The following is a 72,089-nucleotide window of genomic DNA, read 5'->3' as shown; positions in this document are numbered from 1 at the left end:
TTAAATACTCTGCGTTAATAGACTGGAATCAAATTCAAAATAAATTTAAAACAATCCCTTTTTACAATATTTAAAAAATTGTCCTCAAAACTAAATTAAAATACTACTTGTTACATCAAAATAAATAGAAACAACAATTACATAATTGGCGATAAAAGATTTATTACCATAAAAAATATATAAGAAATGATATAAATGTGAATGTTGACTAATAGCAACCTTCTGTGTGTTTATTATTTATTTTATTTGTTTTATTTTTGTTTTTTACATGGTTGCTCTCCTCGATTTAGCCAGACTATATAAGAGTGAACCATCCAAAATGCAGACTGTACATATATTTTTTGTAATTCATAATTGTAATTTATACTTATGTAAAACATCTGTACTAGTGAATATGGCTTTTTGTTGTTATTGCTGTTATGATATTAAGTGATTTTTTTATTTTTTTAAATAAACTTCGAGAATTTTTAACTGTACAAATTAAAAATTTTTATAATTTTATTAACATTATTATTATTTACTTTTGATCAGACATTAAATCATTACAATCATCATTGTTGTTTTTTTGGACGGAAAATATTTGTTTATACTGCTTTCGGCTACTTGCACCGTCGAAGCTCCATTTGCAATATAAAGTCATTCCTATACAGGATTAATGAGAATCAAGTTGAGATATTTTATTTTTAACAGTGGTTAGTTGCAGCATTCGATAAACTGATTGGTGTAACAATTCTTCCAATGGAACTTTGCCTTTCATTCCATTTTCAGCTATATAAATACCATCAGGATAACACTTTTTTTTCCGTCGTAAATGTTCTTACAACACACTTGTAAATTTGATTGAAAAGCTACAATGTCGGACCAATTCAATTATTTAATGCTTTTGATTGACCCATTTCTTTCATCTCTAAACTATGCAAGATCAAAATGTAAAAGTAAAAAAATGAACTTAGAAGGAGACGCAGTTGATCTTCTTTTTCAAGTAACTGAAAAGGAAAATAAAAATGATGGTAATGATGATATATATGCGGATGAAAAATATAATGAGTTGGATGAGGATGATGATTTTGATGATAGAAATAAGGAACTAAAACTAATAAACATAAATGAAATAAGAAATTTAAATGAGCACAATGACTTTATCGGATCATCTGAAAATGAAAACACTGATTTGCTATTTTATTACTATGCTGACTTTGAATTTACTGACTAAAATTTTATTTAACACCTGTTTCATAAAATTTGAGACTGGTTTTAAACTTGAATAAAAACTTAAATAAACACGGTAAAAAAAATTTTTTTGGTATGTTCTTAGAATTAAATCTGCAGAATAGGAAAATAAAAATAAATTTATCACAAGACTCCATATCTTTGAATTTGATCAAGTCTGGTATTGGTACCTTGTACCAGCTTTTGTACAGCATTTAGGTCAAGTCTACTGGCACAATAACGGATCTGACGCTCAAGGTTTGATATATTATTTATAGACCATCCATTCTTGTACACATCCCGCTTAAGCATTGCCCAAAAATCCTCTATAGCACGAGCTTCTGTTAAGTATGCTGGATTGTCTTTTTTTTGAACAAATGGTATCTACGGAGAAAAAATTCTGGCCCACTGTGAGATGGGACGAAAAAGCGCACTGCAGGGCCTGTCACGGAGAAAACTGTCCGCGGAGTAAGTTGTCCGGTCGGACTTTTTACTCCGGAGTAGAATATCCAGTTTGTTAAAGTTTTAAATATTACATTATTATATAAGTTAACATCGACACGTTTAGAACTTAAAAACACAAAAAAATCAAAATAATGTATTTTATGTTATCTTGTTTGAAATTTATTCTAGCTCCAGTAAATATGTACATTTAAACTTTAAATTATAAGTAAAAATTTTTTAAAGTGAAGTTTTTTCAGCTTCTATAGTAACGCCCCTAGCAACAGCAATTTCCTGACTTTTTTACGTTTTTTTGACGTTTTAGTCAACTATATTTTATATTCAGTACCTAATTGCTTTTGCAACCTTTATTTTATTTTATTTTAGTACCTATTTATTTCAATTTATTTAGTACCTACTAACAACTTTTGCAACATATATTACTAATATATGTTTTTTAAATGTATTTTAAGCAGAATTCTTTTTTTCGACCTTGTACATAAACATAAAAATGAAGATGAAAACTTGAAATTTTCAGAAGGTGCTCTTTACAGCAGAATTACATAAAACTCATGATAGTATTTTAAGTTTTAAACAATTATCTTAAATAAAAAATGGATTTTTCTTTTTGCTTTAACTGCTTAGATCTGCCATTTTGATAGAATTATTTTATCAAAAATTTTCACGCCAGTAAAAACGTTTTACTGGCCTGGAAATATTTATATTTTCCAGGTGACGAGTCACCTGGAAAAACATGCACTACACATGTTTTTCTAAGGTGACGAGTAAGATGCTCACTATGACAAGAGCAAATAATTTAATTTCTCTGCTCTTTGCTAAAAATAATCCCAATCCTTCTTTGTTTCAATCCTTTCATTCTGAAAAACACATAAATGATTAGTCTAAAACACACAAAACTTTTGTGTCTTACAAATGAAACAAATTTAAGCACTGCAAGTTCAGTTTATATAATTTGTATAATGCAATAATATAAAATTACAAAAACATTTATTTTTGATTTGTTTATTTTATTTATTAAAATGTTACTTTTTACTTTATTTACCATTTTTCTTCATCATCAATACAATGGACATCAATGGACAATGGACATCAATGGACAATGGACATCAATGGACAATGGACATCAATGGACAATGGACATCAATGGACAATGGATACCTTCTAAAAGGAGATTTTTTATATAAGTGAGAAAAAAATATTTTTAATGTATTTAAATAAAAAGAAAACTACAAAGAAAATAATATAAAAGTCCTTTTTTAAATATATGATTTAAATCATTTAACTTTTAATTAGAATTAAAACATTTACAAATTACTTACACCATAAAAAATGATTAAACTTGTTTGATTTTCTTCTAATAATTCTCTTTTCATTAGAAGTACAATTGTTGAGATAAACCCCCTTTTCATTAGAAGTGCAATTGTTGAGATAAACCCCTTTAGTTAAGTAATTAATAACATTGATAAATTCTTGTTATGCTTTTTCATTATTCACTTCATCGAATTTATTTTAAGAAACTAAAGTAAGTTTTTTAAAAATTTCATCTACTAAACTGGTTGACTTTTGTCAACCAAATTATATATTTTGACAAAAAAATCTAATAATGTAAGTCATTAAAGAATAGTTTAAGTAAATACCAGCTAATAATATTAATGATACAAATAAAAATGATGAAAATAAAATAACCAACTAAAACAATTACAGGAATGATATGATATTTTTATAATTAAAAAAAATCAGAATTCATTTTTAAACAACAATAATAAGCTAAGTAGTTTTTTAGCAAAGAAAATGTGGCCACCAAACTTAACAGACATTAACCCATTAGTCTGGGCAAAAATTCAAACTGATGCCTGTAGCAAGCCTCACCCCAATATTGAGACACTGAAGACATCCCTAGTCAAAGCATGAAACATAATTTCAGCAGACTACATTGAAAAGATCTGTCATAGCTTTATGGATTATAAAATTATCTTATCATTCCTGTAATTGTTTTAGTTGGTTATTTTATATTCATCATTTTTATTTGTAACATTAATATTATTAGCTGGTATTTACTTAAACTATTCTTTAATGACTTACATTATTAGATTTCCAAAAAACTGTTTGTAATGCAAATTCAAATTCGTCCATCTTTCCAATCAGATTATGTGCCTCTGCATACGACGTTTTTAAAGCCAAAAATGTGTCATTTATCGTTCTGGAGAACGAAATTTTTCAAAGTTAAGACTTACGAAAAATTATTAAAGATCAACTATGATATAAAATACATTAAGTAGTTTTTCATTGCTATCAAGGAATGTAGATTTGATGAAAAAAATTGATTTCGACAAATTGATTGAAGAATTTGCTAAGGAAAAGTGTAGAAAAAAGTTGATGTAAAATTTGAAAATAAAACATATTTTCACATACCGAAGTCCTTTTTTTAAATTTGATTGAGTGTCAATATTTGAAGTTGCTTTTAAAAGTACATTCTTGATTTTTGAATAAAGGATTAATATATAATTTTAGGGGCCCCGAAATTTGAATTTGCCCAGGGCCCTAAATGGGGTAAATCTGGGCCTGCATGGAAGTTTACTAAATTGAAACCATATTTCAACAGTAGGCAAACTAAAATAAAATAATAGCGAAATTAAAACCATTGAAATAAAAATATTTTAAAAAAATCATTTTCTAAAATATAATTATTTATTAATAATAAAATAAAAACAAATCAAAAACTTTAAGTCTTTGAAACCAGGTAACAAAAAGATTCTTTAAACTCTGAGCATAAAAAAATTAATAAAGCTCCAAGCATAAATATAATTATAGACAAAATAAGTATAAATATAAAGAAGAACAATAATAACAATAACTGTAATAAAAAATCATATCCGCTTAAAATATCACATCCCAACATAGAAAAAGTGAAAACGAGAATTTAATTAAGTTAAAAATTTTAAGTTTTGAAAACGAGAATGCGCTTTCGAGTTATTGCACTTAGAAGTGTATCAAATACGTCCGAAACATTCAATTATTAAAACAATATATCGTCGTTGGCCAGGTAATATCTCACTTGTGTAAAAAGCAAAATTTTGCAGGAGACTGAAAAAACTATATATTTCAATGAAATGAGGTTTTAAAAGTAAAAGTAAAAAAAAAACAAATAACTAACAAATTATATTATAATTTGTTAGTTATTTGTTTTTTACTCTTACTTTTAAAACCTCATTTCATTGAAATATATAGTTTTTTCAGTCTCCTGTAAAATTTTGCTTTTTACACAAGTGAGATATTACCTGGCCAACGACGATATATTAAAAACGCAACAAGATTCATAAAAACGTTTTATTAATAATATACTAAAAATAAAGTTTGCATGAAATGGTAATATATTTTAAATTCATACTTATAAAATTGATTTTGAATCGTTTGCAATATTTTAGAAGCCTAGGGGGATGTGATATTTTAAGTAAGAATTTCAGCTTCTTCTTGTGATAAATAAAACGATTACACAGCCTGTGTAATATCACATCTCCCTGTGTCACAGGGAGGTGTGATATTCTAGATACCAAATACCAATCGTTTGAAATATTGTGTAAATTACTTAGGGGGATGTAATATTTTAGAAGTCTGCATAGGGGGATGTGATATTTTAAGTAAGAGTTTCAGCTTCTTTCTGTGATATATACAGAGATTACTCAGGGGGGATATTCTATACCAAATACTAATTGTTTGCAATATTTTAAAATTAACTACGGGGATGTATTATTTTAAAAGTCTGCATATAAAAGATGTGATATTTAAGTCAGATATGTATCTTGAATAGTGTTACCTATTTTTTGTTTCTTGCAGCCTTGTTTGATGGAGTGATTTTTAAATAAAGAAGCTAAAAATGATAAATAACAGGCTTTTAAATAGAACGATAACAATACAGTAAACAAGAACATCAGCAATAGCATGTTGTTTAAGAAAAGAGGCAAAAACAACTTGAATTTTACAGTTACAAAGGATAAGGTCAAAACGACATAAAAAACTGTTATTGAGATAACTGGATTTATATTTAATGGAATTATTGCCATACTTAAGTGTTTGCTTTAAAGGTATTACAAGATTGTTACATAATGCTGATCTAAGATTATGGCAATGACTTTTATCAACAAATTTATAATAACTATTGAAGCTTATTGGTAAGTTATTATGCAACTGTCCCATACAAGTGTGCAATTCAGTAGGAGTATTAGATCTTTTGGATTCATAATTTTTGAGAGATTGTAAAGGATTTTAGATTCAAATCTATTAGATTGGAAATGAACTATTTTAAGTGATTTGTTTTGAATGTTTTCTATGATCTTTGTATACTTTGACTGATTTTGCCCCCGATATCTGACAACCACAAAGCATATGTGAGTTAAAGATAGCATACCATATATTTATGAAAATCTTGTCTTTGCCAACATTCCACGGATGAATTTAAGGGCAGTCTGCCTCAAGGAAAGATTTTCATCTAATTAAAAAAACATTATTTGTAAATACTTTTTTTTGACTAACAAGATTTAACTTTTGGCCACTGATTCTGAAATTTAATTTTTTATGAATTTGTACAAAGTGTGGTTTAAATAGAATTATTTCAGTTTTTTTAGCATTTAGGAATATTTTATTTAATCTTAACCATTGAACCAAGCAGGCCAAGTTGTAATGGTGGTGATTTTTAAGTGATTTTTTAGTTATTAGGACATTAGTGTCATCAGCAAAATGATATGTTTTTGAGCACTTGAAGAATGTGCTTAAGTCATTGATGTAGATAAGAAAAAGGAGATGGCCAAGAATGGAACCTTGGGGAACACCTACAGATATTGGTTTGGTATTAGAAGAGATATCAAAAGTTGTAACAAATTGAGAATGGTTCAAGAGGTTTGTCTTAAACCATAAGCGAGCAACTCCTCTGATATCATATGAGTGCTTGGTTAGTACAATATTTTTTGCGAAATCCATACTGAAGCTTATATAGACAATTGTGCTGGCTTAAAAAACTTTCTAATTTCTTATACATAAATTTTTCCAGCAATTTACTGATATTAGATAGTAGTGATATTGGTCGATAATTAAGGTGATTTGTGTTTGAGCCTTTTTTCAAGATTGGAATAACCCAAGCAATTTTAAATAGGTCAGAATATGTTCCAGATTTAAATGATTCATTAATTATAGCTGTTAATGGATAACTTAGTTCTTTTGATGCTAAGATAAGTATATGTGTGGGCATGCTGTTGGGACCTGTGCTCTTTTTTGGATTTATTGTGGACAAATAATCTTTTACTTCTTGTGGTGTGACTGGGGATATAAAAAATGAGTTTGGATTATAGTTTTTTAGAAAGTGGCTAAAGTTATGCCTAGAGAGTATGGTTTTTGATGATAGATTGTCTGCAATTGAGGAGAAATAATCATTAAATAAGTTAGAAATTTGCTTTTTGTCAGTAATAGTCATTATTTACAAGTAAACTTTCTATTATAAATTTGCTTTTATATTTACTATGCTTTTTATTCCAATCCAAATTTTTTTGAGATCATTAACGTTTTCATAAGGTATTTAGAGTAATATATATTATTTTGAGACATAAGTTAGGTTGTTTATTTTGTTTCTGTAATGTTTAAATTGGTTGAAGAGTTCCAGTTTTAAGAGCTCCTGTTTACATTCGATGTACTTTTTATGAAGTTTATTCTTTATATATATGGAATTAATAATGCCAGCAGTTATCCATGGTTTGGATGAGAGTTTTTTCTTTTTAATAGTAGCCAGTACAAAAGGCGCATGATGGTCAAGTGCCTTGTTAATGAGTTCTAAAAATTTTGAGAGAGAATTATTGATGCTTTTGTTAGCTTCTTTGGTTACAGGATCCCAATCTATTGTTGTGAGATTATCAAGAAATGCACTTTGATTAAAGTTTTAAAGGAGCAACGATATGTTTTGTTGTGAATAGATTTATTGATTTTATATTGCAAGGCAATAAATAGGATAAGATGATCAACAAGAGGTACTGTTTGAATGTCTGATTTAAGATTTGGAGTGTAGAAGTTTACGAAAATATTATCAATGAGTGTTTTAGATTGCATAGTGACTCTTATTGGTATAGTGATAAGTGGATTGAGAGAGTTAGAACACATAGAGTTAAGAAAAGCTCATTAGATAGATAATAATTTAAGAGGTTGATACTAAAGTCATCTAATAGAATACTTGTCTAGTAGAGTTTGTAAAGGTTGACTCTAATTCTTTTGGTCTGTTGATTTGGAGATCAGTTCTCAACTTGTAGTTTAGACCTAATTTTATATATAAAAGAGTTCTTCCTTTATTAGAGTATGAATCAGTTTGCTCAAGTAGATAGCCATTCAAGAATATATCAGTTATTAGTATCTTGTTTTTTTGAAGACATGTTTCAGTTATAGCAATAATAATTGGTTTACTTTTCATGAGAGAAATAAAACGTGTAAGGTCATCAATGTAGTATGTTAATAATGATTCATTAACATGTGAATATATTTCAGAGTCTTTGATAGTATTGTTGAATGCTGTTGTATCATAGTATTTGCAACTCATATTATACTTTTGAGATTATTAAGGTTTTTGAAGTGGTTTTTTAAGGTTTGATGGTGCACAGTATACAGATTCATATTATGGTTCTCTATTTAAAGATAGATTAAATTCATTATCTGTTAGTGAATCCATTTATTACACAAGTCACATTGTATAGCTTTGGTTATTAGATACAGACTTACCAATTTTACAGCCATTTCATAACATTTACATATATATATATATATATATATATATATATGTATATATATATATATATATATATATATATATATATATATATATATATATATATATATATATATATATATATATATATAGATAGATATATATATAGATATATATATATATATATATATATATATAAATATATATATACATATATATATGTATATATATATATATATATATATATACATATATATATATATATATATATATATATATATATATATATATATATATATATATATATATATATATATATATATATATATATATATATTATATAGAGTGATAACTTTGATGATATTAAAAACTTCTAAACAGTATATTAAAATGTATAATAAAATATAACATGAAATAATTTTAAATAAATAAGAACAGAATAGTATAATGCTAAACAATATAATAATATTATTAATATATAAACTTTAATTTAAATACCATAAAACAATAATAATGAACAAATGCAAATGCATACATGCTTGCGCAACTAAGAAAAAAGATAAACATTAACAAGTCAAACTTATTTCTTTTCAAGAAGACTGTAGACACACTTCTTCTGTCTCTGAATTTATTTTCTTTGTGTTTGGGTAGAAAATTATTAACAACAAACACCAGGATTAATATATAAAAAAAAATTAATGACCCGATTTATAAAAAAGCAAAAACATATGCATTTTAGAATGGAAGATCAGCAACAGCTCGCTTATAGACTCTAAGTATTAGTTTGTTCTTTTGTTGTTGACATAAATCATGCCAGGTTAAAATAAAAAGTATATAAATTAACTAAAAATTAATTAAATAAATTAAAATAAAAAGTATATAAATTAACTAATGTATGATATACCTTATATACTTAGGTTTAATGCTAATAAATCCAATCGGGAGTTTAGTTTTATGATGCTCATAAGTAGTCCATAAATACTAACTATACATAAAATAAAATTCACTACAAAGCTATTTCAAATAAATAAATTGATGCAAGTAAGCTCCAAGTGACATAAAACGGTTCAAACTAACAAGCTGGTATCACGCAATTAAGTTATTTAAATAAATTTAAGCTTTTAACGTTATATGCTATTATTTTATTAAAACTCAAAAATTGAGCGGCCATTATGTTGCTTTCCTTGGTTAAGCAAGGCTATATGAAAGTGAACCATCCAGTGTAAATATTACTTTCTTTTATGAGGCTAATTTAATAATTTTAATATTGTTGTTATTGCTGTTGTTGCTTCTCAAATGATGCTGTTGTTGATGATCAAAATGAGAGACAATTTTGATGAACTTGAAAATAAAGAAAAGTTAACTTTGTCAGGTATTGTTTATGCGAATACAATGCATATTTGCCTCAGGGTTATATACACAATATATACACTTTATTCTATATATACAGGGTTATATACACACTATGTAGACAGGGTTATACACAAAATTACTCCTTATTCTATATATATACATTTTATTCTATAATTATAACAGGAATAATAATGGTAAACACTGTTTAAAACAACTATTTTATAATTATAACAGGAATAATAATGTTAAAAGTATAATAAAATTATAAGTTGTCATTTATTAATATTTATTATATTATTAATATTGTCATACATTTATTAATATTATTACATCGTACATTTGTTAATATTGCAATTTTACTGTGAATAATAACAGTGTTAATATTACAATATTAACAGTGTTAATATTGGTTTCTTCACCTGGATATGTAGGTATAAAATTTACCATGTAGTTATCAGGAGTATAATTTAATCGTATAACAGGAACATGGCAAAAACATGATATTTAAAATAATGTAACAAAAGTTACTGGTATAAATCTATATAAATGATCCCCACCACGTCCCTGGTAGTACCGCGCTCAACTTGTTTCTCCGCGCAGCGGCCTTGTTCGTCGAGGTTCGTGTTTCGGAGAGTTGAGAGAGGGTTATAACCACTATTAACTAGCCTCCTCATCTGTAGTGGCCTTCTCGGCCTTGAGGGGGTGAATAACAAAAAAACAAAAAAAAAAATGTTGGTTTGACATAAACATTTAAAGAGATACAGTAAGGTAAAAATTAGTTTTTATTAATTTTTTTAGTACTAGATTTTCTAGGACAAGTCTTTTTATTCTATAACTATAACAGGAATAATAATGGTAAAAATAATAATAAAATTATAAGTTTAGAAATTCTATGGAAATTGAACAGTTTGGAAAATTGATTTTAAAATATCATAAAAAAGTTTTGCATATCTTTTATAATCAACAATCTTGTACATTATATAACTTTTGTTAGTGAACTACATTTTTCAGGCATATATTGTTTTATTTTTTTTTTTTTTAATTTATAACGTTTCATTTTAAATTTATAACGTTTTTTTACAGGGAAAAAATAGTGGCTCAGCCATATTAATGAGAATCTTGATTTGTGTATTAATCGAACAAATGTATCGCTAATGTATGGCAATGTTTAGCAAGTTTATATATTGTGACACGAGAAAGCTTAGTCATTTCTACAAATATAATAATAATATATAAATATAATAATAAGAGCTACAAACTGTTTGTACTTTTGAAATTCTTGTTCTTTTCTCAATGAGGGATTGCTGAAATTTATATTTTCCAAATAGCTTATGTAATATATTCTGCAGCATAATGAATCAGCCATTGAAAGTTGTTTACATTGTTTGGTGGCAGTTGAGTTATTCTACCTTTTAAGTTGCCATTTAGATCGACACTGAACCAGAGCCAATTTCAACCATGATGATAAGCATCAATCACAAGTTTTAAACGCCGTGACGCCGTGATTGGACTTATTGGAATACACTATGCCATTGACATGGAACATGATGCCCGTATTTTGATGGCATAAACAATTTAAATTATTTTACACTTACATTATATTTTATTTAAAGAAAGAGAAACTTGCTCGAATCAGATGAGTAGCCTATGAAAGGAGTATTGCCGCTACAAGCATGACCAATAACTGGATATTAAAAAGAACAACACGTGTTATTTAAACGATGAAAGTTGTTGTTTATATTTATAAATGTTTTTAGAATATTCTTATTTATATCATCCAAATTTCATTTTTCCATAGAAATGTTTCATTTTTTTCCATAGAAAAAGTACTCTTGTAATATTGTTTTATAGTTCAGGGAAAATATTACTACAGGGCCAACGACACGGGTTTCGAAGTGGGGGAGGGGGCACAATTATCAATTTATAAAAAAAGTCCTCCTTATCTAGATTTTTCTTTAAAATAAAAAAAAGTTCCTTCAGAAAAAAAGTGGGGAGAGGGGATGAATATGCCTACCCCAGCCCTTTCCTCCCCCCCCCCCTTCCCCTCCTCTCTCCTTTCCTTTTGGTGTCGTCGGCTCTGAATTGAAACAAGAAAATAGAATCTTATTTTAAGCAAAAATATCCTTGAAATAAGAAAAAAATTCTTATTAATAAAAAAAATCTTTATTTGAGCAAAAATATTCTTGAAACAAGTAAAAAATTTCTTATGTTTAGAATTTAAATTCTTAAAAGAAGAAAAAAAATCTTATTTTGAGCAAAAACATTCTTGAAACAAGAAAAAAAAGTCTTATTTTAAGAATAATAATTCTTGAAACAAGAAAAAAAATTCTTACTTCTCTTACAAGTTTTTTTTTTTTTTTTTCTCGTTTCAAGACTTTTTTTGCTTAAAACAAAAGTCGTGGATTTTGCTGTGAAGGTCATTATAAAAGTTTTCTGGAACATGTATTCGAATAAGTAATTTATATAAAATTAAGCATTTGTATGCACCAGCAATAACAATGGAATTGAAAAATTGTTGTGTTATTTGTTAATACACTATGACCCGAAAGTCTGTTGTTTATTTTAATCCGTGTCAGCATTTATTTCACTAAATTAGCTTAAATACTCGTCTTGAACAACCAGAACCAAATTATCCAATTTAACGGGAGGAAATACATACAACCGAACAAATTGGAAAAAAAAACCTTGTGTTTTATCTTCACCAAATGACGAAAGAAAGAGTTGCTGAATGTATTGAGCGAAATAACGATTCGGTGATGCTGGCGCAAAACTTAGAGGTCAAATAGCTTATTAAAGTTAGCTTTCAATTGGGTTTGCAGCGGAAATTCATATTTTATCAGAAACTTACAGTTCAATGTTAAACCCGGTGGAAACAATCTGGTCTACAATTAAAAGTAACTTTAAAAATGCGAATCGCATTCCATCTGTGTTCGGTGTTGGGATTGTGGAACAACGAATGCAGTATTTGGAAAGAATTGGTACTGCGGCAAAAAATATAATAATATGAGGTGATTGTACATGTGCTGTTAAAGATACTGCAAAGTATTACGCAACGATCTTAAATAAAGAAGATGGCCAAGTTGGTGTTTAACTGAATGTTACAATGATCTTTTATGGCATTGTTTTAATTCAATTTAAATCCTTATATTTTTTTTTTTTTAATAATTTGCGCATTTTTATATAAGTAATAAAAAATCAGATAAATAACTGATCAAACTTTAATGTTACTTAAAAGTTACCTAAAAAGTTGCAAACAATATGTCAACATCGAAGGATCTTCTTTACCTTACTTTCTAAATATAATTTGTGGAGTTCCACAAGGATCTATACTAGGACCCCTATTATTTCTAATTTATGTAAATGGTCTGTATACAGCCTCAAAATTAACAACAATCATGTATGTCGATGATACTAACCTCTACTTATCATGTCATAATATCAATAAACTTTTAATGATATGAATATTGAGTTAACTCAATATTCATATCATAAAAATCTCTAATTGGTTCAAATCAAACAAACTATCGCTCAATGTTGAAAAAACTAAATGGACTCTCTTCTATCCAGCATTTAAAAAATGTTTACTCCCAAGTGATATGCTTCTATTTTATGTTGATAATATTCAAATTATTATAAATGAAAATTGGAAAAATCACATCAGAAACTTATGTAATTAAATTACAAAAAGTATTGGAGTCTTGTATAAAGTAAGAAGCGTTTTGATTAAATATCTACTAATTCAACTTTATTACTCTATTATACACTGCCATTTTAATTATGCTAAAATTGCGTTGTAAAGCCCCTACAAAAATAATTTAAAACCACTTTATTGTCAATAGAAGCACATTGCACGACTTGTAAATTTCAAAGATCGTCTTACTAGCTCAAGACCTCTCTTAATTAATATGAATATGTTTAATATATACCAAATAAATGTTGTTGGGTTTTGTTTGTTTTTTTACAACTTCAGTAAATTTACACATCGTGACGTTACAACTACATGACATAATATAATGCAACGTAAAAAATAAAAAAATATATATAGCATAATATTACCACGTATAACATATCATAATAAAAAGTGGTTTAACAAGTATAACGTTAGCTAATAGTGTTTCTTATCATAAAAACTACCAGTATTTTTTAAACATAAAAGAATAAAAATAAGAAAAAAAAGATAAGACAAGAAATTTTTTTGTTTCTTCAGATATATACGTGTTGTGGTAAAGGAAAACTCGAAGAAGTCTAAGAAGACTTATCATCGAGTACCTCTTTAAATGGTTAAACAAAGTCTATTTTATATTTATATATAGTCAAAAGTGGTTAAACAATATACAGTCAGTGATACGCATAAATATTTTAGTATAAATTTTGTTGTTAAGTTTAATACATGTCAATATAATTGTTGATGTATCAGGCGTTTTAATCTATTTTTCAAGTTGGCAGGATTATTTAATACTTTAAGTTCTATATTTTTTGATATTAAATTATAGATATTTTTAATGTTCTTTGTTTCATTTTGATATTATAATTATAAACGTATTTAATGTTCTTTGTTTCATGTTCAAGTGTAAAACCAACTCTTCTCCAACCTCCTTTTTTGATTTATATTCTTTAAACGAAAAAAAAAAATATTCTTCAAAAAGTTTCTGTTAAACAACCAATTATCCAAACAAACTTTAGTAAAACCTGTATTTCATTTTTTGGAGCTTTCTTATGAGTGGAGTTATTTTTTGTTTAAGAAAAAACTTAAAGAAGTAATTTTTTCAATTGATAATATACTTAAATACTTTTAAATTATACTTAGCTCTTAAATATCTAAATATTGATTTATTTTATTCAATATTTATTTAAATTGATAATTTATATACATTTATTTGAATATAATTAAAAGTGGCATTGACTACGATATTTGGTTTATATATATTTTTTATATTATTTACGCTATTATACTGAACGACTTTAAATATAAATACAATTGCGGCGCAAATTTTTGATCTTTATTTATACTGGTATTTTTAACCATGTATATATTTTGATCTTTATTTATACTTGTATTATTAACCATGTATGTTTGTAGTAGATTTACTTCTTATATTGTATATGTACTACGAACTCTCTAAATTGTAAAAAAAAAAAAAATGTGAATATGTATACATACGAAAGTGAATATGTATGTGTGAATGTATGTATGTGTATGTATGTGTGTTTATATGTATATAAGTATATATTTATGCGTTGGGGAACCTGTTGTACCTTTGACCACTTTTTGCTTAAGGCGTTTTTTGAGTAGTCTATTGAGTAAATTTAAACCATTCAAACTATATAATATTCTCTCATATTTTGCACAAAAATTATGCTTAGGACTTTTATTTATTCAACCAAAAAGTATCTTTTTCCCGCGTTTTAAAACTAAGAAGTAAATTGGTCAAAGATACAACGCGTACGTTGTACCTTTGACCGATACGCGTTGTTCCATTGACCAAAAAGTTATTATTAAAAAATCATGCAATGTTTGAACCTCTTTAATATTTTAGCTTGTTATATATTATATAGCAACTTCTATCAATCCTAATTGTCAAAAACAAATTAGAAAAATTAATCCTTACAATCTTTCAAAGACTTGTATATCGAAATTACAATACTCAGTATTACTAATTTTTTTAAATAAAATCAGTTATTATAACTATTTAGATAGAGTCACATATTTTCTTTAGTTTTTGTTGGTGAAAGATACAACATCCTGGTCTGGTCAAAAGTACACGAGATGGGTTTCTTTAACAATTATCGTTAACAATTATCTTTAACAATTATCCCCATTTACGGTCAGACATAATCATCTAAACTTTCCATAACAAAAAAATGATGTTGGGTAATGTTTATTATGTCGTAGATGAATCAAACAACAATTTATTACATTTTTAAAATCAGAATAATTTAACACAAATATTTACTTTTTAAGAGCCAAAACTTATAATTACTTGTGGATCGATACCATCTATCCCAAGTATGTTTTACGGTAAGAAGAGTCGTTATGGACTATTATTTCAAGTGGCACTTTACTTTTTTTATTGTTTTTTTTTAAATAATAGCAAGCCGACAGAGTAGATAGACCAAAGGTACAACAGGTTCTCCTATGTATGAGTGTATAAGTGCGTATGTATGAATATGATAATCACAGACAAAAGTCGCATGAGACGTTTGGAAGGCGATGTTATTTGGCAAGCACCATTTAACAAGTAACTTAAAACCAAGGCGATACTTATTACTGGCCTTCCCGTCGCGAATCCGTTGTTTGGACAGTGTTGCGGAAAGTTTAGTCTTTTAGTTTTGATTTGAGAGCAGTTGATAGTCACAAAATGGTTAAAAAGTGCTCTATTCCTGGATGTAGAGGAAACTACGACACTAAAAATAAAGTACGAGTTTATAGGCTTCCCTCGAATGAAGAAGAACAAAATCGTTGGATAAATTCAATTCCAAGAAGTAATTTTCCACTGACTAAACTTACATCTAGGACGAAGAATGTTTCAGATATTAATTTTATCAGCACTGTATTTTTAAATATAGAGGAGAATCAGAGAAATTGTATAATATTGGTAGATGAGGTTTATGTAAAGTCTCTTCTTCTCTACCATGGTGGTTCTCTATTTGGAAAAGCTGAAAATAATCCTGAGTTGTTTGCAAATACTGTTTTGGGTATCATGGTTAAATGTTTAAAAGGTGGACCATCTTTTTTGTGCAAAATGATACCTGTCTGTCATTTGGATGCTTCTTTTTTGTTTGAGCAAGTATGCTATGTTATTAATTCAATCAAGTCTAGCAATGGATAAGTTATTTCAGTTATTTGTGATAGAAATCGAACAAATGAAGCTTTTTTTAATTTATTTGAGAGAGTTGAAGAAAAACCTTGGTTAACAAAATGTGGGATTTTTCTACTTTTCGATTATGTTCATCTACTAAAAAGTATCAGAAATAACTAGATAACAGAAAAAACACAGGAATTGCATTTTGAAAAAAATCAAAATATGACTGCTAAATGGAGTGACCTTAAATGATTATTTGATTTTGAGAAAGATCAACTAATTAAACTATCTAGACTAAATTTTGTAGCTATACATCCAAAACCCATTGAAAGACAAAATGTTCACACTGTTTAAAAGTGTTTTGTGATGAAACTATAGCTGCTCTCAAAACTTATTCAAAAGTTATCCACCCTTGTAATATGAGTGAAACCATTTGCTTTTTAGAAAAAGTTACTAAGTTCTGGAAAATAGTTAGTGTAAAAGAAATTTACGGTGATACTCGATTTTTAGATTCTCGTAAAAGAGTTATTTCGGAAGAACTTGACATAAATTTGCAATATTTACTTGATTTCGGAGATATGGCTCTTAAAATGAGTGGTAAACAAGGGTGTATAATAAAATCCTTAACTAGAGATACAGGTACTTCAATTTGGCATACTTGTTATGGTTTAGTAGAGATGTGTAAATATTTGTTAAAAAACAATTTCATTTATGTTATGTTAGGAGAGTTCTCAACAGATTATATTGAAAAAGCATTCAGTAAGTTTAGACAAGGTTCAGGCGGAACATATTTTATAACTGTTCAAAATGTTGTTGATAAATTAAACATTGAAAAAGCTAAACTGTTATTGGAATTAAAAGTTGATGTTTCAGATTACACTACTGATATTGATATTGATATATATTGATATTGATATATATTGATATTGAACATTTATGTCAAAAATGTGACTATTTTAGAAGTGAAGAATTTTGTGACATAATTAATCAATTGCCTGAACTAGAAGCTTATTTGCTACTGAGTACAAAAATGGCTCTGTTTTATATTGCAGGCTGTTACAAGAAAAGACGATGTCAGTGTCCAGTGGGGTTTTTTTTGTTGCATTATTTTTGAAATTGAGAAAAAAAAGACATGCAGAAAGTCGTTGTGCAATATATTTATGATGACATCAGATATTTATAACTTGAACATGCTAAAGAAACATGGTGTTATATTGTCAAACATATTTCTTAAAAAATACTGTTTGTTCATTTCTCATAAGTCCTCTAAGGAACCTGCATTAAAGGTTTTAAAATTATCTGAAAAGCATTAAAAAATTTTGCTATGTACATTTTTCATAACATTTTCTAATATTTGATAATTTTTTAAATAGTTTTTTTTTCAAGGTTTATTTTTCTTTCGTGATTTCGTTTTTAAATAAAATTCATTCATTATTCTGAAAAATGTTGTTTTTCATTCTTTTTTTTGTTTTAATTAAATTATGATATTTAGTAAACACTGCATGAGACACTTCGTGCATTGGAACAGTTACTTTTAAATTTAATAAATTAACTGATATAATATAGTATAGATATGTAGCTCGCTTATTTTTTCAGCCGTTTTTTTATATTTTCCGAAACATTGTCTGCCCCCATTTAAAAATACGGATTCGCGACGGGAAGGCCTGTAATAAGTATCGCCATGCTTATAACTATAAGGAAAGAAATGCCTACGACAACAGCGGTTCTGACAAGACCTTACAAGTCTCCGCGATTCTTTATATTTATCCTGAACTTTTCCTGATTTCTCAAATGAATTTTTCACTAAGAGTTGGAACCAAGATGGGAATTTTCCAGTTCCCGTCAAAAGCGCAAATACCTTTTTCATCACTTTTTTTCTCGATTCATTTAACTACTAATTACAACAACTATGTTCTTAATTACATCTTGAAAAAGTGTAGTTATTGTATTAGTAAATAGCTATTATACTTGCCTAAATTTTGTTTAATTTGTTTTCATATTTAATATTTAATGACACCTCAGAAAAACAACTCAAAACTTTATTTTATAAGGAATAAAAATTGAATACTCAAATAGCCAGGCATACATGCATAATTTACAGACTTTATATGAATTTTGGGTAGAAAAAATCTTAATTTTAATGACATTTAGAGACGAAAAACACTGATTTAAATTTGCTTATTAACTTTCAGAATAACATTTTACACTTTAATACTCATCACCTTCTTCAGCAGCTTCCTCATCTACTGAGTCAACTCCAACTTCTTCATAATCTTTTTCCAACGCAGCCATGTCTTCACGTGCTTCAGAAAACTCTCCTTCCTCCATACCTTCTCCAACATACCAATGAACAAATGCACGCTTAGCATACATAAGATCAAACTTATGATCAAGTCGTGCCCATGCTTCAGCAATTGCAGTTGTATTGCTCAACATACAAACTGCACGTTGGACTTTGGCAAGGTCACCACCAGGTACAACTGTTGGAGGTTGATAGTTAATACCAACTTTGAATCCAGTTGGACACCAATCTACAAACTGAATTGTGCGTTTCGTCTTGATTGTAGCGATGGCTGAATTTACATCCTTAGGAACAACATCACCACGATACAAAAGACAACAAGCCATGTACTTTCCATGACGAGGATCACATTTTACCATTTGATTTGCTGGTTCAAAGCAGGCATTGGTTATTTCAGCAACAGTAAGTTGTTCATGATATGCTTTTTCAGCAGAAATGACAGGTGAGTAAGTGGCTAAAGGAAAGTGGATTCGAGGGTATGGCACCAAGTTAGTTTGGAATTCAGTTAGATCAACATTTAAAGCTCCATCAAATCTCAAAGAAGCAGTAATAGATGACACAATTTGACCAATCAACCTGTTGAGATTTGTGTAGGTTGGTCGCTCAATATCCAAATTGCGTCTGCAAATGTCGTAGAGAGCTTCATTGTCAACCATAAATGCACAATCAGAGTGTTCCAATGTAGTATGTGTGGTCAAAACAGAGTTATAGGGCTCTACTACAGCTGTAGACACTTGTGGTGCAGGATAAACTGCAAACTCTAGTTTGGATTTTTTTCCATAATCAACAGAAAGACGTTCCATAAGCAATGAAGTGAATCCTGATCCAGTTCCTCCACCAAAGGAATGAAAAATCAAAAATCCTTGAAGACCAGTACATTGGTCTGCAAGTTTTCTGATGCGATCCAATACTTGGTCAATAAGCTCTTTACCAACGGTGTAATGACCTCTAGCATAATTATTAGCAGCATCTTCCTTGCCTGTAACAAGTTGCTCAGGATGAAACAACTGACGATATGTTCCAGTTCGGATTTCATCTACAATATAATGTACATTGGTGATGTAGAAATTTATGTAACAATTATGTAAACTATGTTATAATTTGAAAACAAAATAATTGTAATTGAATAAAGATTTTAGTTAGCAAAAAGTATTTATTTTAAAATTGTTACTCAAAAAATGAAATTATTTAAAATTTATTACTTAAGATAATAGTTATAATTGCGTACCTATCACAGTTGGCTCTAAATCAACAAAGACAGCTCTTGGTACGTGTTTGCCTGCACCTGTTTCGCTAAAAAACGTGTTAAATGAGTCATCGCCACCTCCAATGGTTTTGTCACTAGGCATCTGACCGTCAGGCTGAATACCATGCTCAAGACAATACAATTCCCAGCACGCATTTCCAATCTGACAACCAGCTTGTCCAACATGAACTGATATACATTCACGCTAAAAACAAATCACAAAATTCAAGATAAAAGCAGTTCGCCATACCAACAATTTCAAATAAACTATATTAGACTTAGAGCTTAATTTTGTTGTTTAAAAATTTATAAACAATTATTTTCAATAACATATACATATAACGATACTACATTCTCTTGTATAAACTATTTTTATCAACAGCAATTACAACTTACCATTTTGAATTTTCTTTAAAAAGTCTTAAAAACTATGTAAAATATATTAAATTAGAAGTTAACTTGGCGAAGCAACGTATCGCTAGTTTTCTTCTGAGGATCTGATAGAATCTAAGTGCTGTTGGGCTGGTTACGACTTCATGAAATTTTTTGTTTTAAACTTCAAATCTGATTGGATAAAATTTAAGCTAAAACCAATCAATTTCATTTTTAAGCAGATGTTCTACTCTCACTCGCGTAGATTTGCACCATTCAAAACACTGCAAGATCTTCAAAATATCTGTATCCAACAACGATGCCGTATCGCAGTGCATTGTTGTTAGTAAAACATCTTCAATAATTTAATCAAAAAACTTTTGATTGTCATTTTTTGTTAAGCGCTATTTATTAATAATGATAATAAACTATGTTTATGTATCATCCTCAAGACAACCAATTTACTCGCCCCTCTCTAAATAAAAATAATGTATAAACAAAAAAATATGCATATGAATTTAAAAATTGCTTTGTTTTTGTTTATTGAAAATATGTTTGAGTTTTCTCTTCGGCAATATTAGAGTTTTAATTTTAACAAAAACTTAAAATTCTAAACTAAAAAGTCTAAGATATTGAGTGTTTAAATCTGTTTTTAGTTATAATTTTTTTTTTTTTTTAAATAAGAGAATTAAATTATTAATCAATAAAATCAAAAAAACCATTTTATCCTGGAAATAATAAATCGATAATATCTCCATGAAAGATGCTAAAAGTATTGAAACTATATATAAAGTTCGACGAATGTTAAATAAACAACAATTAAAACAACTGTGTTATTCGTTTATCCACTGCTATTTAAATTATGCAAATATTGTATGGGGAAGCGCGCACAAAATTAAACTTAAATCTCTTTGTCAGCGTCAGAAATAGCACCTCACTTAATTAACTTTGTAAATCGTTTTTCATATTCAAAACCACTTCTGAGGGAAATGAGAGCTTTCAGTGTGTATGGGCTAAATGTCTTTTTTTTCTTCTTTATTTTTATACTGTTATTTAGGTGCCCCAAGAAGACCTAACGGTCTTGTCACAGAGCACCGCGGATGTGCATTTAACCATTTTAAAGCAAGCGCTCTAACCACTGCGCCACGGCCGCACATGTCTGCAATACTTTATGTCCGATGTTTAAATGTAAAAATCATTTATCTCCCGATGTATTAGTAAACCTTTGTAATGTAAAACCCATAAACAAATGCAATCTTTGTAATGGAAAAAATCTCCAAGGACCTTTCTGCCGAGTTGAATTTGAACAACTATTCATTTCTTATCGCGGTTCTTGTTAATGGAATAAAATGGTTTTCCCTAGTTTTAATTTATCGTTGAAATGGACTTTAACTTCTTACAAGCGAAAATTAAAAGAAGTTGTCTGTTTGACAGAAAGAATTTTTTCTCGTTTTTAGTTTTTTTGTCATATATTTTACCCAGTATATTTATATTTTAAATGCAGAATTATGCATAGTTTATGTTGATTTATTTTTATTGCACATAGGCATGGAATTATCAATAAGGTGAAAAGAAGTTTCCTCAGAAAATATTTGTACAAGGTCTTAGGTATATGCATGAACATGATCTTTAACAATTTTGAAAAATATTTTGCGACGTCCGAGAAAGTTATAGTCATTTTAGTGTTTCTATCATAATTTTTGAAAAAAATTTATTTTTCGTCTGCTTTAATGTGCAAAAAAGATCAGGACTATTTGAATTTTTTAATTTTTTTTTAATTCCTACGTCACTACGCCCTACGGCACGGCGCGCTCCTACGTCAATAAAAATAGTCTTAAATTAATCTACTTTGGGCTAATTCATAGCTTCATCACCTATGCAAACATTTCATGGGCAAGTACTCAAACGGCAAAGATTAAAAAAATTTATAGTCTACAAAAACATGCCTGCAGAATCATTTACTCAAAAAATAGGCGTGAACACGCTAAGCCCTTAATGAAAGATATGAAAATGATGAATGTGTTTGAAATAAATATCTACCAGCATTTAATTTTCATGTATCGTTATAATCACAATATCTTTCCTATAAGCTTTAATAACAAGTTTAAAATAAATAAAAATGATACCTATAATCTTAGAGCGAATATGTCCAACACATATAAACTGCCTCGGATAATAAACAAATATTCAGAGTACAGTATTCTATATCGAGGTCCAAAAGTATGAAATACTTTTCAAAAAGGATTCAAAGGTACGGTTAATTCGTTAAGTTCATTCAAGTTTTTTAAAAAAAAAAGAAATTTTTAAAATATAAAAAACGTTTTTGGTTAATGATACTTTGAATAATTTCTCATAAATCTGTTTTTGTTTTATTTCTACTTTTGTTGGTTGCTTATCAATTTTATTAGCGAATTACGCGTTTTATTACGATTTTTATTGAAATTTTATTACGCATATTGTAACATATTACGATATTTTTTTGAAATCTTGTTATAGGGGCTCTATGAAAAGATTGCGATAACGTACTGTCATCCTCATCTTCTTTGAGTCCCTATCTGTTTTACTTATTTTATTTATTGAAATTTTATATTACAAAGTTGTAAAATTTTATATTATATTAAGGTGGTACTAGCCCGACAAATTTCAAAATTTTCAGATTTTTTTTTTTTCTAAATTTGAAAAATAGAATCATTGTAGATTTCAAAAATGTATAGTTTTACTATGTTTTTAAGTAATTTAGTGACAGAAAATGTTAATTTGGTAATATGATCTCAAAAAGAAGCCCTTAGCAACCGCATAGCAACAATAAACAATGCTTACTTTTGGGCTAACTTAAATTTCATCAAACAATTAATTTCTATTATTATTCTACATTTCATATATATCTCCTTTGCTTTATATCAACTTTGCAAATACGTTAATTCCATTAATAATATTAAATTGAATTGTATAGTGAGAAGGAAGTGAATTTATAACAGTGTATCAATAACAGCTTGTTATGATTATTTTATTGAATTTATTGCATTTATTTTTCACATTTTACTGCTTTATTCTTAGATGGGAAATAAAAAAAATAGCAAAAGAATAAAAAGAAATTATTTTCATGGAAATCAACATAAAATGTCTGATCAACAAAACATTTCACCTGAAAGTGCTTCTTATTCAAATATGTTTAGTAGTACTAATAGTACAAGTGCTAAAAAGTTGAACAAAGCAGTTAATTGTATTGGCAGTTCAGCTAAAAACAAACAGACATCTAACGACCTTAATTTTTTTATATTTATACATTTTGGCATTATGAAAGATTTATTTGAGGAGTTCTCACGCTGTTCTGAGTGTAGCTCACCTGTTAAGCTTACACATAATAAAAATGAACACAAAGGGTTTTCACTTAAATTATGTATAAAATGTAGTGTTTGTTCAGCATGCAGATTTTCTTATACTTCTCCTCAATATATACCTTTACAAAAAAGTAAAACTGTAAAAAAAGCACATGAAATTAACTATCGCACAGTTATGGCTTTTCGCGAAATAGGCAAAGGTCATGCTGGAATTGAAACATTTACAACAATGATGAATATGCCATTTTCTATTGCATTTACTACTTATAAAAAAATTAATAAGACTCTTTATTGTGCATATGAAAAATCTGCTGAAAAAAGTACCCAAAAAGCTGCTCATGAAGTGCGTCAAATGATTAACATCAATGCGTGTAGCAATGATATTGTTGACTGTCATATTTCTATTGATGGAACATGGCAAAAAAGGGATTATTCATCCCTGAATGGCGTGGTATCTGCAATTTCAAAGGATAATAAAAAGGTCTTAGACTATTACACTATGTCAAAATTTTGTAAATCTTGTGAGATTTGGTTAAAAAAAAAAGGATCAGCTGGTTATGAACTATGGAAAACAAGACATAAGTGTGCAATTAATCATCACGAATCATCTGGTGCTATGGAGTCCGCTGGTGCTATTTCAATTTTTTGTTCTTCATTAAGTAAGTTTAACTTAAGGTACAGTCATTACATAGGAGATGGGGACACTAAAGCATACAGCAAAGTAAGGGAAGCAAGACCTTATGGAGAAACGTTGATACCAGAAAAACTAGAGTGTCTCGGTCATGTTCAAAAGAGACTTGGAACAAGACTTCGGAATTTACGTGCAATAAAAAAAAAGAAAAGTTGAATGACAGTAAAACTCTCTCAGGTAAAGGAAGACTAACTGATGCAAGTATTAACTTAATGCAGAATTACTTTGGTATGGCTATTCGTCAGAATGATAAACTCTACCCTATGAAAAAAGCTGTACTTGCAGTTTTATGGCACTGCTGCGAAGGTGATGCAGCTACGCGTCATCAATTTTGTCCCAGAACTAATACTAGCTGGTGCAAATGGCAAAGGGATAAGATTACAGGACAATGCACTTATAAAAACAAGTTAAACCTACCAGTTGCTATAAAAGACCTTTTACACCCAATATTTATGGAACTTAGTTCGGACAATCTTTTGTCAAAATGTTTACACAGCTATAGCCAAAATCCTAATGAGTCTTTTAATCAAATAATCTGGGAAAAATGCCCCAAAACACATTTTGTTTCAAAAAATGTTTTAGAGTTAGCTGTTTTCTCTGCAGTTATATCTTTTAATGGAGGTTACGCAGGCCTGGTTTTAAGCGTAGGCGACGTCGGCGACAGCCGACGGCGGCACTTTTCTAGAGCGGCATTTTCTTAATTTATTTTGTGTTTTCCCAAAAAAAAAAAAATTTTTTAATTTTTTTTTTGTAACAAGAAATTATTTTATTTTTTTTAAAAATTTCCAAGTTCTTCTACGTACTCACTCCATTTTTATAATTTAAAGTTATGGATTTTGTAGATTATAACATTTCCTATTTGTCCACAATTTTTTTGCTTAGGCGGCGTTGTATTTTACGGGAACTTTAATACATACTAATTTTTTGCCGTACGGGCACTTCGATTTCAGATTAGTGGAGTTTACGATGCACTAATTGAAATCGCAGAAGACAATACATTAACTACTGCACCACAAGTCAAGAGTCGCGCAGAGGCTAAGGGAATAGCCAGAAATATTTCAAATTTCAAATTTGTTTGCTCCTTGGTATTGTGGTATGACATTTTATTCCAAGTTAATATTGTCAGCAAAATGCTCCAATCACGGGCTTTAGACTTGTCGCTTGCTCTAGAGCATTTAAACGCTACCAAATCTTTCCTATGTGATTATCGCTGTGATGAAGCATTTGCCGCAATGGTTGAAAATGCAAAAAAATTGGCAGTTGAACTAGAAATTTTTGAAGGATTTGATGTGGATGATCCCGTACGCGTACGCAGAAAGAGTAGACAATTCCTATACGAAGGTCGTGATGAACCGATAGTATCACCAAAACAAAACTTCAGAGTATCTTTTTTCAATCGAATATTGGACATCGCAATTCAAGCAATAAATGAAAGATTTACGCAATTATCGGAATATAACGAGTTATTTGGGTTTCTTTACAATATCGGCAGCAAACACTTTACGGATGATGAGTTATTGAAACACTGTAAGGACTTGCAGTTAGCGCTTATGTCTGATGGCCAATCTGATATCAACGGGGTCGAACTTTGGTATGAAATTAAAGCTATTGGGAGACGACTTGATACTTCCAATAGCGATCCAAAAAGTGTATTAAAATGTATTTACACATCTAATGTTGTCGAAGTATTCCCAAACCTTTCGATAGCTCTTCGCATACTACTAACGTTTTTAGTCACAGTTGCTAGTGCTGAAAGAAGCTTTTCAAAGCTGAAAATAATAAAATCCTATTTCAGATCACAAATGTGTCAAGATCTTTTAGTTGGTCTAGCTACGATTTCCATCGAGAAAGAAATTACTGATCATTTGGACATAGAAGATTTGGTTAAAGATTTCGCAGAATTAAAAGCTAGGAAAATTCACTTTTAATTACGATTTGTTTTTTATTTTTTTATGAATGGAATTTATTTTGTTTTTTATTTTTGTATAAACTCAGTTTTTTTATTTACTTTGTTTTTGTGTAATTTTTCGTAATAAAATAAAAATATATTAAAGTTTGATTTTCAGTGTTTTTCTATTTTCCTTCAAATTGGAAATTATTTCATTTTTAATTTTTGCGGCGGCAAATTTGCATCTCGCCTACACATAGAAAACTGTTAGAACCGGGCCTGAGGTTACGTTTCCCATAAAGAAACATTTAAGCAACTTGGATTTCATTGTGGAAAATATTTCCTTCTCGGTGCAATTAAAAAAGACAAAAATCGCGTCATTCATATGGAAAGGAAGGAAAAAGAAGTGACAAAATCAAGAAGGAAAAAATTGAGAGGTATAAAAAAAGGATTTAGCAAGGATGACTCCTATGTGTCTGGAAATTTTTAAAGATATATATTGTTAAAGTTGTTTTATTTTGTTTTCTTGCGTTTTCTCTGTTAACAAATTTTTAAACTTTGAACAAGAATATCTTTTGAACTACTTGGAGATTATGGCTAAAATTTTCACAGATTGTTCATCAGGTTACTGTGAAGGGATTTGACCAAAAAGAGACTTTTATAGTTAGCTGTTGTCGAGATATTAACATTAGCAGCACAAATTTTACATAAAAATAAAAAATTATTTTTTAAAGTGCAGCCATTTTGATTCTGTAAAAGTTCTGATGGTGATTCTGGTAAAATCCCTCAATCAACATGTTGTTAACCTTTTTTGCAAAATTTTAGCTTCACACACTGACTATTTCATGAGAAATCCTTGTTTAAAAATGTAGTTAAAATTGTATATTTTTTGCTGACTCAGCATGTTTTCGAGTATACTAATACTTTTTATTATATTTACTCTAAATAATTTTTTAATGCACATAGTTTAAAAAAAAAATTGCATCAAAATTAAATAAATTGACTGTTTTAATTTTTATGTGCTAGTACCACCTTAAAACAGAGAAAGAAAAAAAAAAAAAAAAAAAAATTCCAATATAATTATCATTAATAACCCAAATCAAACTCATATATAAAGAACAATACAATGTCATCTTAAACATTAGTTACCCAGAGATAATTTTAAAGTAGAAAACCACCAAAAAACTTCATTATAAATTAATTTTTTCTATTTTTCCATCAGATAATTTATTCACATTAATTTATTAAAGCTATTCTTTATATTAATAAACTATAGATTAGAACATAACATTTTTAAATAAAAAAGGATTACATTTTCCTATATTCTTTACATCAAAATTGGGTAATTTGTAATTATTTTCTTTACAGGGTTCTTAAATTTCAACAAAGTTACAAATTTTGACTAGTTTTTCGCAGTCGACTTTTAGAGATGCCTCGAGTAATATCCTATTACACAATTCTTTAGTTTTTTGCTGTATTCTGGAAGAGCCAAATTTTGTTTGTAAGTACCTGTTTCCCGTAGCCTGCTGAAATCTGAATGAACTGATTCGGATACTTGCTAACTCCAAAACCCAAAACCTTTTGAAAATTTTTTTTGTAGAGTTGGAGGAAGTCTTTGCTGGATAAAATTATGCTTTTCAGCCCAATTGTCAATAAACTCGGGTATGTGCTTGATGACAGCATGAACTTTAGGTGTAATTGAAATTCCACGGGCCTTGTAGACTCTCTCAAAAGAAAGTATAGAATCTCTATAAGAGAAGATTAGAACATTTCCAAAGTATGTCTTTCTGACTGCACTAAATGTTTTAAATGCAGAAAGAAGTTTTTCTCCTTCATTTCCAATTTTGGCATTTGTAAGCAATTCTTTTAGGACCCCAACATTGTTTAGGAGATTCCTACATTGGTTTCCATTGAATTCTCCTCCGTGATTGGTGGCCTGCAGATGCTTAGTTTGTTTGACCAATCAGCAGCTTTTAAAGAACAAGAATTGACTTTGCTAAAGATAGTTATCAAATGATCAAATAGCCTGTTGGTAAATCATAAAACCACATGCAATTCAATAATTGGCAAAATATCAAGAATTTTTATTTCATCTGGAAGATTAAGTAGAGGGAGGTTCATGCAGCTTTTGTAGCTTGCTTCAGAGAGTTTTAATTTTTTTGAATAAACACTGAAATTTTTCTTATAACTATTGGCTTTGGATCTAATCTTTACAAGTGTTCTTAATTGCCCTGTCACTTCTTGGATTCCAAAATCTTTCTTTGAAGCTTCACCAAGGACAGGGGTATGTGGATGCAGCTGAGCCTAATCCAAGAAAAGCATTTGCAAGTTTCATGTCCACAGCTGCATTAAAAGCAACACTTTTAAGACATAGCAACTCTAAAATATGCTTCAAGTTTTCATGAGATTCTTTCATAGACTCAACAGTTGCCAAGATCATTAGTTTCTTCACTCCTGAGTCACACAAGGCTTCAGATAAGGCATCTTTTGAATAAGGTCATCCGGTGGAAGGTCTCAATGACGAAGGATGTGTTTAACCAAACCAAAAATGTCATTACAAAAAATATTTGATAGCTGAGCTTTTCCACTTGTTCACCATTGGAAACATCAAAATCCATTGTTGTAGAATAAATCAATTGCTTTGTCTCGTTGACTTAATTTTCCAACCTGATTCAATTAATTTGCGACCACTCTAAGTTGTAAAAAAAGTAGCTACTTTGTGAGTTTGTTTCAAAGAGAGATCTAAAGTAGATTGAAACTTATTAATCTCCTCAGCAGACACAGGGTTCAAACAGAAACGTGCTCTTGATTTTTAAGAATTGGCGCTTTTTATGACTGTTAAATTCCTCCCTCTTGTTGCTAAAATAGCATCTGAGTTCTAATCTCCAGATGCTGTAAATTTCATTTTGATAACATCAGAAGCAATAAGTTCTGCTACATGGAGAGCTTGGCCAATAACTGTCTGAAAATTTTCCCTTACATCTTGAACTGTACAAGGATTTGGATGTACTATTCTAAAACCAGCTGGCTGCAATCAGCGCTGACATACTTTAACTGACTCAAGAGGTGGTAAAAAATCTTAGGCTGCTACTTGAGATTTTCCTACTTGGAAAGAAACAGCCTTTGCTGATCCTTGGCTCATTCCAATTGGATTAAAACATGCAACTTCACAAATAAGGCAACAGCAAAAAGGATTTGATCTTGTCAGAGTTGTAAGATAACTTTGTAAAAATTAAAAAGGCCTGGTAGATTTTTATTTGTTTTCTCCCCTTTTTCAATCTTAAGAAGAATTAGTCTACATCTAGCATATATAGTAGAAGGTTTAGTTCTTCATTGGGATCATAGTTCTCAATGAAGTATTTCTGAATTCTTGGAAATGTCAAGTCTCTATTAGCTGGCGCCATATCTGCTTCTTTTTGAAAGCAAATCAGACATACTTGAGCACAATTTTCAGAGTGGGATATGTCTTATTAGACATTGTGACATTAGATCCAAGCCTGGATTTTCACATAAATGACATATGCAAAATTATGCACGTTAAAAAATACGAAAGTTGACTTTTTTTTCATAAAACAGTAAATTTTTTTTGCTATTGTCTTTCTCTTGACTGGAAGCCAAGAAAACTATTTAACTTTAAATTTTTATCAATTTGGAACCTTTGTTTTGAAAATAAAGGAAATAAATATTTTCAGTATTTTAGGGTTTTGACCGAAACGTTAAATTAACCATAACTTTGTCGGACGTGGCAAAATATTTTTAAAGATTTGTGAAAATCATTTCTATCCATATACCTAAGACCTCGCACAAAAATTTGCTGAGGAAATTTTTTTTTACCTTGATGGTAATTCAGGGCCCCCGAGAGCCGTCACGCCGCCTGAGACAGCAACCCTGATTGACGCCCTTATATAACAAAATTTCCTTATATTATAAATGAAGGACCTTTTTTTTTTCCTTTTAGGTACTTTCTTTTTATTTAGCGCGCCTTGGATATCTGCTGCCCGGGACAAACTGTCCTTTTTGCCCCCTTACCCCAACCACTCGGCGGCCCTGTGGTAATTCCATGCCTATGCACAGTGGGCCAGTAGGTGGACAAAATGGGAAAAATTTTAGTTGTCTAATCTTGAAAACCTATTTAATTTTAGTATCTACATATATTAGGAGAAATCTATTGATAATTTATTTATATTAAATCCCTTAGTTACCAAGACTCTAAGCATTTGAATATTGAGATAAAATAAAAAAAAATAAAAAACTATAAATAAGTAATTAACGGTGACATCAACGTTGTGTTATATTTCAATTACATCTACGTTTTTGAAACAAAAAATTAGTACATGTTATTCTAGAGTATTTAGAGATAAGAAAAACCAATGTGTGAAATAAATTTGTCATAGCATGTTATCTCAGTTATACTTTGAAAATCACAGATTAAAAAAAAAAATTTCTTAAGAAACTTATTTTTTGCCGCACAATAACTAATAATTACCACAATTTGCCATGTATTGTCTTATATTTATTTGAGCTATATGATGCTTCAATTGAGTTTTAATTGATTGCTCGTCCCCTTAAATCCCCGTTCAGATTTTATGTATGTTTTAACTTGGTTGCTATGGTACTAAATTTTGCATAGCAACAACTCATTTTTACATTAACGTTGTTTTAACAGTATTTTACTTGCGCTAAATACACAATATTGGGGGTATGTATTAAAATGAGATTCAGAATTCTTATGAGGTTAACTTTTTTTGGTTACTATGGATACCTTACTTTGCATAACGTAGCAACAACATATTTTCGGTAGTTGTTAGTAATTTAATTACTAACACTGACAGTAATTTAATTACTTTTAATTTTAATTACTAACACTTAATTACTAGTAACTTAATTACTAACAAGTATTAGTAGTCCAGGCGGCATATATATTATAACATTTTACTTATAAATACAAAATACTTGTTACAATAATTATTTAGATATGGTTTTGTTAAACTTAGACATTCATAGTTTTCTCCAAAAAAACAATCTTAGTATTTCAAAACAAAATATTACTGAAGATATATTAAAATTTATTCAGCCAAAATTTGCTGATTTTAAAGACGTTGATTTTAGACATGCTGTTCAACGATTTGTTTACTTGTATAAAAAAAAGTGGAAATCTGCAAACTATACTGTGAAAAATTTTGAAAAGAAGTTTGTGAACTGGCTTAATGAATATTTAATTGTCAGAAAAAAAGACAATGAACCAACTGCAAGTAGACGTGGTCGAAAACCAGTTGCATTTGATAATAGTTCTAATAAAACTAAAAAACGGCGTGTATCTTGTTTAATTGAATCTCATTCATCCAATGAATTATTTTTTGCTGCTAATAAAAAATTTAGAGATGAATCTGTTGTTATTGCTGCCAAGAATGTTTTAAATATATCAAATACAGATAAAGCAACTAAATATTCAGCAGACGAAGCACTGGCTTTAATAATTGATGCAAGTCTGACAAAAGCTTCCTATCAATTGATTAGAAGCGGAGCCTTGGAGAAAGAATATAACATCTACCCCGCTTACAATGATGTCAGAGATGCAAAATTGAAATGTTATCCTGCAAACATAACAGTGGAGGACTATTCAGCTTCAGTTCCTTTAAAAGATTTAATGACTCATACTTTGCAAAGAATCTGTGCAGTTCAGGAACCTGTGCTAAGGCACTTGATATTGAACGACAAAGCAATAAAAACAATGACACTAACGTGTAAGGCTGGTTTTGATGGTGCTACTGGCCAAAGCATTTATAAACAAGTTTTATCAGAACCCGACGTTAACAGAGATTTAAAGCGTGAAGAATCATTATTTATTACTTGTCTTGTCCCATTGGATTTGACTGGATTTAACAACAGCAACGAAAAGGTGCCTATTTGGAGAAATCAAAAGTCGTCCTCCTCAGCCTATTGTAGACTTATAAGATTTGCATACAAAATGGAATCCAAGGAATCTGTGATTGAAGAAGATCAGTACATTAAAAGTGAGATAGAAAGCTTGGGTATGATTTTATTAGAGGTTTGCGGATCTTCTTTTGAAGTGAATTGTATTATTGAACTTACAATGATTGATGGGAAGGTTCAAACGATATTATCTGAAAAAAATAACTCATACCAATGCTGTTCAGTGTGTGGTGTCTCTCCAAAAAATATGAATAGTCTTGATATCCTTAATATAGATTATACTAACAGAGAGTTCAAATATGGTCTTTCCAGTCTTCATGCATGGATTCGATTTTTTGAGATGTTATTGCACATTGCATATAAAAAAGAAACAAGAAAGTGGCAAGCAAGATCTAAAGAACACAAAGAAAAGGCATCTGTAGCTAAACAAAAGATTCAGACTGATTTTATGAACAAAATGGGACTTGTTGTTGATTTCCCTAAAAATGGTGGTTCTGGAACAAGTAATGATGGCAATACCTCAAGGCGTGCTTTTGCAGCATATGAACAAACAGCTGAAATTCTGGGTATTGACCAAAACCTTATATTCAGGTTTTACATTATCTTGGTAACGCTCTCATCAGGATATGAAATAGACTGCTTAAAGTTCAAGGATTATTGTTTTGACACTTTTAGACTATATGTGTCCCTTTATCCATGGTATCACATGGCTCAATCAATTCACAAAGTATTGATACATGGACATGACATAATTAAAAGCCTTACATTACCCATCGGACTTATGTCAGAGGAAGCTCAAGAGGCTAGAAATAAAGACTTTAAATCTTATCGCGAAAATTTCAGCCGAAAAACAATAGACTCCTAGTTTCCAGTGATCCTGTTATTTCATCATTGCGTAAATCAACATCACACCAAACAAATCATAAAGCATTTCCTTCAGATGTTTTACAATTACTTTAACAATCTTCAAACGATATTATTGTTTTATAATTTTTTGATGTAATTTAAAATTGATAACGTTTTCTTGCACTACTTTTTGCTTTTATTATTCCTAAAACATTATTTACCTAAATACTCAATTTTTATTCAATATAGGTGGGTCAAAAATCCGATAAGATATTCAAATATCAATTTACCACTTTGTAACTAAGGAAAGTATCCGGTAACTAAGCAATATAAGTATCCATAACAACTAAATTAAAAAAATTATCACTTTTGTAAGAAGTGTGATCTCATATTGGTTCTCATGCCAAATTTAGTGAATATAGCACTTATAAAATATCTGCAGATAACAAAAGTAGGTTGTTGCTAAGCAAAATAAAGGTATCCATAGCAACGAAATAAAAAAATATTACCTTCATAAAAAGCGCAGACATCATATTAGTACTCATACTAATTTTAGTGAATATAGCTCTAATATTAAATTAGTTATGAATTTTGTCCAGTAAAAGTGCATTCTGGCCCACTGTGCTATGTGACAAGCTAATTTGATTTTTTTTATTATTGTTATTATATTCAATATTGTAAAGGGTTTCATGATAAGATCTTATGATCTTCAGGAGGTCCTGCCGATTATTTTTAAAATAAAGTTATTCTGTAATTGTAATTTTGTATTGAAGGCAAAGAAAGAAAAAAAAAGAAAACAGAAAAAAATTCGTTTACATCAATTCTACATTTTAAAATAAAAAATACCGTTTTAAAGTTATTTTTCATTTTGATTAAAAACTAACAAATAGTCATCTTTCAACCAAACGAGTTTGGCGTTTAAAACCGAAATATAGACCCTAGTTATTAATAACTGATGTGCGGTTTATAAAGTTATAAAATTTATCGCGTAATTTATCACCTATATATATTTTAAAATGAAAATCTCAAAAAATAATCTAAAGAAATACAGAACTCAGAAAAGTTTAACAAAAATTTATTCAGACGCCAGTGTTTTAGGTCTCTCTTAGAAACTCTTGAAATGCAAGCTCTAATTAAAATTCCTATCATCTTCACTTTTACCCTTCATCATTTTAAAATGTCCGTGGGCTCCAACGGAAAATCTTTGAGTTGATATGAATTATAACTTATTAAGATTTTATATCTCTCTGATTTTGAAATTTTATTGAAGAATCAAAAAAAAAACAGCTTTCCTTTCAGAAAAATCAAAAGCGAAAAGAAGACCTATTTATGTGCTCCAAGAAGTTCTTAGGGTCTTACAGAGTAGCATAATATTTAACCAAAAAGTTCAAGCCTCCTTCCTTCAAGAACTCTAACCACAACACAACATCTGGTACACTAAGTTTTTATTTCAGGTGTGACTGTATCAATCCAAGTAGCAAACAATAATGGTGCAATTTGCAATAATACTCCAATATATTGGTGCAATATTTATTTCAATATTTACTATATATTTTTAAAAGCGTTTTTCCAAGATAAAATGTCTACATTTTAATATATATATATATATATATATATATATATATATATATATATATATATATATATATATATATATATATATATATATATATATATATATATATATATATATATATATATATATATATATATATATATATATATATATATATATATATATATATATATATATATATATATATATATATGAAGACCTCAGTGGAAAAACCGGCGTTGTCACATTTAAAAAGTATTGAGAAAGTATTTATTAATCATTAATAAAAGTTTTTATTTAAAGTAAATGAAACTAAGCAATTTAAAAAAATTTATATTATAACTATTTTATTTAAAATTTATTCAAAAACAAAACATTTTGTAATTTTTAATTAAAAAAAAATAATTTATAAATAATTTTTAAATGTCACAACGCCGGTTTTTCCACTGAGGTCTTCATATATATATATATATATATATATATATATATATATATATATATATATATATATATATATATATATATATATATATATATATATATATATATATATATATATATATATATATATATATATATATATATATATATATATATATATATATATATATATATATATATATATATATATATGTGTGTGTGTATATATTTATATTTATATATATATATATACATACATATATGTGTGTGTGTGTATATATTTATATTTATATATATATATACATACATATATATAGCCATTATTGTTGTATTATTGCAAAAATATTTTTTAACATTGGCAACAAGTCACCAATATTGCATTATATATAGCACAAATATTGAAAAATAATATCGGTTCAATATTTAAAATATGTCATTTTTTTTAAACCAATCCAAAAAATGCTGGTTTGCTATAAAATTTGCACGTATCTAAACTTAATGTTCCCTTTGAGTGGCACAAAATATTTTTTTTACAAGTATTGGGGGGGGGGGGGAATGCCTTTGAGTGATTTAACCCCTCACAAACCGTTATGTTACAAAATGTTACCTTATTTTGTTATGTTAATTTTCATTTCAAAGATTCATAAAATAATATGCGTATGTAAAAACACTGAGCTTAGCAATTTTAATTTTCATAAAATAAAAGTGAAATATTTTTGAAGACATAAACATTTTGGTTTTAAACATGAGTAATAAAACTGTAATTTACAGTTTAACAAAAATAATGTTTAAGACAAAAATATCTATTATTTATAAAATACAGTGTAAATTAAGTTTTCACACATTTAAAGCACAAGTAGAAGTGGTTAACAAGAAACATTTCTGTCGGTTCCAAGTGCTATTCTGGACGTATGTTTGGTTTGTTGTAAGGTTTCTCAAGTTTTGTATGGCCAGTACTAGACCACGAGATATTACAGCAAGACTAATAACTGCCATTAAATCCAAAGTTTAATTCTTTCAGAAATGTTGTATTGCTTCGGCCTTGAACCTCCGAAAGTATAAATCCAGCCTTGCTTGTAGCTATATATAAAATTATAACTACATACACAAAAAACCCAATTGCTACATACAAAAATATACCTATACACAAGAATCAAACTAATAACAACATAACAAAATAACTATATACATAAAGCGAACCAATAATAACATACAAAAATGTAACTGTATAAGTAAAACAAACCATTAGCTACATACAAAAACTTATATTAGAACGCAATATACAAACATAAAAACTCATTATATATATATTGATATTTATAAGGTAAAATAGCATATTAAAAGAGTCCTACTGGAAAAGATAATGGGTGTCTTTAGTCTATATGGTTACAGGTCAGTTGAACATAAACAATTGTTTATGTTAGGTAACTTAATAACAAGTTAGTTAGTAGAAAAAGCTCACAATGTGTTTATAAAAATAAAGGGTTTAATAGGATATGGAAACAATTCGAGTTATTAAGGGTAAGAGTTATCGGGAGTTTACTCTATATACAAACACATTATACATGGAATCATTCTTCAATGTAAATGTAACAGATAAACAAAAGAAAATGAAAATATCTCTTCTCTTTACCAGGTTTCAGTTTAACTTAAAACCTTAACATTCACATTTTGAATGAATAGATGATTCTATCATCAAGCGTATTCGGTGCAAAGCTCCTAGTGCTTTGAAATGATCACCACGCAGTGAAGTTTCATTTAGAAAGATGATTGCTAGTTCCAATATTTCCCTCTTATAACCTCATGGTTTATGGATTTTAACTTTTATTTGCTGTTTTGAAATTGCTCCGATAAATACGGTTCCAACTGTCCAAGGCTGTAGCTATTTTCATTATAAGGTCTTAGCAACAACTTTCATATTGTAATGCTTATATGTAAAGTGTAGAATTTTACAATCAAAAGCTTCTTGTATCTGATTGTATGCATCTGCATACTGATCTATGTTGCTAGCAGTTGAGTCAAAACATAAACCTTTTATAATGTCGTGAACATTTCAGTCACCGATATATCGTACTAGTGCAATGTATCAATACGATCTGTGCTTGTGCATTCTGATAAAATGTCTCCTCTTATTTTATTTGAGTAACACTTCAATTTGTGTATGCCTTCTACAACCTGTCTTTTATTTGGTGGTTTACAGAACTCTTTAAACTATATTACACCGACGAACAGTTAGGATATAAGTTTTCTCCCAAACGTCAAGAACTTGTTCCACTGTTCACTCGGCACTTTCTTTCAACACTGTTTTTAGTAATTCAGAATCAATTCCACACGTCAATTGTAGAGTTAAATAATTATATCAAGGCAACTGCATTCTGCATCTACACATTCAATATTGTTGCTACTTCTGGCATCATCACAGAGTATTGAATTATTGATGAATGATACTGTAGTAAAAAATAAGTAGCAAGTGTAAGTAATCCAAAATAATGCAATAAATATATTAAACTAAACAATTATAAACTTAATGTACTTTTCACAGTAACTCTAAGATTAAACAATGTAATGAATACATACACTATCATCCAGTAATTTGAAAGTGAACTAATAACGCACTCTTTCAGACTAGCCGAAATCAAAATGACATTGACATTAGTTTGTTTAGTTTTGTTTTACGTGTGCCCACACTATATAAACATTTTTGTTTAACGTGTCACACTATATAAACATTTGTAAGATGACTATGACTTAGACTAAAATAAAGTTTTTCTTGAACTAAAATTAAAAATGGAGAAAGATTTATATTAAATACCTGTCGCAAATAATATTTTTGGTTCGATGTGCCCAATATGATTTCTTCATTATAAGTTTTCGTCTATTTGAACACCAAAAAACTTTGTGTATTTTCCCGTTTTATTGTTTTGTTGTTAATGAGCTTTGGAATTTTTAACGAGACATCGATTGATCTGTTTTACGAAATAAAATGAAGTTAGTTTTTTTACAGTTTAAAGATTTTTCTTTATAGTTTATTTGCTCTTAACCGTAAATTAAAATATTTCAGTTTAGTATTCATTGTTCCGAATATTTTAAATTATTAAGTATTAGTTAATAATTTAAATTACTATGATTATAAAACAAAGTTGTGTTATCAGCATACAGAATAAAGAATACTTGATTCCTTTTTTATTACAAACTTCTTTCTGTTACTCAGATTTTTCAGTTTTTTTACCCATTTATTATTAGCCTTTTGATACCATAATGTTTTAATTTTGATAGTAAGATACCGTAGTGAGCTTTTTTTTTTTTTTTTTTTTTTTTCCTTCTGTTTAACATAGTATAATAATTTTTACAATGCTCGTTTAAATATATATATAAAATAAATTCAGTTACAGGAGTAAACACTATTATTACAATAAAATAAGGTTAAAGCAGATAGGAACTCAAAGAAGATAAGGATAACATTACGTTATCGCAATCTTTTCATCGAGTCTCTTTTATCGCAATCTTTTCATAGAGTCAGCTGTATCAAATGCTTTTGAAAAGTCTATAAATACTCCCAATACATGCTCTCCTTTATCAAAAAATTGAAATAATTTATTTCTAAGTTCATTAATGCTCTGTTGAACAGCTTTTTTGAAAACCAAATTGATTTTGTATAAAACTTTGTTTAGCCTAAAGTAAGTATAAATGCGGTTGTAGATTACTGTTTCATAAATTTTAGAGAGCACTGGTAGTAGGAAAATTGGAAGGTAGCATGACATTATTACAATCACCGTTCTTATATTCAGGATTAACTTTAGCAACTTTTAGATGATCAAGGAAAGAACTGCGTTCAAAAGACGATAATTTAAAATGATAAAAGGTTTTCTAATATATTCAATGACGTGGATTGCTACATTGCTAGTAATGTAGTCATATCCACAAGACTTATTTTGCTTTAGTTATGTCAGTGTATAAGATATTTTTTTATTTGATATACAAAATAGGGGTTTTACTCCAACAAATTTGTCAAACTTTTTATTTGGTTTTATTATTTTTAGAGCTTTTTTTAGTAATGTTTCTTTTAGTGACAAGTTATTTTTTATTATTACTATTAGATAGAATACTTCGTGCTCTGTAAAAATGATCAGAAAAATCAGCAATAAAAATACCCGATTCAAAATCAGTATTTTAAGAATTGTTTCTTAAAATATTGTCAACGACACAAGAGGTTTTTTGCGTAAAAATAGTAGGAGTTATATTAAACTTAAGTAATGAATCAAAAAAAGATTTTACAAAAATTTGAGGAAACAAATAATGATTTGCCAGATTTATTCAGAACTTCTATGCATAACGTTTTGAAGTTATTTGTTTTGCTAAATGTTTTTTTTTAATTCAAGTTTTTCAAGATTATAGGTAGCGACTCCGCCTCCAATGTCGCTTATTTGTGGCTAATCAGTTTATAAAATGATAAATTGTATGGAGAATTTTCTAACATAGGGATATTCACTTTCTTCCACACTCTCCGAACAAGGGTATGCTCCAAAGAACTTTAAAGGGTTCTAATGGTTTAGGCTGACGAGGCACCCTAAAAGTTCTAATAAGAACTTTTTTTTAAGGTTCTTTGTAAGAACCCTTAAAAAGGGTTCTTGGTGGAACCTTAATGGACGGTTCTCCGCTAAAGCCTTATATATGGTTTTAGCGAAGAACCTTTAGGGTGTCGCGTCAGCCTAATCTATTAAAGCCCTGTAAGGTTCTATTAAACCTACCATATTGTTGTGATTATTTTAGACACAATTTAAAAACAATTTTTAAAGATTGCTAAAGATGCGTCAAAATAGTATATCGGAAAAGCATTTTAAGATTTATTTTCATGAAAAAAACAATGAGTTACTATTATTAAAATATTTCGTGGAATTAACATAATTAACACAATAAATCTAACAATTAATAAATAAGTCTTCTAATCCTTTTATTAAATTTATAGCAAAAATAATTTAGTTCATTTCATCAAAAGGATTGTAACGTGGCGTACAGACATTGGTATGTTATCGTTTTCACTTGAAAAACCAATTAATGCATGTTGCACAAATTTTAGCGTGTTTGAAATTTTTGGATGATATTTCGCATTATACAAGTAATGAACTCCGATCAAACATGCCAAAGCAAGAACGTTGTCTATCCCGAAGTCATCGCGCATGACTTCGACATCTAGTCTAATACAATCGTAATTTTTGGAGATGTTGCCATATTTTCTTGTTCAAAGTCAAACACAATGGTTGGCGAATTCACTACCGGCATTTTACCTGCAACGAATAGATGGTCGCTGCATTCTTCTTTGAATAATCATGGAAGCATGAGAACGGCAGTATTCATCATCATTTCTAAAAATACAATTAAAATCTTAAAAAATGTCGCGGATTAGATATTTTTACTTATATTTACAAATATTTGTTAAAAGGATACCTTATGATTCACATAGAGTATTTATTTACGTAGATTAATTATTTTAAATATATGTTTCTATTTAATATTTAAACAACGACATTATTTTGTTATTTATCTGGAGCCTCTAAAAACTGTTTATGCTAAATAGACAGTTTTTATCCGACTTTCATACACACAAACACACACACACACACACACACACACACACACACACACACACACACACACACACACAAAAGGTCACAAGATGAATGCAATTTTTTAAATTATTGAAATCTTGATATATGAATGTTTACAGTGCATAATTTGGGTACGTTAGATTTGGTAAAAAAACTTATAAATTAAAATTGAAAAAAAACTAAGCCTTTCTTTTTTACTTCATCTTTCTCGCCTTCTATTGTAGTAAGAATACTTGAAAGCAATTGATCTTGCTTCTTGCCAACAATATCCAACACCCTACTTGCAATACGTGCTAATGATACACGGAGCTCTCTATCCAAGTCTTTATTAAATAGAATCTTGACTTCAGCTAAAATCTAATTTGTAAAAAAATATAATTTGTAAAAAACTATAACAGTATTTGAAGATAGACATTCAACAAGAAATAACTTAAAAAAAAATATTGTTACATACTATAAATCTAAAAACAACCTAAAAATATAAAGAATAAAAATATTTTTACTACTAATGAAGGCAGTGCTTTCTAAAGAGGGGGGGGGGGGGGGGAAAAAATTAAATTTAACGCTTAAGGCTTATGTGGAGTAAGTTACAGCAAAAGTAAAATAAAGATACCAGTTTTGGTAGACTCATCCAAGGATATGCAGCCATTATGTCAATGGTAGACTTATTTTGTATATCTTTTGTTCTATGTGTGCATGTTTTTTTTTGTCTAACATCATTTCATAATTTGGACGCATCTTTGAAGATTCATGTAGCATTCCATCTAACAAAAGCATTGTACTAACCTCATCTTCAAATTCATCCTCCATTAGTGGAAAGGACTATGGAGATTAAACAACAATGAAGAAAATTACTTTTACTTAGAAAATATAAAAAATGAACTTAATCTATTATACTAGGAATTACAATTTTATTTATAACAAAAATAAATAAAAAATAAGATATAAATAAACAAAATCAGGGTTATTTTATTTTCTATATTCACAGAAAAATAAAATAAAAATTTGTGGGTACCTTGAAAATACAATAGGTTGCAGTTAGTTAAAAATTTATTTTTTTAAAAACAATCTTATTCACAATGTTCAATTTAGGGATAAATAGGGAACTTAATACTTGAAAATGTTCATGTTTCATAAAAAATAAAGACAAAATAAAGTAAAACTTTAATATTATAACTTTAGCAGTTAAAAATGGGTTTCAACACATTTACACCATAATATGCAATTATAGTTGCTATTAAATCTATTTTAATTTTTGTTTAATTTGATTGTCTAGTTTTTTATTGCCATTTAGAATAGGAAAGAAACAAAATACATGAAGCAAATTAGTTATATATAAATATTCTTTAAAACCATGCTGTTATATGAAATGAATTCTGAAAAAAACACTACTGTATTACCTTTTAATTGCAACTAATTTAAATTAAGCATCAATTGTAACAAAATAAAGTAAAATATATGCAAATGAATTCATACTGTTACTCGAATTCATCTGGGTGTATTTTCAATTTCTTCAACTATTTTGTTGTCTTCAACAAGTTTGTGTTTTTTTCCATATCCTTTTTAGCCAAATTTTTCCTTTACCAAAAGTACAGCTTCATTGTTAACCAATGGTATTCGTTCTTTTTTAAATTTATTTTTTAAACTTTCTAGCAGTATTGACTAAATACATTTTAAAATATTACTGCAAAATAATAATGTGCAATAAAATTAAAAATAAATTTTATTTTGACTAACTATTCAACATGTAATATTATAATTCAATTTTTTCAAGTTACTTAGGCTGTACCTTAAAATAAATCAATTGTTTAACTCTTTTACAAATAAAATATGTAAAACCTTTAACAATTCAAGAAACTTACACGAGGTGAACCATTTTTTCTGCAACCTGGCACATAAAGCACCAATTACTCCTGAATATTGCATGCTGTTTGGGTACCTAAATATTATAAATGATTAAAAAATATTATAAATAAACAAAATTATAAAGCAATTCAACATTGTCTCAAATTGTAATAACATTATATCTCAAAACAACAACCTACACCAAGTTTAGTCAAACTTTACCAACAATAGTAAACGCAAATATTTCTCACAAAATAAAACAGTAATATTTAGAACATAATTTTCTCACCATGTGTATTTTGAGGTAATATCCTCAAATAATGACTGTATAAGTTGTGTACGGAGACATGTGCGTGCAGCAAAAATTATTGTTTTATCTTCTTTGTTTAATGCATTTTGAACTTGTCTTGGAAATGATGGCAGAGGATACCTGATAGGCCAGTTACCAAAGAATGACAGCCTGTCATTATAGACTGTGACAATAACATTGGTGACATCACTTTGTTTGTTGACACCAAGATTTACAATAACATCTGATATACTAGTAATTTGATAAAATTCTATAATTAACAAATAATCATACACAGTGTGCAAATAACACAAAGAAGGATTGAACCTATTCTTAATTAAATCATACATTATGAATTTACATGTTTAAATTACAATACCAGGGTATTGTAATTTAAACATGTAAATAAACATGTCTTTTAATTTTGCTATTGCTTTCAAAAGTTTTACTCTTAGTCTGAAGTCATCTTTGCATACTTCCCCTACGATCGATTCTGTAGATCCTTCTAGGGTTTCTCCGTCAATATTAGCAGCTATTAAAATCAAGTTTATTAGAAAATCAAACTGTATTTTATAATCCCAATAGTTAATAACTTAAAAAAAAATTTATTTGAGTTCAATAATAAAGAATAATTAAAATTATGAAAATCATTATAAAAAATAAACATTTTTCCAAAACATATTTAATGATTTTTCATTAAATATGTTAAATATTTAATATTTAAGACAACTTTTTAACTTAGAAACATTTATACTTTAAAGAGATATACATTTTTCCGTCAGCTAAAATATACGAATTTAGTAACTGAGGGTCAATAATGTTACAAGGTTGACACACAGACAGTTCTATATCTTCTTTAACGGAATATGCATGCAAATGCTCAGAAAACTGTTCACAAATAAATACTTTTCCAATAAAAAACCAACTTTCTCTTAATTTATAAATGTACATAATCCTAAAAAAACAGAGGAATGTTTTCTCCATGCAGTGTTCCAACCATTTTAAAATATTGATGCTTTGCTTCAAAGCGCATGCACCACAAATAACGAAGAGGACCATAATCTTTAATTAATTGAAGATAATGCAATTTTGGTGTCAGCTTTCCTGGAAATACTTCAACAAATGTTTGGACAAACGATTCTACAAGCAGCTGCAAGAATGACAAAACAGTCCTGGAGATTTTGTAACACATCAAATAATCTACAATATCACGTAATAATAGATGCAGTTTTCAATGCTTGTTGTTTATAGGAACTCAATCCCCAATCAAATATGTTGAAAAATAAAAGACTAAATTTTTCAGATGCGCTGCTGACAATATTTTCAGTACCAGATGGTACTGTCAAAGGAATAACAATTGGTTTATTTTTTTTAACATTTTTTAGAAATTTAAAGTTTTCAATCTCATAATTAAGAAATGCTGAGAAACAGCTACAATTCCATCACAATGTAAACTCATTAAAAATTTTAGGATCAAAGGAATAATTCCCTCATGTAAATCATGCATTAAATCTGGAAGAAATGATTCAGTTAACTTAAAATATGACAGGTCAAAAAACGGACATCTCTTGACAACTCCATATACACGTCCACTTATTCCAGCATTAATACCTTGCAAATGATATTTGTGGAGATTTTCAGTTCTTAATGTTAAAACAGTTTCTTGCATAAGTTTTTCTTTATCTTCATACGGTAGCATACAATAGCGACAAATGTGTCCTGAATTAAAAGCACATCTAAAGCCAGCAAGTGGATGAGCAGACAAGTTTTCAGCTGATATAGTTGCAAGTGCACCATACAATTGTAAATTCTCACCATTAATATTTAGTCCAATGCCATTTAAACACAATTCAATCAAGTCTGATATTAAAGGTTTTAATATTTCTGCATATGTTTTGATTGTTTTATATATTTTTCTTTAACTAAAAGACACAGGTGTATATACTTTAATTGAGAGTGAAAAAAATAAAATGCACAAAGCTTATGTGTGGAGCGGTGCGATTCAATTGGAATTAGTTATTATTCAATTCAAATTAGAAGCCCAAATATCTTTTGTTAACTTTTTAATTACTTCTAAGATAGGAATATATTGAAAAAATTTCTTTTGATTATTTAAGCATCCAGTACTGTTAATAGTTGGTGATGTGTCTGTTGTAATTTGTGAAGAGATTTGAGCAATAATTTGTGTAATGCTGGTTGAATTATTTCCATTATCATTTTTTCTATCATTAATTATCTGTTTATCATCATCGGCTTGTATTTCAATTTGCAATGGAGCAACAAAACCTAAATTTGATTTACAATAAGTCAAAATTTTTGCTTCAGAACTAACAACTAAAAAGGCTTTGTCTAACAAAACCTCATTTTCTAATATTTCTACAAGATCATGATTAGGATCAAGAGTAAAACCAGCTTTACTCAAGTAATTTTTAAGACAATCCGCATAATTAGAAGAAAAGTAATTAATTAATGCATGAACTTCATTACTAATTTTAAACTGAACAATTGTTGGAATAGAATGTTTTTGCCCCAAACCAATCACAAACATTGCAAAATGTTTTGCAGTTTAAGAACAAAGTCATTAATATCTCTGTTAAATAGTTGATTGAGTGTTGAACTTGCTAGTTCATTGTCAAAATTACAATTGAGTAATTGTAAGTTTTCATTAACAGATGAATGCAAACTTTCATCAACATTTGTCTTGTTTCTGTCAGCATATTATATTTGATTGTGTTTTATTTGCATGTGTTGTCTTTTACCTTTTATTGTGCTATATGTACAGGGACAACCATTAAGCCCACAAGCTACAATAAAGTTAGCTTCACCTGCGTGGCATATCTGAAGGTGAGTCAAATATTTACTTAAAATAAACTTTTTAACTTGACAAAAAGGGCAGATGAAACTTGAAATACTCGACATTTCAAAAATTAATCTAAAAAATAGATAGTAGAATAATTAATAAATACTAACCAACAAACTTTGGTTTCAAAACACTTAGGTCTACTGTGTCCAAATAGTTACAAGTGTCATTAACTGTCCTATTAAAGAATGGTATTGGAACATCATTAGTAGCCATGAAAATCGCTACAAATGAAAAAAACAAATTTAATGGATATTGCTGAAGCCATTTATAAACAAAACAGTAAATGAGTATTACAATTATTTTTCAAATGAGTTATATATATATATATATATATACATACATACATACAGATATATAAAAATATATATATATATATATATATATATATATATATATATATATATATATTTACAAATGCATCACAATGTCACAAAAATTGCGCTCAACTTGTTTCTCCGCGCAGCGGCCTTGTTCGTCAAGGTTCGTGTTTCGGAGTTATAGAGTTGAGAGAGGGTTATAACCACAATCAAGTAGCCTCCTCATCTGTAGTGGCCTTCTGGGCCTTGGGGAGGTGAAATAACAAAACAAAAAAAACAAAAAAACCCTTCGCCTATGTGTTATCAACTCCCTTGTGAGTTCTCCCTAAATCAGTTGATGTATGTACTGAAGCCCTCGTCTATCCCTAAATCAGTATGTCATCAGTTGCGTCAAATGCAAAAAATAATAAGTCAAAATATATAAAAAAGTAAGATGAAAAATTTCATCTTTTTTATTTATTTATTGATCTATTTTGTGATTATTTCACTTTATATTGATCACTCTCAAATCGAAAAAAAATTGATTATTATTACATAATCAAAACAACAATATATAAATATAAATAAATATATATATATATATATATATATATATATATATATATATATATATATATATATATATATATATATATATATATATATAAATATATATACATATATATATATACACACACACACACACACACACACAATGGTTTTAAATGCAGAGTGGCCAACTACTTTAAAAATCAAATTAATTGAAATTTCCTTAAATATACTAATTTTTCTGCAACATGAATTTTTTTAATAATAACTAATAAATAAAAAGTTAACGGCCTATTTAATAAGAAGAATACGATCCATTTTCCATTACATTTTCTTATTTGAAATAAATTTAAATTTTTCTACAATTTTTTTTATTAGGTTACCTAATAATTTGTATAAAGTTACCTAACCCATAAGGTAATCTTTTTATGAGTTATACTATAGTAAATAGTATAGGTTGGAAAAGAGATTATAACCAAATAGATCACAAGAAATTCAGGCCATACTCTAAACTTTTAGGTTACTATACTATAATTAGTATATTATTTGATCAATTAGGTTACTATACTATAGTATAGTAATCTAATTGATCAAAAAAAGTTCAAAGTATGGTCTGAAATTCTATTTTGTTAGGTCATCTAATAGGTACTTATAGGTACCCATTAAATAACCTAACAAAATTCAAAAAATCAAAGAATTTTTTATAGGCTATGAAATTTATAATCAGCTGACTAGCAAATACATATGATCAAATGTATGTGCTAGTCAGCTGATTATAAATTTCAATTGAACCTTGCGCATGCAAAGAGAGATTAAAAAAATAATAATTAAAAAATACTAACAAGTGCTGAAAAAATAACCAAATTATAAGGATAAGAACATGTGAGTTTTTTAAAGAACCTTTTAGCAATTTTTGGATCGACTAAATTGTTCATAAAACTTTTAAAGCATTGTTAAGAACCCGAAGGTTCTTTGAAAAACCGTTTAAGCATCTTAAGAACCCGAAGGTTCTTTCAAGAACAGCAATAAGAACCCGTAAAAAATGCAGCAATAAGAACCCGTAAGTTCTTTGAAGAACCGAAAAGTTCTTTAAAGAACCGGCAAAAACCCTTACTTTTTACAGTGCATGTTTCCGAATGATAATAACTTTTCCTGTTTCTGTTGTTTATTATTTTCAAACGTAGAAATTACTTAATTTTTTGATGCAATACAAATACTTGAGAATAATATATTTTTATTTAAAGCCTAATCGTAATATATTTTTTCTCTTTTTTAAGAAATTTAAAATAAAATTTAACAAACAATTAAATTGGATAATATTATTATCTAATTTAATTGTTTGATATATTGATAAATTATATTTGATAAACTAGATAATGATAATATCAAATAATAATGATAATGATAGTATCCAAATAAATGTATTTGTTATAATAAAACCAAAAACTTAGTTGGTATATGAATATCGTCTACATGTCTACGTTATAAGAATATAGCTTTTGTTTTTGTACAAAAAAAAATACAAAGTTGGACTATTGAAGAGAGGGAAAAAAAGCTTTTTTTTACAACTTACATGTAGGTTGTATGTCCCCTTTAAAGACTTCAAGACGACTATCTTGTTCAATGCTTAACAAAAAACTAGCTATTTGCAAACCCTAGTCTTAGAGCGCGGTAAGTTTTGTTTATCGTTTAAATGGAAAATAAAAAGCTTAAAGCTATTAATAACAGGCTGTCAAGCAGCAACTTTTGAAAAAAATGACGGTATTTTGAGGATAAAAATGACAAAAAATGACTAATTTTATTAGAAAAATGAGTTCAATAAGTTTATTTAGAAAATAACAAACAAAATTGCCCGTCATCAATAATTTCTTTTAAAAACAAAAAAAAGTTTAAAAACATTTTTCTAAAGTCTAAAGTAAAGTAAGATAAATAATAAAATTTTGTTAATTAATTATACAACAAGCTCTATTATATTTACAAAAACTATTTAACGACTACTTTAATTTTTTGCAACGCTTAATCAATCTATCCATTTCACTTTTACGTTTTAAACCAATATTTTCTCTCAACTTTTTCTGTTCATTTCTATGTGTTGTAGCCTTTTCAAGACTTCTTTTTGCACTGTTTACCATTTCATGGGCAATTTTTATACCCATCATGTCTTCCTTATTTATGGCACTTTGCATAGATTTTGCTGCTTCATTAAGCATTCTCTGAGCAAGCCGAAACTCAAGATCTGCATTTTTTTCATCATTCTCTAGACTTTTTTCCTGTTGATCTAAATTTTTATTGTGATATTCAACTTTTTCAAGCATTTCTTTCTGTTCTTTTTCTTTATTAATTAGTTCTTACTCATGAATATAATTTTTTCTTTTTTCTTCGTCTTCTTCAGCTTTTCTTTTTTTATATATTTTATGAGCATTTTGAACAGCTTGAACAACGTCTTTAGAAAGTGCATCAACATTATATGCTCCTCTGCAACTTCTTGCATACTCTTTTGATATTCTCAAAGCCATTAATGTTTCATCATTTAGATTTACTCTCTCAGACGCCAATGTATTTTTGTTATCTGATAAACTTCGCTGAGCACTGGCATTTCCATTCTGAATTGTTAAACAGCTCTTAACAACTTTGCTGAGATACCCATACTTAGTTTTTCCATATTCATTGTTACTTTCGAAAACTTTAGCCCAATAATGGTCTACTCTTTTTAATTTTTTTGTATCAGAATCTATATACCAGTCTTTTGATATATTAGCTGCTTGGTATAATTTCCACTCATCTTTCACAAATGATACCTGTACAAAAATAAAGATAAAATTATTATGGAAAAGTGTTTACATTTAAAATTAAAGGAAAATTTAATTCATTTAAAATTAAAGTAGCAGAGTATGCTAATAATTTACAAACAACAATTTCTGATTTGTAAATTAAAATAATAATAAGTAAATTTTGAAAAATTTAAATAATATAAGTATTTATATTGTCAACATACTTTGCTATTTTAATTATATAGCAGACAATCAAATATATATGTTGACAATATAAATACTTATATTATTTTAAAAAACTTAAAATTTACTTATTATTAGTTTAATTTACAAATCAGAAAAAAACCTTTATTATTTTAAGTATTTAAATAACTATACAGTTATTTAATATAAAGTTATTTAAATATTCACCTCTCTTTCCGTCATCACATGTGGCATCATAACTGCTATTCTCCCAATTGCATTAACAGTCCAAGGTTCTGATCTCATTTGAGCACCCAAACAAGTCATATCTTTTAATACCTGGGAATCAAGTGGAAGTTTTTTTTGCAAGTGTTTTACAACAGATATATATCCAATTACACTTTTAATGTTAAAAGCGACTGATGTAAATGATCATTTACATCAGTAGCTTTTAACATTAAAAGTGTGGGAGAGGCGGGAGGGGGGGGGAATAAACATAAAACTATTTATATAAATAGTTTTATGATGAACCTGTTCATTATTTTTATTTAAAAGCAGTATATTTTTTGGTCAAAAATATCAAGTTTTAATTATTTTGTCAGTCATTTTTATTATTATGAATCAATATCTCTTTTATTATTATGAATCAATATCTCTTTTATTATTGTGAATCAATATCTCTTTTATTATTATCAATCTGTCACGGAGAAAACTGTCCGCAGAGTAAGTTGTCCGGTCGGACATTTTACTCCGGAGTAGATAGTCCTAGTTTGTCCATCTAGGACAATTTACCTCGGAACAAACTGTCCTAGTTGGAGTAAACTTAGGGTTCCCATTATCCTCTTTTTTCCTTAGGAGAACGCTGTGAAAACTTCAATTTTAATTAGTTTAGCGCGGCGCTCTCCTACCCAAAAAAAAGGAGAATGGGAACCCTAAGTAAACTGTCCTACTTTTTTGCGGATTATTTACTCCGTACCACTAAAGCAATGTGTTTTAGTGTTTTTTTAAACGATGGTTTGAAAACTCATGCATTATTCTGCGGCATAAAGAAAACTTTAACACTTTATATACTAAGCATAATATTATTATAATTAGCATAGTAATATTATGCATCATGGAACTCAAACAAATAAACGTGAAGCTTTTTAGTTCACATGGCTATTTTTAACCGGTTGGAAAGTTTAAAAAAATAAAAAATATGTTAACACTGAAATGTTTAGAACTTTATATTTTCGCTTATGTTTTTTATGTTATCATGTTTGAAATTTATTCTAGATTCAGAATATATATACATTTATATTATTAGAATATATATACTCAATATTATAAGTATAATTGATTTTTTTTAAAGTGGAGTTTTTTCAGCTCCTATAGCAACACCCCTTGCAACGCCAATTTCCTGACTTTTTAGTAAACTAAATTTTTTATTTAGTACCTAATTGTTTTTGCAACCTTTTTTTTCAATTTATTTAGTACCTAATTAACTTTTGCAACATATATTGCTAATATATGTTTGGTAAATGCGTTTTAAACAGAATTCTTTTTTTCGACCTTGTGCAAAACATAAAACTGAAAATGAAAACTTGAAATTTTCAGGGAGCGCTCTTTAACAATTACTTGATGGATTTATGCAGAATCACAGTAAACTCATGATAATATTTTAAGCTTTGAACAATTATCTTAAATAAAAATTGGATTTTTGCTTTTTGCTTTAACTGCTTAGATCTGCCATTTTGATAGAAAAATTTTTATAGAAAATTTCCCGGCCAGTAAAATTGTTCTGAAACCTTGTAATGCTTGTTCTTCTAAGGTGACAAGTAAGATGTTCACTATGACAAGAACAAATAATTTACTTTTTCTGCTTTTTGCTAAAAATAATCTCAACCCATAAACCCTTTTTTGCCATATATTTTAATTGATTACCTTCCATTTTAAACCTGGAAAACATATACTCTTGTTGACTTTGGTCAACCAAATTATATATTTAAAAAAAAAATCTAATAATGTAGGTTATTTAAGTAAATACCAGCTAATAATATTAATGATACAAATAGCAATGATAAAAATAAAATAACCAACTGAAACAATTACAAGAATGATAAGATAATTTTATAATTAAAAAAAATCAGTATTCATTTTTAAACAACAATAATAATAAGCTAAAGCAGTTGGAAACTGCTTTAGCCTTTCACTATTCTATCAAACAAACCGTTCCATTAATGACACACAACTGCATAAACAAGAATGATATGTTTGTTTGATTAGATAATATATAATCAAACAAACATATACTTTGTGGGGCTTAAGAAATAATACAAAAGATATATTATAGTAGAGTTATACACTATTTCTAAGAGCACATTAAAAGTAGTTAAAACACAACAAATTATCACAATAACATTACGGTATAACAAAAATTATTTCTGTAAATAAAAAATGGTACAAAACAGCAATAAGATATTATCTAACTACAGTTAAATCATATTTTGCAATTTTACCTGAAAATAAAACTAATCCTACCTTTGAATTCAATTTTTCTATAATTGTTGGCAAAGTAAACTTAAATTCATGGAATTTTACTAAATTAAAACCATATTTCAACAGTAGGCAAACTAAAATAAAATATTGGCAAAATTAAAACCAATGAAATAAAGAAATAAAAAAGAATTATTTTTTTAAATATAATTATTTAATAAAAAAATAAAAACAAATCAAAAACTTCAGGTCTTTGAAACCTTATTAAAAAAAACTATTTCAAACTCCAAGCAAAAATAAAAATAATAAACAAATAAATCCAAATAAATAAATAAAGCTCCAGCATAAAAAAAATTATAGACAAATATAAGATAAATATAAGTATAAATATAAAGAAGGAGAAGAAAAAGAAGAAGAAAAAGAAGAACAGCTCTTTAAACTAATGCTACTCTTTAAGCTAGTACTACTTTTTAAGCTAATGCTACATTTTAAGTTAATACTATTCTTTAGGCTAATACTACTATTTAACCTTAATTTCTATTTTGTTTATCATAAACTAGCTACAATTTGTAAAATCAAACAATTATCTTACTTGTAGTAAGATGATTATTTGATTTTAAAACTGATATAAAACTTTATGACATTCACAACTGAAAATGTAACTCACACACATACATATAGATACAAAAATTAAAAAAATAACAACATCATAATACTATTAAGATGTCTTTATCAAAATACTATAATATTACAATTACTATTATAAGTAGTAACTATATACTATATCTTATATAACTAAAATTATTAATAGTAATTTATTATAGAATTTATAGAAATGACACTGTAACTCATAAGAGTTGAAACTTAAATTACGTAGAATTTCAATCTATAACAGCCAAAAAATTTAACAAGGATTAAAAAAAATACACAAGATCTGAGATTTGAGGTTAAAATTTAAAGTATTTATCAATGTGGTTCTTAAATTGATTTATGTTTGTTGACTCAATGATTTCTTGTGTTAGTATATTCCAGTCATTTACAACTCCATTAGTGAAAATATTTTGTCTGATTGTGTTAAACTTGTAGTTATTATGGATTTTTATTGACTCCTTATGCATTTTTAATTTATGACCTCTTGCTCGACAATTAGCATTAAAATATTTAATTCGGTTATGCAAATTTATTTCATCAATTTGTTTTACTAGCTTGAATATTTGGATTAAATCACCCTGCTTAATTGATAAAATGTATAATAAATTTTGTAAACTATTTATATATATTGAAGTGTGGGGAAAAAAACTGGACTAATAAAAGTTTTTGGAGCATGCAGGGACAGATACAGTAAAAGAATGAGACTTTGATAAATGACTAGTCAGGGGAGAATGAGTTTTATTTGATGGAACTAGAGATGATATGTTTTATTTTGATGCAGTACATCACTGCTCCTTCGAGCAGTGATGTACTGCATCAAAATAAAACATATTTGCCTAATTACTATTATGTTTTATTTTAATGCAGTTAATCACTGTTGAAAGGAGCTATCATCTCTAGTTCCATCTAAAACTAATTAAATTAGTTATTACAATATTAATACTGTTGTTGTTGTAATTATTGTTGTTATAAATATTATTATTAAATAATAATAATAACTTAATTCAGGAACTAATAATAATAACACTCTTACGAATAAGAATTATGGTGATAGTATTTCTAAAAGTAACTTTAATCATACAAAATAAAACCACTTCTTCTCTAAAAAGTCTCCAAACACCTTTTTAATTTGTCTTACTTAAAAACGTCCGCAATCTTTTTTGAGCTATTGTGTCTGATGAAATTTCACTTTAGACAACCTACTCCGAGTAAAATATCCTATTGGACAGTTTACTCCGACGGAAAGTTTTCTCCGTGACAAATCAATAGAGTAAAACCGGGTCAAACTGCACACTAATCAATAAAAATTAAATAACTTTTATTTATTTATTTTCATTCTTTTTTATTAGATCGGTAATAAAAAACTACATAAGATAATATAAATGTATGTTAAAAAAGTAATAATGAAGTTATTGAAAATATTAAATGTAAAAAAAAAAAAATTGTGCGGTTTTAGGGGACATTCTGATAAAACTGTACACTTGAGAAAACATTTAATTTTTTTAAATTTTAAATTTTTTTTTATTTTTATTTTTTAACACAACTTATATTTAAGAAACTATATTAAAGTTTTTAAAACAAAAAAATTTAGTTCAAACTGCATATTTCTTTGGCAAACATGTTTCTTTGCACAACCGTTCCCAACACATCGAATTCTCATATTGCAACATTTCTGTGTGTTACTGTACTCTACACTTTTTACATTTTTCAACTTTTAATCATTTAGCTGCTGGTACATGTTCTTTATTTTTATTTTGCTGAGGTTGCTCAGCTTTGTTACACTCAGGCATTTGAGTACTTGGCATAGAGAGTCTATGCTTTGCGTTAAGTTTAGCAACTTTCACTTTTTGTTGCTTTTTCTTCATTTGTTTGAGGAACTCGATCGCATTTTCTTCGGTAATACATTTTCCGCCAAGTTTTGATATGTTGCACTGCTTCGGTTTCTTAACATGCAATTGATTTCTGGCTTGAAAAAACTGCTTCAACTCTATCTCGATACTATTTTTGCAACGCTCAACACATGCTTGATACCTATCAAAACTTGAAGCTGGTGTAGTTGAGAAAGATGGTAATCGGTGTGTTGTTGGAGTAGGTGCTGCGGCAGCTGTTGAAGATGATAAAGCTGTGTCTGAGCAAGATGGTGTAGGTACTGCGGAGGCTGCTAAATATGATGAAGGTGGATTAAACGTTTGTGTGATTGCTAATGTCTAATGATTTATGTTGTTTTTATTAAGTGGAAATAAGCCAGTGTACTGGAAACCAGCAATTGCATGCAAGGGTGTAAAAGATTTAACATTCTCATACAGCAGTTTGAGGAACGGTGGAAAATTTTGGCGTACGAGAAGCGGCTCTTTTTGACACAAAGTTATACGCTTTTCTTGTTGCAACTTATTTTCAATAAGTCTTTACCAGGCTTGCCATTTTTGAATAAGTGCAATTGATCTTCGCGTTTAAGGTAGCCACATACAAATTCTCGGTTTTCATTTTGGGTTAAACCATAACCCCAGTCACCAAGTAATTGGAACGCATGCACCATCAATCTTTTTGTTTCATTTGAGAGTACAATTGTTGTACCTGAGCCATGGAAGCTTTTGCTGTTGTTACTTTTGCAACCTTTGAGCGTTGACACTGGAATGCCGTTTTTGAATGCAGCTTTTCTCAGTGATGTTTTATTTTCTTTCATATCAGTTAATGCGACTAGTATATTGTCTTCCTTGTATGCTTTTGTTTTTTAAGTTGACATGTTAAAGTGAGTGAGTTAAATTGAATTGAGTGAGTGATGATTATATTGAGAAATAATATAATAATTGGTTTTTAATGAATAAGAGTCTATTATATTAATAACATTATATTTCATTCATATTTAAACCGGAATTAACACTAAGTTAATTAGATAAAGATAGGCCCTTAGTCACTTGCGAAAAACTAAACTTATACCAGTTTTTGTCTATACTTTGAGTAATACCTTCTACTTTAGGATTATTTCGCCTTGATCGATCTTCTAATATTTTAATATAATAATATAAACACAAACAAACGCTGAAGTGAACTGTGGTAGTTTATTCCATCCACCTGATTTATTCCATCCCATTGCGTAAAACTCAAAACGAGATAAAGATTTTGGTTTTTAACTGTTAGAAGTGTCCGTACTACCTTGACAAACATAAACTAGGAGAAAAAACGCTTAGTGAATAAGAATTTTAGAAATAAAGTTTACCTAAAAGTAATATTAGAAAGGCGATATAAGAAAAAATTATAGCAATAAAAAACAAAAAACTATTAACTAATCAGCTATTTATTTTTATAAAAAAATTGTACAAATACTTTTATAATATAAAAGTATTTGTACACTTTAAAATATAAAAACCAAATATATTTTATAATATTTAAGCCTTATATATTTTATACCTAACAATAAGGTTTATTGATGGTATTTAAAATTTCACTTAATTCTAGATGTTAAAAATGTTAGATTATAATGTCACTTAATTATCAACTTAAAAATATTATACTGCAAAGTGAAAAAAAAAATTAATCTCTTTGAAAGGCATATTACAAAAAAAATATATATAATTTCTTGTAAAGATACGAATCTTATTGACTCTTGTAAAGTATTTATTTAAAAAAAAAAAAAGTGTTTGCAACATTTCTGTGTTAAAGTTGATGATAGTATTCTTCAAGTTCAACTTAGATATTATTAAAAAAATACTTCTTACATATCTAAGACGTCACATTATGTCATCATTAGGTAATAAAGTTTTTAGAGAAGTTATTACTGATGCAATGTATTGAAAAATTTTAAATTCTAAACATTTTACTTTTTTTGTTAATAAACCCTCTGACAGTTGAGGTAAATAACAAGAATTATTAGTTACATATTTTGTTGATTTAAAGTTCAATAAGAGAAGAATTTATCAGTTTTTTAGATAGCTCAAATGATGTTATTAGTTAAGGATTATTTTATATTTTGTTAAAAAGTATTTCAAGTTTTTCTTTAGATGTCATAAATTCTAGAGGGCATTAATATGATGATGTTGGAGCAATTAATGATTACACTGAAATTTTGTCCTCTTGTATTTTAAATCTGAATGAAAAAACTAAATATGCTCATTGCAACAGTAATAAGCCTAATTTAGCTATTTGTACCTCGTGCAAAGTGCACAATGTAAAGTATCTTTTGACACACATGAAAGAGGCATAATACTTTTTAAACTTTTACCTACCAGACAACAAAAGTTAGAGAAGCATATTGAAAGTACTGTTCTGTTGACTGGTAAACAAAAAGTTAAAAGGTGTTTGCAGAACACGTCAGGTGAAAAAAGTAAATAATTTAGGCACTTTTTAAGAATTATGTGCTAGTTTATGAGCTTGATTTATGGTAGCTTTCTGGTTAAATTTAAAAAGGTGATTGCTACCTTTCCATTAACTTCAAGTTAATGTGGGACATTTTCTTTGCTTTTGCGCCTGAAAAATTATATGCAAAGCACCATGGTACAGGACCACATGGTTTAGCTTTGATGTATATTTGTACAAAGTTGGTTATAGATATAAAAAAAAATTCACTGATAAGTTTGCAACATGTAATTAAATTGTTTTAACTTTGAAACAAAGTTAAAATATACATAACAATAAAAAAAATTTTTAATTTGATATATAAAAAATAAAAACCATAGTAAAAAAAAGTCAGCTTTTTTTGTAGCCATGTATCCTTATAAAACATTATTTGACATAAAGCAAGTATTGGATTACATTGTATTTTTAAGTTGGGTTCAGATATGTCATTGTTTGACGCCAACTTAGTGTTACCATTCTTTATATTAAAATGCTATGTCGTTATTATTATATTGGTAAATGCTTTTATTTTTTAAATTAGTTTTTTTCAAATTTTATGTATTTATCAGCAAGATTTAATAAAGATTTTTAACTTTTTTTTAACAAAAAGAGGCAATAAGATTGCATCTCTGAATATTTCTTTATTTAATTTAATATTGCATATTATATTGTAATATACAAATATTTTGTTATAAATTGTGTTGTTTTATAATATATTTGTTACAATATAATTATAAAACTAAACAGTTTGTAAGTTTAAGTTAATAATGGTAATAAGTAAATATAATTTTTAATAATAACTTCGTATATTATGTGTAAATATGAATTCTAAAGTTGTAATATCTGTGATATCCTTGCATTTTTTAAGGCGAACATAGGCTCTAAATAGATTAAATTTTATATATAAATATATATATATATATATATATATATACATATATATATATATATATATATATATATATATATATATATATATATATATATATATATATATATATATATATATATATATATATATATATATATATATGTATATATACATTGTGTAAAATGGGCAAATAGGTCAATTTTTGCAATCCTTCCCAATCCACTCCTAAAGGGGAGGGGAGGTTTAAAAATAGCTTGTGAAAAAACTAGATGTACCTAAATAATTTCCTGGATCTGCCTAGGCCTGTAAATCGAGCCGAACAAGCCAAGCTTGCCAGGGCTCGGCTTGGCTCGTTTACATATTAAGAGTGTTCAGGCTCGGCTCGAGCTCGTTTCGAACATGAGATTCTTTGTTCGAGCTCGGCTCAATAAGGATTAATATTGTTTGGGCTTGGCTCGTTTGACATGTTGCTCGAGCTCGACCGTTTAAAACTCGAAATAATTATTGTAACCTGTTAGTTTAAAGCTCGTTTAGTAAAAAAAAAATTGTTCGTTAAAGGCTCGTCTGTAAATAATTTTTATTATATATTAATATATATAATATCACAATTTTATTTATTACATTTATACTATTATAATATAAATAAATATATATATATATATATATATATTTAGACTTAGTTATTACAACTAGCATTTTATTCGTTATTTACACAACAGTGTTTGTGATTGCCCCCCGATGTGTTCGGAATCACCCCACATAGGTAGGGTAATTCCGAACACCAATGGTTTTATTTTTGCCATAAATTTTTATTTTATTATAAGATTTTTAAAAATTGCTTTTGAGGGTTTGTGACTGAATAGTTAAACTAATTGATAAGCAATAAATAAAATTAATTTTGTATAACTGATGTCTTTAATTCGCCATTACCCCACTCTCCCCTAAACTACCACAGAACGCATACTTTTTTTCGCTTCTTAAAGAAAATAAAATAAAAAATCGTTAATAGTATTAATAGTCATTTATTTATAATAATTTATACTTATTAAACATGTCTATCACACTTGTTGAAGTTAAAAATTAATAACAGAAATGTTTATGAAGTTAAAGATCAAGAAGGAAGAAATGCTTAAGCAACAAGAAATTTTTATCAATGTAGTTCTAACACAAAATTATTAAATAATCGATTAGACAGAGTTGAACTTAACATCCTTCAAAACTTAACCAAAATAGCATTAATTGCAAAGGAAGTAGAAGAAATCAAAGAAAATTTTAATTTTTATGAAGATCTTTTCAATAAAAAAATAAAAACCGCCATTGATTGTATTGCAAAAGAAAATCTAGCAAACATCAAAATACAAAATAAAAACAATGAAATTATAAAAATAAATAATAAACTCAGAGAGATTGAGGATAGGCCAAGGCGTAATAATCTAAGAATCGATGGTGTCCTTGAAAACAACAATGAAAGCTGGGCTGAATGTGAAAAAAGATAAAAGAAATATTTAACAACTTATTGGGAGTCAAAAATGTAAACATTGAACATTGAAAACAAAAATTGAACATTGAAACAAAAATGTAAACAAACAGTACATAGAATAGGCAAAGTAGTTCACAACAAATATAGAACAATAATCCTAAAACTTCTGGATTTTAAAGGTAAAACTGAAATTCTCAACAACTCTTTCAAATTAAAAGGTAAAAACATTTTCAAATATGAAGATTACTGTAAGGAAACGAATGTTATACAAAAGACGCCACGTGAAAAAATGAAAATCGAAAGGAAAGCTGGCAAATACGCATATATTTCATACGACAAACTTATTGTTGGGATTCGAATTTGAAAAAATAAGTAATACCTAATCTTTTTAAATTTTTTTATATACATTTTTACATAACTTTATTCGCTTTGATTGATTATGGCATCAATAATTTCGATAAAAATGTTTTTTCATTGCACGAAAACATTAACAAAGACTTTAATTATCTTAATTGTTTAGCTTAATATCTATTAATTTATTCTAAATACTTTATATTATAATTAGTTTAGTATTTGATTCTTTTATATAGTTACGTTTAAATCTTATACATATTAATAGATTAACTTTAACACTTTACTCATTCAATAAACTCTATTATGGAAAGTTTTCCTTGCATTGTATTCCACAAAAATGTTGCTAAAAATCACAAATCTATTCAGTGTGACAAATGTAATTGATGGCTACACATCAAATGCGATAACATTAGTAGCAAACAGTATTCTGATTTAATTTCTGATGGTTCTGTATTGTTTGTGACCCTCAAACTATTTCAATTAAAACACTTAATTTAAATATTTCAACTAATTCCCCTGATCTCAATTATTTGTTTAAATGTCTAAACAAAGTAAACAATTGTGTCTTAGATTGTAAGTACTCAATGTTGATGATTTTAATGCCTTAGATCTAAACCTAAACCCATTAAATTTCTTACACTTAAATATTTCCTCACTTAATTCATGATTTTAATAAAAAATTTCTTATTAATTTATTGGAAAAACTTACAAAAGAAAATAAAAATGAAATGCTTATGGGTGACTTCAATATTAATCTTCTTAATTATGAAAACTTGCTGAAATATCATTTTTCATTAATAATATATGTTCAAATACTTTTTTTCCTTACATTTCACTGCCAACGAGAGTCAATGTAAATTCAAAAACTCTTATTGATAATATTTTTATTAATTTTCACTCTAACAACATTATATCAGCTAACCTAATAATTTCCATCTCAGATCATTTAGCACAATTTGTGCAAATCTCAAGTTTTCATTCTAAATATACAACAGAAAAGATATACAGAAGGTGTTTTTACAGAAGGTGTTTTCAAAGGTTCAACAATGATACTTTTCTAGAAGATGTTAAGAGTATTCCTTGGTCCCAATTGATAAAAGAAGAAGACGACCCTAATTAATCTGTTAAATTATTAATGAAAAATTTTGAAAATACATGCGCCATTAAAACCTCTTACAAAAAGACAAATTAAATCTAAAAGTAAGCCGTGGATAACTCAAGGCATTTTGAAGTCAATTAAAATAAAAGATAATCTGTACACAAAATTTCTAAATCATTCGTCAACTATAATAAAAGAAAGAACATTTAATTTATTTAAAGCATACAGAAATAAAATTAGTAACTTATTAAAAATAAGTAAAAAAAACTTTTATTCAAATTTCTTTCACAACAATTTACACAATATTAAAAATACATGGAAAGGAATTAGAGAAAGAATTAATACTAGCAGTAGGCAACCCGTAATATGGGTTTTTAGTAAATAAATAATTAATAACAGTTTAATTTTTATTTGTTTTCTCTAATGAAATATAAATGTATTAATACTTTTTTAGTTGTGCTTACTTTAATTTTTCTTGGCTTCTTAATTAAACAAAACTGTTAGCTTCATTAAAGATACAGTTAACCATTTATTCTGCAACGTTCGAACATTAAATGCGCAAATCACAACAAAATCGTTTTGTTAAAATATGACTTCAATTACATGCATCCATCCAAGTCTTATTTAGTAATTAAAAAAAGTAAAAAAAAAGTATTAGTAAATAAATTATTAAAACAATTTAATTTTTATTTGTTTTCTCTAACGAATTATAAATTTATTAATGTTTTTCTAGTTCTGCTTACATTTATTTTTCTTGGCTTCAACTAAATTGTAAGCTTCGTTAAAGATACAGTTAGCCTTCATTAAACTTCATTAAAGATACAGAAAACAGTTTAGTTAAATTCGAACGTTCGAACATTATATGCGCAAACAACAACAAAATCGTTATGTTAAAATATGACTTGAATTATGTGCATTAGGGTAGGCCGAAAATTTTTTTCTGATTTTTGATTATCTATACCGCGGAAAACATGCTTCAAGGGTATCTAAGGAAAATGCAAAAAAAATAATACAAATATTTAACATCTGGAGCTAGCGCATCGTACTTGAATATTTGAATAAACACTCGCTTTTTATCATTTTCGTAACAAAGTGCGCTTTAGAGTATTCCCAAAATGCGCTGCAAAATTGGTGTTTTTCTTGCCACAACAACTTGTTTTGGTATAATTTTGTTTTGATTATTTTAAAATATTAACCAATCTGTCATGGTTGTTTTTAAAAAAATTACTCGTAGCGAATTTAAGTGCCCGATTTTCGGTCATCTAATAGAATTATCTGCAAATAAACTTTCAACTTATGAAGATGTTCTCAAGTGTTGTTTTAATGAAAATTACAAACTAGCTTTGAAATCGAACAACAAACCAGTTAAGTTTTCTTATGTTTCAAATTGTGTCGCACAACAAGTTAAATCAGTGTTTGATAAAGCTTCTATACCCACAGTAACAATTTACAGAGTTGTGCAATTAATAAATGGATACCATGACAGTTATCGCAATCTTATGAAATCCTTCAAGCGTGATAAAGAAAAAGGAAAGTTCAAAAAGAGAGTTGAAGATTTTAAAACAAAATCATTGTTATTGTTTGATGTCTCGGCGTGTAAGTGTTAAATAACATTAGACTGCAAATGTAAAATGGTCACTGAAATTTGTTTATGCGAGTGTTCTGTTTCAATTATTTGTATGTGTAAAAAAGAAAAAAAAATCCCCATCATTGAACTAAAATTTTTGTACTTCCAAAGAATGCATGGTACTGGTAAAATCGGAAGTATTGACGCAAAAGAAACAAAAAAAATTACACAAAGACACGATAGGAAATGTGCTGAACTTAAAAGAACTCTGCCTACTAATAATCTATTATCGAAACATTCATGCTCAAACCATTTAGATGAAACACTAAAGCAAAAAGAGTTCGATAGTGATGCCTCCGTAGCCATTAAAGAAGTCATCGATGAAGAATTAGAAGAATATAAGCTAACTAAGCCATCATGGCAGATGCGCATTACAATAAAAAATACTGCTCTGACTAGCGATCGCTATGGATTATCAGACAGAGCAACGGCAGCTATTGCCTCAAGTGTTTTGCAAGATTTTGGTATCGTAACTAATTATGATCCCAGTTTTGTTGTTGACAAAAAAAAATTAGAAGAGCAAAAGCGGATAACCGTTCACAACTTCAAATGCAGAGCAAGGAGAAATATAACCCACTTCAAGGACTGTATTTTGATGGGAGGAAGGACAAAACTCTAGTGGTTGAAAAAATGAAATTGAAACGCTTTCGACGAACCATAAAAAGGAACATTACTCAATTGTAAAAGAACCTGGTTCCGTGTACGTTGGTCATGTTTCACCAACTTCTGGATCTGCTGAAAACATTGCCAGTAGCATTATTTCATATTTGAATGAAGCTGGAGTTTCATTTCATGAACTGGACGTAATTGGATGCGATAGTACTGTTACTAACACGGGATGGAAATGCGGTGTTATTGCCACAATTGAAAAATATGTAAACAGATCACTGCAGTGGGGGATTTGTCTCTTACACTTCAACGAATTGCCATTCCGGCATTTATTTCAAATTTTAGACGGAGAAACGACAGGCCCAAAATCATTTAGCGGTCCGATTGGCGCACAGCCTAATAAGTGTAAGAAATTACCAGTGGTAAAATTTGTCAGTATACATTGTGAAATTCCAGAAATTGACCGAAAAATTTTAAGCAAAGATCAGCAGTTTTTGTTGGATATAAGTTCTGCTATTAAATCAGGCAGTTGTTCAGAAGATTTATCTGTTCCTGAACCTAGAGCCATTTCACACTCAAGGTGGTTAACAACTGCAAACAGAGTTTTACGATTGTATTTGAGCCTTGAAACCCCAACAGAGGAGCACAAAATCTTAGTTTCTTTTCTTTTAAAATCATATGTTCCTGGATGGTTTCATATAAAAAAAAGTAAATACTTCACAAATGGAGCAGAACATGTATTTGAAATGATAAAGTCGTCAAGATTCCTGCCCAATGATTTGCTAAAAGTAATAGACCCAGTAATTGAGAGAAACGCTTTTTTTGCACATTCGGAAAATTTGCTTTTAACAATGGTATTAGACAAAAGGGTTCATATTAGGGAATTGGGTTATAGAAGAAATATAAAGGCAAGAAGCCTAGCTTCTAAAAGAAAATTTATCAGGAGTTTTCAACCACCCAAAATTAATTTCCTTGCTACTGACTTTACAGAGATGATTGACTGGAACACTACCACGCTTTTCTCGCCACCTTTGCTGCGAAGAGTCTCAGATAAAGATATTTGGTCAAAGATCCAATCAGGTGAAACAGCGGCTGAGTGGAACTTTGAAAAGTTTCCATGTCACACCCAAGCAGTAGAACTTGTAACAGAGGCTTCACAAAAAGTAGATGACTTCAATTCCAGAGATTGCATTGTAAGAACTACACATAACTCCAGATCTTCAATGCCTAATTTTTCAAGCAAATCATATTTTAAACTACGAACAGAAATTAGCGAAAAATAAAAAAATATTTTTTTTCACAAAAGTTTTAGTCAAAAAGATGGTTTTTCAATTAAAAAAAAAAGATTTCTAATTTACCATTCCAATACTTTTTTCTACTTAAATTGTCTCTAGATATAGTGTCATAGCTAGGTTTTCTGGCGCCCAGGGCAACGCTGAAAATTGGCGCCTCCCTCCTGAAACAGACATGCGAACTAAAAAAAATGTCGTGGGGAGACTTTTAGCGATAAGGCCCTGAAGGGGCTGTATATGGAGGTCCTGCTAAGGAGAGGGGCGGCGTAAGAGCCCCTCCCCTTCCCAGATAGGGTCTGAGGTAGCGCTTTAAGTTCCCCCAGCAAGATCTGGGGTGGAGCCCGCATCTGACAACGGTTTTCCAACATATTATACACCTAAAATTATGCTAAAGTACCTCATTTTCAATAATATTTGGACTGATTTGCATTAACAATTTCAGTCTAAAACCCCTTTTTGGCGCCCCCCTCCCTAGAGAAGCGCCATGGGTGACTGCCCCACAAGCCCAACCTTTGCGATGCCTCTGTTTAGATATTTGTTAAAGAATTTATTCAATTTCATTTCATTTGTTAAAAAGTTAAAACAAGAGAAAAATTCTTCGATTATTCAAGCGCGATGCGCTAACTCCAGACAGAATTTTTTTTTTTTTTTTATCCTTAGATACCCTAAAGACAAGTTTATTGCGGTATAGCGAGTCAAAAATCAGAAAAAAAATTTTTTTGGCTCGCCCTAATGTGCGTAGATTATCCAAGTCTTATTTTATAATTGCGGAAAATTGTTTAGGTAAAATATCCGGAATAAATTTTCCTTTTTCTTTCTCTTAATTTTACTTTTAACTGAGTAGTTTTAAATTTTTTTTAAACTGTTCTTTATTTTTCTAAGAGTGATGAGTGAAGCTTAAAAAATAAATATTCACAAAAATTATACCTTAACTTGTTAATATAACTTATTAATATAACTTGTCAACTTGTATAAAAAGAAATTCTTTTATTCAAGAACGCGATTGCTTTTACTCAACATTTTTGAAGTAATTGTTACGCTTTACGTGAATACAAATTTGAGCAAAATTGATAAATGTATTCACATAAAAGTGAGCAATTAGTCTAAAAACGCTGAGTAAAAAGAGTTGATTTTTTTATTCACCCAGCATGAGCTGAAAAGATAATAAAACAGATGTTAAAACCATATAAAACAGTTGTAAAAAGTATATTTAAACTTGTGTTAACTTTTTTTTTAAACAAATTTATTTACATGATATGTAATTTAATGTGTAACAAAAAAGTATATATATATATAATAAAAACCCTTCATAAAACAAATTTTTCTTTCATACAATTGAAGACAATTGAAGACACTTGAAAACAATCGATTAACATTTAAGGCACTTTTCAAAATCAGTTATATCAGCCGCCATCTACAGGACCGAGGAGCCAAGCATGACCTATTGTAAAGAAAACCATATTAAAATAATTAAAAATAGTTATTACCGATAGGGACTATGATTAAATATATTTAAAAATTTACGTGATTCCATATTAGCAGGAATTTATAAAAAAGTAAGTTATTAAAAATTAAAAAAGAACAAAATAGAAACCGGATTTTTAAAAACTACTTAACCAAGAGCATTTTGATAATGGTGTTCAGTTTTGAAACCAAAATCTTTTAATCAAAAGCCAGCTCATTCAACTAATCTCATTCAAAAAGGAAAATAATGAATAACACTAAAGATAAAAAAAAACTATTATGAGGTATAAAAATTATACTGTAATAATATCAAATGTTATCTTGGCTTTTAGTGAATGATTAAAAGCAGTTAGTGAAACTACCTGTAATCATTTTTAACGATAGACACCAACGGGAAGGTAAGCCAAGCTGTCTATCAACACAAAACATTCCAACAGTAACATCACAACAATTACGCAAAGCATTAGCAAACACCTTAAGATGTTTGTAAGATCACATTACAGTAAATATTAACAGACATGTTTTCTATATACATATAACTAAAAAAGGCCAGAAAACAGACATTAAATATACAACAGTAAGGGATTGTCCATAAATTATGCAAAGCAAAATATATTTAAAAGAAAGAAGTAAGAGATATTAGGCTCTTTTTTTTTAAATTTAAGTTTATGCCAAAAATTAGATAATGTTTTTGGTAATATGAGTACTTTTGCTACTTTTTTAAAACCTCTGTGTTTTTTAAAAAAAATTTCGGGTGTCCAAATATCTAAGTGAATCATGAATAGAGATCCCTAAAAATTGATTATTCGCAAAAATTTTGGATCCAGCATAATTATATATGAAAATATTCCAATTTCCGCTTAAGATGCTCATCATAATCTATGTATATATATACACACACACATACACACTGTACACAAAAGAAAAAACAAAATTTACAAAAAACAAATATATACATATATACACAAAAACTTTCATGTCTACAAATAACATTTTTTTAATTGTAGACATGAAAGTTTTTAATTATCCCGCCGGACCTTCGACCTTCGCCGGACCTTCGACCCCTGTATGAGGGGTGTTGGCCTCCCCATCTAAATGATGGGTGGTCAGTCCCCCATACTGAACCCACTTCTGAAATGACCGATGGGTCAAAGGTCCGGGCTTCTTTTGCCGAAAGACTTTATAATCTTCATACGTAAGTTCTAAAAATAAAAATAAAAATTGATATATTTTTTTAAACTGAATTTTAAAATTTTAATTTTAAATGATGGAGCAAAACTATAATTAAAAAAATGTATTACTCATAATCAAGCAAATATTATAGCAATTGAGAACTTATAATTACCGTTTGGTGTGTTATCTAAAAAAACATAAACTTAAATGTTCTTCTTGCTTGCTAAAAGATAAATAAAAACACGTACATAAGATATTTTAAATGAAATTTTACCTTTGCCATTTGACAATTCATCTATATGGAAAAAAACTGTAAATATATGAACATTTGATTTTTTTATATAAGTACATGTATATAAGTACATAACATAAGCACATTTACATAAGAAAAATCTAAAAAAATAGTAAAAAAAAGTTGTAAAGACTTTATCAAAATATTATTAGTTTATACTAAATTACAAACTAAATTAAGAACAATATGCCTAACTTACCAACTCGACTTTGAAGAAAAACTAAAAAAAAACAAAAAACAAACAAAATAAAAATTAAAAAAGAAACTTAACCAACAATATATATATATATATATATATATATATATATATATATATATATATATATATATATATATATATATATATATATATATATATATATATATATATATATATTAGTATAAACACTTATCTAATTTTTTCTTACTTCTACACAGTGTTTCACCATAAGTAGGTTCATCAGGAAGAATTCTTCCTGATGAACCTACTGATGGTGAAACACTGTGTAGAGGAAAGAAAAATTAGATAAGTGTTTTTACCAATTTGTTGCTCTGTTCTTTAGGAACATTGACACACTAACATAATTTATATATACAAAATATTCTTGCTTACCAAACTGTTACTTCAGATCTAAAATAGAAAAAACATTTTTAATTTAATTTTAAAAAAGAAGTAAAAAAGAAAATCTAGATAATAAAATCAAACTTACTTATTACTTCATTGCTGTCTAAACTTCATTGCTGTCTTAGACGCTATTATAATGTTTTGAAAGTGTTTTACCTATGTGAAAAATACCAAAAGAAAATTATTCAGTTACCGGATAATGAGGTCGATGAAGCTAAATGAAAATGATATTTATTGCTTGTTTTTTTATTAAATAAAAGAAAAGTAACAAACCCCAAAATGACAAAAATTATTAAAGAACATTATATAAACATTGAACAAATGTAGTGATAGTGGATTTAATCAAAAAATAAAAAGAACCTTTAGAAAAAAGCTTCCTGCTTTTAAATCTACAAAAATTTCCAACTTACATTTTTATCTACATTTATTTATACTAAAATATAAATTAATGAGTTACCATTGTTTAAAGTTGATCCAGAAGCAACTAAAATAAATTATCAAATAAAAAGTTTATTTATATAATCTTGACGATAATGTTGAAATAAACGATATTTATTGCTTGAAAAGTTAAGTAACAAATGTAATTCAAGTAGGGGAGAACTTGCACCCTTGATCCGTAAGCACCTTTGATCCTATAGCCTTATCTCCTTACTTACATAACTTATTAAAGAGGGCTGATAACCAGCGTGTTATAAATATTGCATCTTCAAAATTAATTGTGTTTTGGTTAGAGAGTAGACCACTATTAAATTTATTTCTAAAGAGTTTGATTTTGACGATAAAAAGTAATTTTTTACTTTTACAAGGAACCCCACATCTTTAATATTATTTTGAGTTCAATAATTTTGTTTATGTCATTTTGTAACTCAATTATTCACCTCTTGTGTGGTTGCTTTTGGTAAGCTATGGAAGCATCTAATATGACAAAAAAAGAATTTTTGTAAAAACTGAGCGGGTTAGCACCCTTGATCCTGATGCGTTTATGCACCTTTGATCCTATGATCAAAGGTGCATACACACACACAAACAAAATGTTTAACCAATAAAGTAACATGTACAATATGTCATATTGTTTTTAAATAAATTTTTTTCTTCCAAAATGTAGCCTTAAAAGTAGATTTTATACTATTTTGTGTTTTTTTTGTCCTCCTAATACTCTTATATAATATAATTGTATTCATATATATATATGTATATATATATATATATATATATATATATATATATATATATATATATATATATATATATATATATATATATATATACATATATATATATACATATATATATATATACATATATATATATATATATATATATATATATATATATATATATATATATATATATATGTATATATATATATATATATATATATATATATATATATATATATATATGTATATATATATATATATGTGTGTGTGTGTATGTGTGTGTGTGTGTGTGTGTGTGTGTGTGTGTGTGTGTGTGTGTGTGTGTGTGTGTGTGTGTTTGTGTGAGTGTTTGTGTGTGTGTGTTTGTTAATAAAGTAGATTCTAATAATTAAAAATCTTTATAAATGTTCTTCCAAAAATTAGGAATATAGCAAAACTATATAAATATTTTTCATTTTTTTACAGTTAAATATGATGTATCATGAAAAAAGAAAAACCGATAGACCACCAAGAGGTAAAGTTAATGAAAATGAAATGCGAGCAGCTGTTAATTCAGTTCTTAATGGTTGTACAGTTTATCGTGTATCTAAAGAGAGGGGAATCAATTTAATGACACTTAAGAGATATGTAAGGAAATGTCAATTAAATCCAAGTACAGTCTGCAAACCTAACTTCATTACCATGCAAATCTTTACCAACGAAGAAGAAACATCTTTATCAGACTATCTTTTAAGGGCTTCAAAACTTCACTATGGATTGTCAACCAAAACAACACGAAAACTTGCCTATGAATTTGCAACGACTCTTTCTAAGCGCATTCCTAAATCCTGGAAAATTTTACAAATTGCTGGGAAACAGTGGCTTCGTGGTTTTATGTTACGTAGGAATGAGTTATCTTTACGAAATCCAGAAGCTACTAGTATGGCACGAGCAACTGCTTTTAATCGTTATACAGTCGGAGAATTTTTCACCAATCTAAAAGATGTTCGTCTGCGACACAAATTTCAGCCACAAAACATATATAATGTTGATGAGACAGGTCTTACAACCGTTCAAAAACCAGTTAAAGTAATTGCTGAAAAAGGAGATAAACAAGTTGGAAGGATAACTTCAGCAGAAAGAGGGACATTGGTAACAGTTTGTTGTGCAGTTAATGCAATAGGAAACTCAATCCCCCCATTTTTTATTTTTCCAAGAGTTCATTTCAAAGGAAGTATGTTAAATGGTGGTCCACCTGGATGTGTTGGGGTTGCAAACCCATCTGGCTGGATGAATTGTGCAATGTTTTTTGAGTGGATGAAACATTTTATTCAAAATGTGAAATGTTCACCAGCTAATCCAGTGCTTTTTCTTCTTGACAACCATGAGAGCCATGTTTCAATTGTGTGTTTAGATTTAGCTAAAAAAAATGGCATAACTATGCTGTCCTTTCCACCACATTGTAGTCACAAGCTGCAGCTATTAGATCGGTCAGTTTATGGGCCTTTGAAACGTTATTACAATACAGCCTGTGATGATTGGGTTGTATCTAATCCAAGACCGATGACCATATATGATATAGCTGCAGTTGTAAGGAAAGCTTATGCACAAGCTTTTACTTTGTCTAACATTTCTGCAGGATTTGCTGTGGCAGGAATTGAACCCTTTAATCCTAACATATTTTCTGATAATAAGATTTTGGCTTCATATGTAACAGATCGTCCAGAACCTATTACTGCTAACCCATCTCCAGGTATTATTGATCCAGTTTCTGCTATTGTTCATGCCCCAGCTTTTAATCAATCATTGATGTCAAGTCTGTCATCAAGGCCAGCTTGTAGTGTATTGCCAATTCAGCCTATATCTGACCCTGTAAGTCAACTATCCAGTGTTTCTATTAATATCTCTCATCAAGCAAGTCTAGAAAAAATTAGGCCATTTCCGAAAGCTGGATCAAGGAAGTTCATTAAAGGACGTAAGCGTCAGCGTACCCGAATACTCACAGACACCCCTGTTCGAAATGAACTAAATAGGCTTCAGGAAATGAAAAAAAAGTCTCAGTCAAAAAAGAAAAAATATGAAAAGCAAAATAAGATCTTCATGACAAGGAAAAGAAAACTTGATCTTGAAAGTAATGAAAAAAAAAAACGTTGAGTCTCAGTAAAAAATAACATTTTTTCCATTGATTTTTTCTTTTAAGAAAGATAAATTTGTAGTAAAATTAATAATAACTTTATTGGTATTTATTATAGACATACTTTTGAAGACTTAAAAATAATTCTTACACATTTATGGTATAAGTTTGATCTCAGAACATGTATACACACATAGGATCAAGGGTGCATATAGGTAGGATCATGGGAGCATACTGGTATGCACCCATGATCCCAATTGAGGGTTCTTAGTTTTTATAATTTTAAATCTACTTAAAATATTCTGGTAAAAAAAAGATATTGAATTATAATAGGGTATAAAATTTGCTATTATGTACTGTTACTTTAGAGATCGAAATGAAAACATATATTCAGTAAATTGGCCTGATAGATTTTTAGGATCATGGGTGCATACTCTCCTCTATATTAAAATAAATGTACAAAGTTACCTGTTGTGGCTGGTGCAACTGAAGTTATAACTAAATAAAAAAATATTAAATAAAAAAGCTATTTTATCTATCTTATCTATTTTATCCAGATGATTATGTTTACATAAACAATATTTATTGATTCTTTTTAAATTAAATAAAAGACATTACTATTTGCTGTAAAATAAAATAAAAGACATTACTATTTGCACCAACTGATGATGCTATCACACCTAAATGACAAAATTGATTAAAATATATAAAACCTATTCAATGATTTAAAGAATATTCAAAAGAAGCTTTTAAATCTACAAAATCTATATCCTTACTGAGTTCTATCTGTCTGTCTAAAAATAAAAATTGAGATAAAATTATATACAATAAAATTGCTAGTGCTACATTTGTACTCAAATAAAATCTAAATGATAAAACTTACTTAAGTCGCTGTCAGCTTGCCTGTCTAAAAAAAATTTTTATTCTGGTTAA

The 72,089-nt window shown here is 28.3% G+C and overlaps 4 protein-coding genes across 6 annotated transcripts; 1 reads left to right on the top strand and 3 right to left on the bottom strand.

Annotated features, from left to right (window-relative positions):
* Window positions 1–18,730: 18,730 nt before the first annotated feature.
* LOC100197513 (tubulin alpha-1A chain) lies at window positions 18,731–20,774 on the bottom strand. The gene is made up of 3 exons (XM_065796481.1): window positions 20,508–20,774; window positions 20,094–20,316; window positions 18,731–19,901 (listed from the first exon to the last, which is right to left on the bottom strand). Exons 1-3 carry the CDS (start codon window positions 20,508–20,510, stop codon window positions 18,772–18,774), a joined length of 1,356 nt encoding a protein of 451 aa, XP_065652553.1. The 5' UTR covers window positions 20,511–20,774; the 3' UTR covers window positions 18,731–18,771.
* Window positions 20,775–23,100: 2,326 nt separating this feature from the next.
* LOC136079845 (uncharacterized) lies at window positions 23,101–26,818 on the top strand. The gene is made up of 2 exons (XM_065796480.1): window positions 23,101–25,136; window positions 26,688–26,818. Exon 1 carries the CDS (start codon window positions 23,541–23,543, stop codon window positions 24,669–24,671), a length of 1,131 nt encoding a protein of 376 aa, XP_065652552.1. The 5' UTR covers window positions 23,101–23,540; the 3' UTR covers window positions 24,672–25,136; window positions 26,688–26,818.
* Window positions 26,819–40,027: 13,209 nt separating this feature from the next.
* LOC136079844 (uncharacterized) lies at window positions 40,028–61,686 on the bottom strand. Of its 3 annotated transcripts, XR_010638265.1 has the most exons (9): window positions 61,566–61,686; window positions 61,287–61,441; window positions 52,081–52,172; window positions 45,869–45,982; window positions 42,899–43,150; window positions 42,627–42,703; window positions 42,241–42,426; window positions 41,378–41,586; window positions 40,028–41,121 (listed from the first exon to the last, which is right to left on the bottom strand). XR_010638265.1 is itself a non-coding variant. In XM_065796478.1 (5 exons), the coding sequence occupies exons 1-3, from the start codon at window positions 43,246–43,248 to the stop codon at window positions 42,398–42,400; spliced, it is 456 nt and encodes a 151-aa protein (XP_065652550.1). In that variant the 5' UTR covers window positions 43,249–45,242; the 3' UTR covers window positions 40,028–41,121; window positions 41,378–41,586; window positions 42,241–42,397. The 3 variants fall into 3 exon arrangements, 2 of the variants coding, with proteins under 2 accessions (XP_065652550.1, XP_065652551.1); XM_065796478.1 differs by lacking the exons at window positions 45,869–45,982; window positions 52,081–52,172; window positions 61,287–61,441; window positions 61,566–61,686 and having other exon boundaries at window positions 42,899–45,242; XM_065796479.1 differs by lacking the exons at window positions 45,869–45,982; window positions 52,081–52,172; window positions 61,287–61,441; window positions 61,566–61,686 and having other exon boundaries at window positions 41,378–41,528; window positions 42,899–45,143.
* Window positions 48,910–49,972, bottom strand: LOC124818314 (uncharacterized). Its single transcript, XM_065796477.1, has 2 exons — window positions 49,789–49,972; window positions 48,910–49,404 (listed from the first exon to the last, which is right to left on the bottom strand). Exons 1-2 carry the CDS (start codon window positions 49,885–49,887, stop codon window positions 48,955–48,957), a joined length of 549 nt encoding a protein of 182 aa, XP_065652549.1. The 5' UTR covers window positions 49,888–49,972; the 3' UTR covers window positions 48,910–48,954.
* Window positions 61,687–72,089: the final 10,403 nt, after the last annotated feature.

This window comes from Hydra vulgaris, chromosome 04 (genome assembly GCF_038396675.1).
Source record: "Hydra vulgaris chromosome 04, alternate assembly HydraT2T_AEP".
In the NCBI taxonomy this organism is placed as follows: domain Eukaryota; kingdom Metazoa; phylum Cnidaria; class Hydrozoa; order Anthoathecata; family Hydridae; genus Hydra; species Hydra vulgaris.
This window is presented reverse-complemented; position numbering and strand designations above follow the sequence as displayed.

Excerpts from the sequence above, each read along its gene's own strand:
- LOC136079844 (XM_065796478.1), bottom strand. The coding sequence starts at position 43,248 with ATGTATGATTTAATTAAGAATAGGTTCAATCCTTCTTTGTGTTATTTG. Across the intron at positions 42,704-42,898 it reads ATTACCTCAAAATACACATG|GTACCCAAACAGCATGCAAT; the intron begins GTGAGAAAATTA and ends TATAATATTTAG. Across the intron at positions 42,427-42,626 it reads GAAAAAATGGTTCACCTCGT|TCAATACTGCTAGAAAGTTT; the intron begins GTAAGTTTCTTG and ends AAATGTATTTAG.
- LOC100197513 (XM_065796481.1), bottom strand. Across the intron at positions 19,902-20,093 it reads TTTAGAGCCAACTGTGATAG|ATGAAATCCGAACTGGAACA; the intron begins GTACGCAATTAT and ends ATTATATTGTAG.
- LOC136079845 (XM_065796480.1), top strand. The coding sequence starts at position 23,541 with ATGGGAAATAAAAAAAATAGCAAAAGAATAAAAAGAAATTATTTTCAT.
- LOC124818314 (XM_065796477.1), bottom strand. The coding sequence starts at position 49,887 with ATGACTTGTTTGGGTGCTCAAATGAGATCAGAACCTTGGACTGTTAAT. Across the intron at positions 49,405-49,788 it reads ATGTGATGACGGAAAGAGAG|GTATCATTTGTGAAAGATGA; the intron begins GTGAATATTTAA and ends ATTTTTGTACAG.